This window comes from Erpetoichthys calabaricus, chromosome 16 (genome assembly GCF_900747795.2).
Source record: "Erpetoichthys calabaricus chromosome 16, fErpCal1.3, whole genome shotgun sequence".
NCBI classification, from domain to species: Eukaryota; Metazoa; Chordata; class Cladistia; order Polypteriformes; family Polypteridae; genus Erpetoichthys; species Erpetoichthys calabaricus.
Genome location: NC_041409.2, coordinates 74,098,967 through 74,171,055, shown reverse-complemented (window position 1 = coordinate 74,171,055; position 72,089 = coordinate 74,098,967). Strand labels below are relative to the sequence as shown.

General features: G+C 37.3%; 2 protein-coding genes across 4 annotated transcripts in view; one reads left to right on the top strand and one right to left on the bottom strand.

Moving 5' to 3' along the window:
* The window catches only part of pcnx4 (pecanex 4), a 33,345-nt gene extending 8,384 nt beyond the window's left edge, over positions 1-24,961 (top strand). For both annotated transcript variants that reach the window (XM_028822389.2, XM_028822388.2), the window contains exons 5-11: positions 2,372-2,472; positions 2,720-2,842; positions 3,475-3,838; positions 7,815-7,918; positions 15,022-16,082; positions 22,687-22,873; positions 24,467-24,961. In XM_028822389.2, the coding sequence (XP_028678222.1) occupies positions 2,372-2,472; positions 2,720-2,842; positions 3,475-3,838; positions 7,815-7,918; positions 15,022-16,082; positions 22,687-22,873; positions 24,467-24,718 (2,192 nt within the window). In that variant the 3' untranslated portion in view covers positions 24,719-24,961. The remainder of the gene's footprint in view (positions 1-2,371; positions 2,473-2,719; positions 2,843-3,474; positions 3,839-7,814; positions 7,919-15,021; positions 16,083-22,686; positions 22,874-24,466) is intronic.
* An 8,495-nt stretch (positions 24,962-33,456) lies between these two features.
* On the bottom strand, positions 33,457-69,246 carry dhrs7 (dehydrogenase/reductase (SDR family) member 7). 2 transcript variants are annotated; one of them, XM_028821444.2, is made up of 8 exons: positions 69,174-69,246; positions 64,892-65,054; positions 61,871-62,023; positions 60,262-60,368; positions 51,662-51,901; positions 49,635-49,757; positions 35,815-36,030; positions 33,457-33,627 (listed from the first exon to the last, which is right to left on the bottom strand). In XM_028821444.2, the coding sequence occupies exons 2-8, from the start codon at positions 65,019-65,021 to the stop codon at positions 33,592-33,594; spliced, it is 1,005 nt and encodes a 334-aa protein (XP_028677277.1). In that variant the 5' UTR covers positions 65,022-65,054; positions 69,174-69,246; the 3' UTR covers positions 33,457-33,591. The 2 variants fall into 2 exon arrangements, with proteins under 2 accessions (XP_028677277.1, XP_051776064.1); XM_051920104.1 differs by lacking the exon at positions 64,892-65,054 and having other exon boundaries at positions 69,174-69,232.
* Positions 69,247-72,089: the final 2,843 nt, after the last annotated feature.

Here is a 72,089-nt window from a genome sequence, read left to right as displayed (position 1 = left end):
CTCTTTACCTTAATAGAGACCTGAATTTCAGTTTTACCCTAGTTTTCCTTGCAGAACAGGTCAAGACCAATCAAATTGTAAGGTGATCTAATCTGCACAGTCCTCTTATGTGAATACTGTATATAAACCTTCAGTTCCTTTTGAGGGCTGGAATCTTCTAGGGTCATTCTTGAACTTTGACTTTACTTTTTTGAGGTCCGGTATGAAATTGTCAAGTGGAAGGTGAAATAAAATAAAGATTCTACCCAAGGCTAATGTGTGCATTAGAATATCTTGATAGGAACATAGGGTTAAGAGAAGTAGCCCTGTAGCATGATGCTGCCATGAGCATACATAATAGTAGATTTATGTTCTCTTGTGATGAGCTTTTACAACAAACATACCTTTTGCTGTTAAGTCTAAAACGTTCTACCTTGATGTCATCTTATAATAAGATTTTTCTACATAATTTTGAGAGATTAAATATGTCTTTATACAAAAAAACATACTGTGTGGGCTTAAGTGTACTATCTTTGTTAAAAATAGTTTCCATCTTTCCACTTTTCCCAAAAAATTGAGAGTTATGTAGAATACAGGAAATAGATGTAAGTAGGGAGTGGCCAGGTACTACCATAAATTCTTTTATCTCATACATGATTGCAGTTAGCCTTTTGGCTTACATTGTCCTTCCTTGAGCATCAGTTTTGGGGGACTTCCCGATTTATTTATTTTTTTTCCCCAATATTTTCGTGGTGACATTTCCTTTACTTCTTAATGATTGTCTTCACTTTGTTCCATGACATATGTAACGCAGTTGAAATTTTTTATTTTTCTCTCCTGTATGTGTGAACTTTTGAGCCACTTTATTTTGAAAGTTTGAGCGAAGAAACTTGCAATCATCCTTAATTAAATGTAGTCATTGCTGAAGCAAGCAAAAATGTATTGAACAAATTAACATGAAATGGAATTATAAGTAGAGTTTAACACATTGGACTACAGCGACTCTAAAATGTACTTTAATAGACAAAAGGGGTAGCGGTCAGCACATACTTAACAGTTTATATTTGAGAACAAATTCAGATTTGCTTTTGGTTTATTCATTAAAATCCCAGTTCAAGTGTCAGTTATATCCAAGATGCTTTTTGCTCTACACATGTAGTTACTGTCACCACTGTGTTCTCTTTACTTTGTCTTTACCTATTGAAGCTCTGCAGAATGGCTTTAAAATGGATTTGGTCTTTTCTCGGGTCACTTGAGATAATTTTGTCTAAAAGTAGATTGCCTTTTTCTAAAAGAGGCTTCAGGGCTTACTTAATATACAATGCTGTAAGAAAGTAAGTACATTCCCATGAAAAGGTGTGTATTCTTAAACATATTTGCATGTATTGATATTTAATGTTTTCTTCAACAATATACCTAGATAAAGGTGATCTAACATAACAAAGAACAACACAAATTATTTTTGCAATGTGTTATTGTACATAAACTCAGAAATGAAATTATCAGCTATGGAAAACGTAAGTATACTTTTGGTTATATAGGTATAGGTAGTGTTGTCCCCTTTGGCAGAAATAACATCTACATTGACTTTGTGTATTTTAAAGCAGGGGCTTTACATGTAGGGCAACTTTGTGTTGCTCTTTTTTAGGTGGTCGACTCATGCAGTTTAACATTGGCAGAGACAAAACTTGCCAGTTAATCCATTGGTTTTATCCTGTGGTTCTTAAAGACTTCCAGATTGCTTTGAAATTGTTTTAGAACCTCTCACAAACTCATAGACACCACCACTTTTGATTTTGACACAATGCAGCCATATTGCTTGCTAATACAAGACCATATTACAGGCTTCTGATGTTTAGGTAAGGCAGGCCCTCCAAGTTACTATCTGATGAAGTTCTAATCATTTGTGTCATTAAATAATATATAGTAAATTAGGAAATGTGTTTTTGGTTATTGTTTTGAATCAAGAAGAAGCCTCTTCTCCCTAGGACATGTTTGGAAAGAAACTTTAACTTTATTTTATGGATAAATCATGAATATTGCCATATTATATTGTGGTCTTACCTATAAATGTCTGTGCACTTAAGTTTAATGCAGTATCATACTTACAATATATCCTCTACTGTACATTTTTAGCAAGTTTCTATTATTTATTTATTTATTTTTACTTATTTGAATGGTGCATTCAAGTCCTTTCACATGTAAAGTAGTAGAAGCCCAAAAGTGAACACTTCATAAATATTTTTAGCTTTCTTTTAATCAAGTCAGAATTGTTAGTTGGTTGAACTGTCTCTTTAGTCTTGAATGCATTAACATTTTTGAGGAAACTTGAGGACTGAGCAACATGAGAAAAGTAATTCACAGGCTGTTTTGATTGTCTAATTTCTTGTAGTGTCACCGTTTGCCATGATTGCCTTTCTTTCCATCGATATTTCCTTGCAGAACCTCCACACTGCATCTCTCAGCATTGGATTTACTAGAGCTTTTCGAACAGTAAGTACAATTAATTAATTATTATGTAAAAATGATAAAATATCAGCAAAACAGCTATGTAATTCAAGTACTCTTTTGTTGGATATATGGTGTTTTTCCACTATATTCATGCAGAAGCAACAAATACTCAAAAGTTAACTATAATTCTTGACCAGAATGTTTTGAAACCATGTCATTTAACTACATACAGCTGTTTTCTTATTAATGAAGCTGATTAGGACAATTATGTTTTTTTATCTGTATGTAGCTATGGCAGAACACTGAAAATGCTTTGATGGAGATGGTGATCGTTGCAATTTTGCGTTTGGCAGCTTTAAACAACAATATGGAATGGTGGGACAGTTTGGGTACTGGAGTTCAGCTGCTCCTGGTAAATCATTTTCATTTATGACTTTTACAGTATAGGTCCAGCATGGGAATCTTCTAGTTTCATTGTTGAGGTGTACCTGACTTTTCTAACCACAAATACAATTAGTCTCTAAAGCATTTATGTGCCAGGAGCATGTAGAATTCAAAAGTAAACTAGTTCTATGATATCTCATATTATGTGGAAGTAACATTCAATAAAGTGTCTGTAAACGTTGCATTATTTTTGTATAATAAGAATGTAGTAAATTATCAACTTTCACTTCTCCCAATATAAACTTATTTGTTTTCTATTGTTGGCAGTATTGCATTGTTTTGTTGGAGACACAGAATTAAGAATTTTGTTGTACCAAGTACAAATGACAATAAACCAAATCTGAGTTGTATGCTGATTCTGATATTAATAGGTGTGCATAAGTACCATAATAACTTCTTTACTGGATTTACTGCAGTTTATAGTATAAGGATGTGAAGGCTCTGGCCACTGCAGGATGTAGTATTTGAATCTGGTAACATTATTGATTATTTTAGTGATGCTTAATAGTGCTTTCTTGTTAGTTTCTTTTATTTACTACAAAAAAATGTACGCACTTTGCTATCATACAGACCTTATAAGTTTGTTTGCTTCTTTTAAAGGTTGGAATTATATGGGATCGCCTGACTCAATTCATGTTGAAGCTGAAATTTGCATTAACTGTACTTATCACTTCATGGACGGAAAAGAAGCAGAGAAGAAAGTCCAGTGCAACTCTTATAATCCTGAATACTGTCTTTTTTCCAATGCTACTGGCGATCATAACCTTTTCGGCAGTAATATCTGCACCTCTGCTGCCTCTCTTTACATTACCTTTGTTCCTTATTGGCTTCCCCAGACCAGTACGGACTTGGCCAGGTTCTGTTGGTGCTACTGCCTGCACATGTCCAGATTCTGTATATTATCAGCAGATGTCCTTGGGTCTGGCCAAAGCTTTCCAAAATGCTTTTTCCACTGGCTGTCTAGGTAAGAAGTTTCTTTAGAGATGTCTTAGCTGTCCTGTCTTATAGAGTGATTCATCTCTAGACTGCTCCAGACTCTTTTTCTGATTTAGGAAACTGATCTATAATTATGCTTTATCAAAAATACTGAAGGAGCTTGCTTCTTATTTGCTCCTTTTAAAAAAAATGTGCATATATCAGTGTAGCATGATAATAGTGGCATATATGTTTGGTTAACGAGTGAATAAAGGTGATATAGCTTTCTGTGTTTTTTAAGCCTTGGGGTGGCTGTCAAGAGGTAGCCTGTCAAGTATCGTCTTGTCTGCCCTGCGTCGGCGATCTCTGTAAAGGAAATTTATTTTGGAGGCTCCCAGGTAATTGTGCTTAGTATCCAGAAGCACAGTTAGGAAGAATAAGCTGGAATATAATTATTGTTTTCTGTGTGTTTTGGCAATACTAGACTGAATGTAAAATTAAGCTATGATGAAGAATATGAGTTAACATAACTTCTATGTAAACTTGAGGAAGCCTGCAAGGAGACTAGCATTTCTGATTTGACATCCAGGAGTTCTGCCTTTGTGCCTTAATGAACAGTCTAAAAATTCTATGAATTTGTCTACTGAAATTATTAAACATAGTAAATACTTATGTGAGGTTTTAATTTTTGTGAACAATTTATTTAAAAGCATTTGTACACATGCATTAACTACACACATTTTTTGGTTTAACAATTAAATGATCTTTATTTCTGTTTTTGTCCTTAACTCTACTTTAGCTGTTACTGCTGTAGAGCTTTTTACATGACTCTCTGAAAGGTGGTTTAGCAGAGCAGCAATTTTATTATTGTTATTTTGAGGAGCCTTTACATAAATCAGAAGAAAGGTCCTTGAAGAATGCTGTCAGATATGGGGCTTTCAGGCAGTCCTCGGTTGGAAGTCAATTTTGACTTGAAGTTTCTGCATTTTTTTTTTTCCTTTTGGACTTCTCAAGACTTAAGTGGTTGCTATGAACAGAGAGAGCTGCTTTGCATAGTGTATGCTGCGTATCTAGTAGATATAATTACAACCTTTTGTTAGCAGTGTGCGCCAGAGCTGAGGTTAAGTGACCCATGAAAGTCTTAGTTAGACTGTGCTGTTAGACTGTATGAAACATTTCTCCACAAAAGCCAGGCGCTGTACTATTAATAATAGAACGTGTACTAAAAGCTTCAGGAGCCTAGAACACTGTGGGAGTAAAGTATCTGGTAATAGGTTTGTATTTAAAATGGTTTAAGAGCAGGCATCTGAAAAGAGGTTAGTGTTGTGTTCTGCGCTGAACATTTTTGTATTAGTCAAGTGGTTTGTATCTTCTGATTTCATACGTCATGGTTACAACATGCTATAAATGAAGCAGTATTGGTAAGTGTTTTTATGCTTCTCCAATATCTACAGTAGAATTTAGTCACTGGCTTCATTAATTTATCTGTATTTAATTATTTCATCAGTGTTTATTGTCCTTGTTTAGAGCAGGATTATTTTAAATTAGAGCATCCTTTATGTCCATTTGGTAGCAGTTAGAACACAGAAAAAAGACGGAGGCTTTTTCTGTGATCTCCTCTGTGACATTCCGCCTGCATCATTGAACAGTATATACCAAGAGAATCCATAAAATGTCAGTCTACATCAACTTGCATTATTGCTTCTTCAAGATACTTGTATGGGATCTGACATTATCCGTAGGCAATAAAAAAATCATTCCTGTAACCAAAAAGTGTGCTGTCGCTTGACTTCAGTTGCTGTTCTTTCCTGTTCAGGCCATTAATACAGAAATTCTTTACTTTATGCTGGTTTAATGTGTGATTATTTTATATTTAAAAACCTGTATTTACTAAATCTTTGAAGATAATTAAAAGTAACAAAGAGCATTGATTTGTTTCTCCACTGATTGTTTTGTTTGAAAATGTTTTTAAAGAACAATAAATTATGTTAAGACTATAGATGCAAAATAAATTGACCATCACAATTTTACCAGACAATAACAGAATAAAACTTGTTGGCATGTGATCAGATGTCAGGGTAATTTTTGGTATGTTAGATTTATATGATGATGCATTAAAAAAACACCACAGAAACATGAGTGACTGCTTACTGAACACCTTGTAGTTTGTTCAATAAAATGTCAGTTGTATGGTCAATTTTCACTATGAATGCCAGGGAGAATAAAATATTAGCACACAACACACATTTTCTGTTTTCTGGACTAGGAAAAACATAATTTGAACTTAACTATAGTCCTGTTAGAAAGCACCACAAAGATGAGTATGCTCCCAACCTTGAAGATATTGTGGGAAAGACTATATTGTCTGTGATATACAGTAGCATGCTATTTCTGTGTTAGTTCAGCTCTTATTTTGAGCATGTGGATGTATTCAGTCAAGATAATGTGAATGTAATATCCATTACTCAGATATTCATAGTAGCAGCTTACTGTGTTTAATTAAAAAGAAAAAAACAGCTCAGAAGTAATAAGTGAGTTTGATTGTATGTTACTTTTGTTTGATATGTGCCATGTTCCTACTGGTGCTACGCCACTGACCTTTTTCTCTGTCATTTTGGTTTCCTTTACTTTGTTTCTCTTATTTGTTAATTGCTTTCCTTTGCTATGCATTGAGTCCAAAGGGGTGGGGCCTCCAATTAATTACACCAGTTGTCTTCTGAATGCTTTGCAATGGCTGCATTTTGTGTTATTTTAGTGGAATACAGAGCATAGACTTTAATTAAAACATGTTTAGGACTTAATTCTTGGCTAAATTTCATCTTTGCAATTTTAAGAAGTGCTCTTCTTAATTCCATTCTGTATATTACAATCAAGATGATGAAAAGGTCATTTCATATATATTCATCTAGATCAGTGTCACAAGAACTTTACAGAAACTGATTTATTTGTAGAGTTTGAAACAAAGTGAAATCTGAGGAAAGAAATCAATTTTGTATTTCACAATTGTCAACTGCTGGTTCAACAGAGAAAAACTGCACTTAGTTATTAAAAATATACAGCTGTGAAGAAAATAACTTGCTAAAAATCTTCTCAATGTAAAAATGAGGGTATCAACATCTATGCACAAAAGGTCTTGGCAACAGGATAAAGAAATGCCACACCAACATAAGATGAAGCCGAGGTATCAACTCAAAAATAGAAAGGCCATATTCGAATTTCCTAAAATCCAGAAGAGATCAAGCAGGATTTCTGAATAGTACTGTATATTATATTATGAGCAGATATGACAAATCTTTGAGAACAAGAAGAATGGAGAAACAAGTGTAGTCAGTAGTATCTGTGACATATACCAGGGTAATTTTTATAGCATGAGTTTGGAAGTGTCTTTTTGTTTTTTTATTGTTTACCTAATGATTGAAGTAGGATAATTATATCAGAAATGAACAGAAACACATTGTATACTTCCAGACTGATTTGTCTGATGCTTTGTTATGTAGTAGTACAGTGACTCAAAACACAGATAATGAAGGCACATATTTAATAGGGAAGGAAAAAAGTGGAAGGTCTTAGACTTGCAAAGTAAATTTCATTACTTAAAACCAAACTATCAAGCTAAAAAATAAGCAAAGAAAACAACAAATGAAAATAACTTCAGCAAAAGCTTTACTATCCATTAAAAAAAATACAGCTGATAGTGTGAAATAATGGCCACATATTTAATGTATTTGCATGGAAAGAATCTTAGACAAAACACTATTTTTTATTTGTCCTGATATTTATGCTAGCCTGAAAATGGATAAATGAGCAGGAAAAGTGGCACTGTTCTAAAATATTAAGACCTACCTACTGCCTTTAAGTATAAGATGACATTCTGTAATGTTGACACTTTAACTTCAATGTACCAACACTTACTGTTGTATTTTAGCAATGTGTTTGGCTCAGAAAAATAACCTGCTAGAGGATGGGGTCCATTAATAAGATTTTTTGTGTGATAACTAATTTCTCTGCTTTTTTTGCTTCTTCAGGCATTCCTTCTCCTGGATCTCACTTTCTTTGCCGGTTTCAGGATCGTGTTATGTGGATCATGCTCCTCGAAAGTGGATTCAGCTACTGTACTGTCAATATTAAGGTACGCAGCCACACACCTTTTTTAATTTTTAAAGTTGTTTAAATTGAAGTCATTCATCACTGCTTTACTACAAATAGCAAAAATCTCACCTGTCAGAAAAAGGGCATGTCATGGTGGACCAACTGCTAGTAATCTCATAGTTATAGCCAGTGACGTGATATTACGGAAGATATACAGTATTTACTCAGAATTCCTGAGATGAACTTGGAAAAATGTGAGGAACAGATCTGTAATCTAGTGAAATGTGATTTAGTGGCTTAAATTAAGGTCTCAGTCTTGTTCCCATTTGTTCCTTGGAAGGCAATGCACTTTGTTGGATGGGGTAGCGTGTTCAATCTTTTAGAGTTGGGCCTTTCTGTAAAGCTTTTTTCTAACCAGAAGCCCTTGATTTTCCTTTATTTTTGGTTTTAATGGGACTTTGTTTTGTAAAAACAAAATAGTTTAAAACAGTTTCTCAGTTATGCCAAAGTAGGCCATGTTTGGCTTTCAGCATAATATTTTCCAGTAACCTTTTGTATCATCCAAGTGGTCTCAATATCAATAGAGCAGAATTTCCTAGAGGTTCATGTACTCGTTACATCAGTTTGTTCAATAAACACAGAAACCCTAAGTATATAATTTGTGCTGACAGTAATTGGAATTCTCCATATCTGTTATTTTGTTACATCATATGCTTGGTCTAATGTGGGAATACATATCATTTTCAAACCTTTTGTTACTGTATGTACCTTTTATAATAGTAACATGCATTCCACAATCAAGCAAAACCCTTTAAATCTTCATTCAATGAGATACTTCACCCTCAGATAGCATATTCTGTACATACTGTAATTTTATATATCTTACAACTGCAGATAACCCACACATTCCCAGTTTCTCATTATACAGTATATTGTCCAAGAAAAAACTTCAAGTATGAAAATATTATTCTAGTCAGTCAGTCTATATACTGTAATGTTAAAATACATATTTAAGCCTACTTAACTTAAAAACTAATATAGCATTCTAATTATGAATCCCCTGCCCAGTTGCCGTCGGTGTTGGTTTTGCAAATTCTCTCTGGTTTTTGTGGGATTTGTTTCCCCACATCTCAAACACCAAGATTTTTGGATAATTAGCAATTCAGAATTGTCCCTCTGTGAGTGTGTGCATAAGTGGACCCTGTGATGTACTGATGCCTCATCCCGGGTTGGTTCCTGCCTTGCGCTTGATGATGCCAAGTTAGACTCTAGCCTACTGTAGTTAAATACTGACAATTGGCATGATTTTACAACAGTATTGCTTTGGCTATATGTTTATATAATATCCTGTGTCCTTATGATCTCATTATATGTTGGCTGTGGATTTGTTTAATCTTCCCCTGACTATGTGCTGCTTACATTAGCCAAAATGAAAATGATTTACTAAAACTATCATGGAGATTTCTTTAGAAGTCAGCAAAAACAATTAAAAGTAAACTAGACTTGTTTCTAATAAATAAAAATATTGAGCATTATGACTTAATAAAATAATTCAGGGATCTCCTTACTATTTTATTATATTGTTATCATCAAATTGGATGAAAACAAGCATTTTCAATGCAGTGTGCCTTCAGCCTACTATTTAAGTTGCTGTTTAGGACTTACCTTAGATTCCACCAACTGCTGTGCTGTTGTTTAAACTTGCCTAAAAGCCAAATGTAGTTATTATTCAATTTAAAAATATTCTAGAAATTAGTTAATGAGTAACATGTACAGTAATCCCTCGCTATATCGCGCTTCACCTTTCACGGCTTCACTCCATCGCGGATTTTATATGTAAGCATATTTAAATATATATCGCGGATTTTTCACTGCTTCACAGGTTTCTGCGGACAATGGGTCTTTTAATTTCTGGTACATGCTTCCTCAGTTGGTTTGCCCAGTTGATTTCATACAAGGGACGCTATTGGCAGATGGCTGAGAAGCTACCCAGCTTACTTTTCTCTTTCTCTTGCGCTGACTTTCTCTGATCCTGACGTAGGGGGATTGAGCAGGGGGGCTGTTCGCACACCTAGACGATACGGACGCTCGTCTAAAAATGCTGAAAGATTATCTTCACGTTGCTATCTTTTGTGCAGCTGCTTCCTGAAACGACATGCTGCACGGTGCTTCGCATACTTAAAAGCTCGAAGGGCACGTATTGATTTTTGACTGAAAAACAAACTCTGTCTCTCTCTATCTCTCTCTCTCTTTGTCTGCTCCTGACGGAGGGGGTATGAGCTGCCGCCTTCAACAGCTTTGTGCCGCGGTGCTTCGCATACTTAAAAGCCAAACAGCCCTATTGATTTATTATTGTTTGCTTTTCTCTCTATCTCTGTGACAGTCACTGCTCCTGACACGCACTCCTTTGAAGAGGAAGATATGTTTGCATTCTTTTAATTGTGAGACAGAACTGTCATCTTTGTCTTGTCAAGGAGCACAGTTTAAACTTTTGAAAAAGAGACAAATGTTTGTTTGCAGTGTTTGAATAACGTTCCTGTCTCCCTACATCCTCCTGTGTTTCTGCGCAAATCTGTGACCCAAGCATGACAATATAAAAATAACCATATAAACATATGGTTTCTACTTCGCGGATTTTCTTATTTCGCGGGTGGCTCTGGAACGCAACCCCCGTGATGGAGGAGGGATTACTGTAATCACTTTTCCACTGTTTCCCACTTTATTTTTTCATGTAGTAAAAAAAAAAAAAAACTTTTCTAGAACCTGTCTTGGCAGATTTCCGTGTAAAAAAGGCATAAAGTATAAAGTGAAAGCAGTAGCTATTAACAAGGTGAATAATGTATATTGATGCTGTAGTTGTGTTCATCAGTGTTGGGGTTGAGAAAGTTCCAGACCTTTTGCAGAAGTGCATCTTATTTAGTACAAGGAATACCATATCAAATAAGATAAAGAATAGTCTGAAATCATGAATGCTGTATGAAAAATGAAATGTTATTGCATGAATGTATGTGTACTGACTGAGGTTAAGTGTAGAAAGAATGAAATGTGTTGTTATGAGCCGTACTGGTGTTGAACTAAAACTAAAACTAAAAGCCAATAGAAATAGTCTTAAATGAGGAAATGGAAGAGTAATTCATATATTGCAACAAAGTAATAGATTGCTCAAGTGAATGGTGGCAACAAAGGTAGTTGAACTCTGCATGCCAACGTTGATACCAGAGCAGTAAAACAGGTGAATTTTACCAGCAACCTGAGAAAAAAGCAAGTTGATAGTGAATGTAGATTGAAACACGTTTATTGTTTAATGTAAAAATAATTATGGATCTGGTGCTTATAGTCTAGAAAGAAGTAAAGAATAGTTGTTGCCCTTTTGGAAAACTCTTTACACACATAGGACTTGCTGTTCCCTACCAGTACCCAGCTTTTCACACTGGCATGGTGATGCATGTTGCAAATGCCACTTCCTCAGTATTGGGGCCTCATGCAGTTAGACTCTTGTCCTGTACCACCTTTTTCTCCCTGTGTGTTCTTTTCTTGTCATAAACTATGTACACCTCTTTAAAGTGATAATCCAAAATAGAAAATGTTTTCAGCGTGACTCTTAAAGTTGATTGCATAGAAAGTGAGGAGAGAGCTGATAAAACATTGAATATAAATATACCAAAAGCAACCAGAAGTTTTGACTGAACTTTGCAACAATTACCCTTAATCTGCACATTTGTATGCATTTCCTTTCTTTTCTCAGCCAAAATTTGCTTGTGCTGTTGTTAATTTTTAAGATGCTGCCCTAGAGAGGTAAGGGAAAAAAATAAAACTGTTTTGGAAAAAAGTTCTGAAGTTGGAAAACAATAACTAGAATGATACTACACATACAAAATCTGTGATTACATTTCTCAGAAACCTTTGTTTTTAAGAAGCACATATTATTAAATTATTAATCAGTGAACTTAATTTAAGTACTTTTCATTAGTCTCACTGTAGAATAGGTTACACCTTGCCCGATGAAGGGGCCTTAGCTGCCTTGAAAGCTTGCATTTGTAATCTATTTAGTTAGCCAATAAAAGCTGTCATTTCACCCAACTTTCCCCTGTAGAATAGGTTGAATAGGCTTATAAATTGACAATGCAGTGAGCAGAGTAGAAGCTGAGGTTAACCTACACAAATCCACCAGGCTGCTTGCAGAACACACCTGCCAAACCACATGACGTGAACTTGCAGCAGTTTTTAAATTACATTTTCCCAAACATTTTTTTCCCTGTGACATAATTAAATATGTTGGGGACAAAAAGAATGTGTATTTTTAGAACAAAAGAAGACGCATTACTAATTAATTACAAAATGAGCTTGAGCAAAATAAAAATTAAATTCAGCTAGAACCTGGAGTGTGATGTAATGCATAGTTTATAGTATGTACTATTATTATGAGCATTGCGAACAAATGGCTTGTGTACTCCAAACTTCTAGTCAATCACAGTCCATGAGCACCTTGGAGACATTAATATTAAAGTAGAAATGTATAGAAAAAGCATGGTGGTTTAAAAAAAAAGTCTGGTTATTCAAAGTATGTATTTTATTTTATCAGTTTATAATTATATAGCTTGTAAACATTTTCAATGCATCTTCATTACTCTTTCCAGTTTCAAAGAGTTTACCCTAATGTCCTTTCTCAAGTTCTGGAGTGTTGTCCCTGCTTATGTTTTTTTTTTTGTTTTAATTCTATGTGCAATACCCTGTTTCACATGGGGCTAATTACTGAGGCATAATAATTTAAACTATTGTAAAGTTTAGTATTTACTCTAAAATAGTCATTGCATTTAATAACCGATAAAAGCCTGTGACATGCTGATCTGTTCACACTGTTGGATTGTTGTCTTTTTTTTTTTGTTGTTGTTGTTAAGGTGCTGTATTCCAGTTATCTTCAGTTGTGTCTTTTTAGTACGCGTCGTAAACCTTGTTCAATTTCAATTGAGAAATTTATTTAGTGTACAACTTGAAAGTTTTCTTGTTTTTTTTTATTATATGAGTCTGGGAGCATTTTGTTTTACATTGATAGGCAAAATACTGTACAGTAATTCTGTTCACTTTTGAAGTAATTTTTAAGCTACAATAGTTTTAGCTATATCAGCAGTAAAATGAGTGACATTTTAAATAAAGTAGTATAGCTAACTAAATACAACTGTGAACATTTTTTGTTTTCTGCATAATCAAAGCAGTAGGAAATGCATGACTAATAAAGAACAAGCCTAGCAACTAATTGTTCCAATACTGAAAATAGATGAATCACAAGGGGTATTCTTATCTCCTACATCTAATGTTCTACATGCACAGAAAACCCATCACTTCACATTAATGTCTTCATCTTAAATCTGAACTGCTTTGAGTTTACTGAAAAATTTTAACTTCACTATTGAAAAATCTTAACTATATGTTAAATGTTTGGAAGTGATTTTTTGCATACCAAGGTCAATAATATTTTTTTGTGTGTCTCACTTTTTTGGGCATTAAAATAAAATTTAATATGAGTGTTACTGTGTGATACTGACTTTAATGTCTTTGGATTATAATGTTCATTGTGTACTTTTAGAGCTTAAATGAAACTGTATTTAACATTGACTCACATTGGCTAATTTAGATATTTATGCATTTTGTTGTTTTGTTTTCTGTTAATGTCTAAGGATGTCCCAATTTTTTCCCAAGTTTTTACTGTGGTAAGAAGTTAAGCAAAATGACACCTTTTATTGGCTAACTAAAAAGATTACAATATGCAAGCTTTTGAGGCAAATCAGGCCCCTTCTTTAGGGAAGATGTAATTCAGGCCAGAAGAAGGGGCCCGAGTTGCCTCAAAAGCTTGCATATTATAATCATTTTAGTTAGCCAATAAAAGGTGTCATTTTGCTTAACTTCTTACCACATCCATAATGGCTAACATGGTACAACACCGTAGTACTACAGGTTTTTACTTGAATGTGTTCTTCTGTGTTAATTTATGATGAAATGTAATTGCTGCTCAAATGTTGCATGTATTTAGACATTATACAAAAAGTTCTAAATGTCAGCAAATGACTCCAAAACTATATACCCCTTATCAAAATTAAACAGAGAGAATAAAGTCTAAAATGGCTGAAAAAATACATGTTTATGTGTAACAGTTTGAGATGATTTTGTAGGCAATGGGTGAATCCAAAACAGGACACCAGGAATGTATTTTCTATATTAAATATCATTTCAATGTGCTTTAAGTACATAAATATATTATTGTTCACCTAGAATAATTTTACTTGCCATTGTAAAAGCCATAAAGGACAAATGGGTATGCTGGCTAGACATAAAAAATTACTTCTTGCCCAGCCCCAGGTATCTAATCAAAGGACCAGCTGGAAGCCAGCAGTTCCATCCCACATAGGATAGGTGGCAGTGGTCCTCCCAAGGTATCCCTGTTTGGACACCTGCAGGGGTATATGGAAGTTGGAGTCTGGAAGTGCAGGACTGTCATGGTCCTTGGATGCCTTTGGAGGGTGCTTTTCGATGGAGAACCTCCCTGGTTTCCAAATGACCCGGAAGTACATCCAAGAGGGCACAATATGGAACTGGAAGCATCCTCAGATCCAGCTTAAAAGAAGTCTGCTACCTCACCTACATGAATGAATCTGGTGGCAGTGGGCAAAACTCAACAAGAGGAGCAAAAGTAGAAAAAGAAGAGACATTTGTTTATATTGTGGTTTGGCTGCTTTTGCACATGTGGTGATTTATTTGCGCAAACTTATTTGTGTCTGAAGTTCGGAGCTCAGTGGCACTCCCTTGTTGTCACACCATTTCATTTTTTTGTGAACCCCATGCTTTGTGTACATTTTTCAGATACAAGGACAACTTTGTAATTGGAAACAATAATATAAATTACAGTCTAGAAATTAAAATGCTTGGGACAGCAATGTAAAAATATATACTGTATGTGTGGGAAGCATGTGATTAGGCTTTAAAAGACAGTGAAGCCATTATTCATTTTATTTTAAACTAACATTGCTGTTTTTATTTTGTATACTTACAACACATTCGGTAATTGAAGATAATGCTGTGTGAGATCAAAATGTACAGACCTACCTTTATATCATTCCAAGTCTAAGTTGCTTCTCCTTTTCTTCTCAGGGTTTGGAACTTCAGGAGACTTCCTGTCACACAGCAGAGGCTCGCAGAGTTGATGAAGTGTTAGAAATGGCTTTTGAAAATGAGGAGCAAGCAGACCAGTCTTGCATTAACCACCATTTTGGAAACATATTGACTCCATGTGCTGCACTTCCTGTTCGACTTTACTCAGATGCCAGAAATGTGCTCACTGGAATCATTGACTCCCATGAAAACTTGAAGCAGCTGAAGGATGACTTTATTAAAGTCCTTGTGTGGGTTCTCTTGCAGCATTGCTCAAAACAATATGTCACATTTGATGGTGGTGTAACAGAACATACCTATGGGAATGAAGTTACAAGTAATGTAGCAGAGACAAATGTTAAGGTTAGCGACACTGTGAAAAATGCTCAACAGTCCAGCAGGAAAACCCCTAGTTTGAACTCTGAGACCTTTGATGATTGGTCAGATGATGATGAGGATTTGTTTGGTCTCGAAACCAAAAAGCAAAATTCAGAAAAAAAGAAAGAAAGAACCCCAAAGCAGACTTCCAATTCACTTCCAGGCTCTGTAAATGGGGAACATCATTTTGGAGGTATACAATCTTCTATCAAAGCCCTTCCTTCTGGAGTATTAGGGCTTCCAGCTATAGACAAAGGGAAGGACTATGAAGAAATGAGTAGGTTGGGTGCCGTGCCTATGGTTATCTTTAGCTCTCCTCTTTCAAAGCATTTAAATGTGCCACAGGAGTGGAGATCAGGTCCCCTTCAAGGTTCTAAGATGAACCAGCTAATTAAACTTTTCCCAGAGGGCTGGTACAAGTTTGTCATCAGCCGGCTAGACATTGGTGGTAAAGAAGGAGGGCCTTCTGACATTATAGAAGGAGTTCAGAATGATGATTCCCTGTTGCAGCTCCATGCTTGCACAGTGATGACTTGCTATGGATTAACACTGGGAGCCGAGTCTTCAATAACCAATCCTAATTGTGTATACCGAATGTACTGTGGAGATCTTCCCTGGACGATAGGATTAGACTGGCTCTCAGAAAAATCTGACCTTTTTCAACTTGTTCTGAAGGCTTTCAGGTGAGCATGGCACATTTTGTATCATTGGTAAGCTGGCAGGAGAGGTTTTAGGTGCTAGTGGTGTAGAGTTGTCTTCCAAACTAACAAGTCAACTTTGCTTTAGCAGGATTTTTCATGTTCACATTTCACTAGCACATAATCTTTGGCTATAACCTGTGACTTTTAAACTAGGATTAAAAAAGAAAAACACATTTTTCACAACATGTTTTAAGAAACAGAATAGCTTCATTATTGCATTTTTAAAGATTCACTGACTAGGCTCCAGGAAACATGATCCATCTATTCAGCAATTGTCTAACCTGCTTATATAGTTCAGAGTCACAGGTAGGAGTTGTGCCTAGTACTGTCTAGTCTGAGCTGGTTTGGGCTTCAGGCGGTAGCCAAACCTAGGAGGGACATCAGGAAGGAACACTCGGTCAAAAACATACCCACGCTTATTCATACTGGGCCAGTTTACAGTTGCCAGTTAATGTAATTTATTGGTCTTTGGGATGTTATAGAAATAAAAGAGTGCCTAGAGGAAAACCTACAGAAAGACATGTGGTGTTATCTGGACTGGAAATAAAACCCAGAAATGTGGAAGTGAAGAGCAGCAGTGCTATTCACTGCAGCATCTTGCCATTCCTAATGTGATGTGGGAGACCTTCCGTGACAAGATCCTGAAGGTTGCGGAGGGTTGTGTTGGTGTTACCAGGGTTCCCAGAAGGAGGTGTTTCATCTTGCAGGGCACCCTGGATATCATCGAGTGGAGTCGCAGCGCACGGCTCAATGGCAACTCTGGTCTGTACCGGGAACTGAGAAGGACGGCTGCGAGGGCTCTAAGGGCAGATAAAGAGGCATTTGTTAGAGGAATCTGTGAGCAAGTGACACACCATCTGTGGTCTAGCGACCCACGTCCTGCTTTCAGAGGAATCGAAGCATTAGGCACGTCTGAATCTGTTCCTCGGAGAGTCGCAGTCAGGGCAGCTGATGGAATGGTCCTCACGGATGACACTGCAGTTGTGACCCACTGGGCTGGCTACTTTGAGCAGTTGTTCAAAGCTGATCCTCCGGCTAGGACGTTGGATATCTCTGGGTCCACGGTTCTTGAGGCTGATCCTCCAATTAGTTGTGAACCACCCAATCTCACTGAGATTGCAAGGGTGGTGAGCCAGCTGGGGGGGGGGGGGGGGTGTGTGGTTAGAGAAGGCTGCAGGGATATGTGGTATCCGGGGTGAACTTCTCCAGGCTGGTGGTAAGACTGTCCTCCTGGCATTGCAAGCAAACTTTGCTTCCATTTGGGAGACTGGCATCATCCCAACTGACTGGAAAATGGGACTTGTTGTCCCTATCTGGAAAGGGAAGGGTGATAGCCTGGATTGCAGCAACTACAGGGGTATAACACTGCTCTCGGTGCCGGGTAAGGTCCTTGCTAGGGTCGTCCTCAATAGGATCCGTGATCACTTGCTCACCTACCAGCGACCGGAACAGTCTGGTTTTACGCCTAAGAAGTCTACCATCGACTGCATCCTGGCACTGAGGATTCTCATAGAGCGCAAAGGCGAATATCAGCTGAGTTTCTTTGCAGCCTTTGTCGATTTTCGCAAAGCGTTAGACTCAGTTGATCGAGCTGCCCTGTGGGACATCCTGAGGGTTCGTGGGATCCCCTTGAGGTTGCTGGATATTATGGCCGGCTTGTACACTGGTACTGTGAGTGCTGTGCAGAGTGGAGGCAGGACCTCTGCATTTTTCCCAGTTGATTCTGGGGTTCGTCAGGGGTGTGTTGTTGCTCCTACTCTGTTCAGCGCTTGCATGGACTGGGTGTTGGGCAAGGTCGTGGGGTCCAGCGGCTGTGGGGCATCTGTCGGTGAAGAAAGATTCATGGATCTTGACTTTGCTGATGATGCTGTGATCTTTGCGGAGTTAGTGAAGGCTCTGATCAGGGTGCTCGAGAGACAGAGCGAGAAGTCTGAGTGTCTGGGCTTGCGAGTGTCCTGGATAAAAACCAAGATCCAGGCCTTTAATGACCTCTTGGGCACAGCCGTCAGCAGTGTGTCTGTTTGCAGAGAGAGTGTTGACCTTGTTGAGAGGTTTATTTACCTTAGCAGTGACATTCATGTCTCTGGTGACTCTTCCTGTGAAGTCAGTAGATGGATTGGGAGAGCATGGAGGGTCATGTGGTCGCTGGAAAGGGGCGTATGGCGCTCCCGATATCTATGCAAAAGGACGAAGGTCCAAATATTTTGAGTCCTGGTGCTTCCTGTCTTACTATATGGTTGTGAGACATGGGCGCTATCCATTGACCTGAGACGAAGACTGGACTCCTTTGGTACTGTTTCTCTCCGGAAAATCCTTGGGTACCGTTGGTTTGACTTTGTGTCCATTGATCGGTTGCTCATGGAGTCCCGAATGAGGCACATTACCTGCATTGTGAGGGAGCGTCAGTTACGGCACTACGGCCATGTGGCGCGTTTCCCCGAGGGTGATCCAGTTCGTAAGATCCTCATTGTTGGGGACCCAAGTGGCTGGACCAGGCCAAGGGGTTGCCCACGTAATACCTGGCTGTGGCAGATAGAGGGTCATTTCCGGAGGGTAGGACTGGACCGTGTGTCTGCCTGGGGGGTTGCCAACCGGGATCCCGAGCTGTTTCGATGTGTAGTGGGTGCGGCAATACACTGTACCAGTAAATACTGAATTTTACTGCAGCAGATTTATTTTTTCTGCTGAAGAAAGTTGTCTAATAGTTGTAATAATTGCAAAAAAAGGTCAAGGCCTTGAAGGCATCTTTATTTCCTTAGCATTCGTCTTGAGCACAAAAACTTGTTGAATTAAGTATAATGCAATGCCAAGCAAAGAGAGTTTTTCCATTGAAACTCTGAAATATGTAGCAAAATTAAATGTCCTTAACAGAACTGATATTCTTTGTCATTTATGTGTATTCAATTGTATCTTTCATGTAGGTAGTCCTGTTTTTTCAGGATAAAGCTTTATTGGCTTTTAGACATTAAGATGTTATTCAGTCAAAGCACAATTCTGAAATATAAGTAATGGTAATAATTGCCAGTGGATGATCCTCTTATTATGAAACCGAGATGTTGATATAAGCTTGTCAGTGCTGCACAGAATTTATTTATCTACTTATTTATTTATTTAGATTCATTTGATGTAAATGGAGATAACACTATTGATAATACTATAGTACAACAATAACAGAAATTCATAGCAAAAAAGAAATTCCATGAAAGTTGAACTGACTGCTAATAATGTCACCTACTCAGATTAACCCTCATCACAAAATTAGGCTTTAGTTCAGTTTTATGTCAAATTTGTCACAAATACTTAATTGGTACTTGACTTTTTAGGAAAAGAGCATATAATGTAAATACTATGAATAGTCCAACTTGCAGTACCGATAATGAAAAGCCTGCATGAAAGTCTGTCATACTAGAAGTAAATAGTCTTGTTCTTCGTGAACGTCGTCTTTTGTGTTGCCACAGGTACCATGATTCCTCAATATTTTTCCGATTGTACAGTCATAAAAACTGACTTTAGCTGAGAGGAAAGAGCCCAAGAAATTCCTTCATACTGTTATTGAATTCTTTTTGACTTTATGGAACCCTTTGCATTTTGCTTTTTTGGTAATGTTGGGCAGGAAGGGGCACTTTGATGAACACTGATTAGTGTCTCAAATTTTCTCCATTTTAACAATGTCTTTCTAACAGATTGCTAGAAACTGCTTTATAAACTTTCCCCGACTGGTCAACACTAATGACCATTTGTGTTTTTTTTTTGTTTTTTACAGATTTTCTGATATTTCTTTTGGTTGTATTGTGCTGTGCCAGCAGAAATACACTGGCAAGTTCTCTCTGATGGTCAGGTCCAAAATTAGTTGGATTTCTATTGAAGTTGGCTTGCCAGTATCAGATCTAAAAATAATAAAAGTATTCAGATAGAAGACCCTAATTAACTCCCCCTCCATCATCTCCTCAGACTCTCCTCTCTATATGACTACAATAAAGGTCTGAAGAAATTCAGTGTTAAATTATGGACACACAAACAGGAAAAATCTAACAGAGACTATTATAACCAAAAATACAAACCGGAAACCTAACTTTAATCATAGATTAAGTCTGGAAAAACAGCAATGTATTTCTAATTCATTTTAATCATATTTAGCCCAGCTGCTGTATAGTTCTGTAGGGGCCCTGTCTGCATAGAGTTGACACTTTGTGTTAGTGTGGCTTTGTCTCTACGTGCTCAAGTGTCCCACCCACATCACAAAGATGTGTTAGATTTAATTAGTGACTCTCTAAACTGGTCCCACTCAAAACACACATTCGGTCTATTTGATTATGGACTGGCACCTCCATCTAGGGTTGGTTAATGTCATCTTGTTTTGGATGCTACTGGGATTGGCCCTGGTATGGCAAAACGCAGCCCTAAATTGGGCAGACTCAAGAATGGATGTATTGGTTGATATCTCTTCTCTTATAAAGAACACTTTTGCTTATACACCTGAAATACAAATACAATTCACATACCAGTCAAATCAATTTATAGATGCAGTTTGTTTTTGCGATACCAGAGGCACTTAGAGCTCTCTTTTTTCTGTCTGTGGCTGAATGTTTTATTGTCTACATCAATAACTGTTTATTCAATTGAAAATAAGTTGTAAAAATGAATTATTTCAACAATTAACAATCAATGATTAGTGCTGAAATGATCTTTAGCCCACACAAAAAGTAACCTTGTATTATTAATAAAGACTCGTTGTGGTGTGTCTGCCATTTGAGTTCCTACACAGTTGTCAACCTGAATAATTTTGGCTTGCAATTTCCTACAGATCACTTGTTAATAAATGTTGGTAAAGTACACAATTATGCAGGCAATTTTTAGTTGTATTAAAAGACTCCACAAGTTTAAAAAAAAAAATTAACTTTTTACTGTTTTTGTATGCACAATTTGTGCATTTGCTTTTCGATGTACAGATTTTTGTTAAAATGTACACTTAAGTGTAATTATTAAACTGCATACAGTTATAAATATTGTTATCTTCAAACTCTTGAAAAATATAACCACAATGCAATAGACTAGTCAGGATTTTGTACCCATCATAGCAAAAAGCCTCATAAGATCTGATTTGAACACATAGCAACACAGTTTAATTTCTGCTCATTGGCTAATTTAAAATCCTTAGCACTAACTCTGAGCGTAACGTGGGCTCGGAATTCTATGTAATTATGGTCAACCCCGAGTCAGACAATGGTTGATATGTAGTCATCCGCTTTACAGTTTTAAGCCCAACTAACTCTCAGGACAGTACCCTGCTGCCATCTAGTGGATGAAATAACATCATGCTGCAAAAAATCAACATTTCCATGCGTTCTGGCACCCTATGGTAACTCTATGGTGACTCATCAGTCATCAATATGGTGGCGCAGAGCCTTCAGCCAAAAACACAGTGGCAAATGAAAAGCCAGTTTTAGAAGAAACAAATTGCTTGAATGAAGTGATAGTGATGACAATGTGAGTTGGCCATTAGATGTTGATACAGCAATATATCCGATTAATTCAATTGCATGACGCTTTACCTGGTGTGGCAGTAGCTACGTGGCAAAAAGGCAAAATAATTCTGATGAAGTGCAAGGACAAGTGAAGACATTAGCCCCTCAAGCACTGTTGACAATGCAGCAACTGTCAATGTACATACAGTATCAAGGGAAATGCGCATATCCATGTGCCTTGTACTTTGGTAGCCTACAGTGACACAATGGGTGGATCAGGCACTGTCATTCTGCACTCGCATGTGCAACCAACAGATAAAAATGTATAAGGAAGGTATACAAAGAAACACGATTCTACTGTCCTGATTGCAGTGTCGGCCTGTGCATTGGTGACTATTTCAAAACTTCTCACATGAAAAATGTATACTTGTTTGTATCAGTACAGCAGTGGACACTGGACAGACCTTTTCTGTCATATTTATGTTAACATTTTGGCATTTACAGTACATGCTTGTTAAAAATAATCATCACATTGTTTTCTTGTTGAAAAAAAATCAGATGTTTTTTGCTCATTTTTAATGCTAAGGAGGCTCCACAATGAGCCGGGTGAATATTTTAAGGCTAAATTCTTTGGTAGCATTCCAGCAATAGTTGTAGGCTGGCAATTGAAAATTTACCCAGACGTTTAGTATATGGAGCCACTGTCACTCTTGTATTAGTACATTCTTTTATGCTGTACGTTTTGTTTTTATCTTTCTGTTTAGATGCCAATTCAAATGAGATTCAAATAAACTTCAGCTAATGCTTGTTCTGTGAAACCCCCAAGACAGAAACAAGCCTTTCCCTGTTTTGTGGCACAAGCTCCCGTCTGTATCTCCTACCTCTCAAGCTGGCCATTTCCATTGTTAATTAGAGAAATGTAAATTAAATGTTAATATCTTGTCGACCTGACACTTGGGAGTGCCCAATATTTAGCTTTAGTGCAGTTAAGGGTAGTACATATTTGGATGAAGGTTGATATTAAGTTTAAGGAAAGTGTAATTCTTGTCTGAATTTCTTTGTCTTCACAGAGAACAGGAGACACAGTATGATATTTTGTTCACTGTGTGTATTCCTTTTAGGTATGCCTTTAAGTTGATGTTTGACAAAGCCAGTTTAGGCCCAGTAGAGGACTTTGAAGAGCTGGCCAACTATTTGGAGGAATATGAAAAGGATTGGTACATTGGTTTAGTGTCGGATGTAGGCTGGAAATTGGCAGTTCTGCAAGAAAAGCCTTATCTCTTCTCTCTTGGCCATGATCCCACGATGGTAAGAACATAAGCAAGCACGTGTACATTCTGCTCACATTGGTTGAAAACTGAGTCATTACTCAGACATGTTTATCATGGCTATGGTATCAGTATGGCAGTGAAAGGAACAAAACATGATCACAGACACAAATTTGCATAGGCAAATCAACATGAAGATGTTTCTCTGTGCTTTTCTATGAAACCTATGTGAATGTGGGAAGAATGTGCATAGTCGAATTAGGAGACTGCCGAGCTTGGAGTGCTATAAGGCAGCAAATCAACTTGCTTTCCAAATATCATCCTAGAAGGAAAGATATGAGAACCTACCTTTATTCTATTAGAAAGCTATTTTTTGTGTGACACATAACCACTCTTTTACAATGCACAGAACTTAAACAATGGGCCCTTCTAATTTTGTGGGATTCCTATAGTGATCCACTGATGAGATTGGTGTATTTGGGCTTGTAGTTACAGCCCCAGTTTATTTAAAGCAAACTTTCATGATATACATGTCATATGAAGATCTGAAAAATTAACTTAATATTACAATTCTGAAAAACAGGACAATGTCAGCTTACTTGTTGGGGAAGTTGGACACTTGACAGAGCCAATTGCACAGTGCTACATCACAACTGCTAAATATCGCCCCACGTGTCTGTCGGATATGAGCTTCCGATACATGACTAATACCGGATGCCTCCACTCCATTCTTAATTTGGACAGTCTAGGTCAGGGGTGGGCAACATCAGTCCTGGAGGACCACAGTGGCTGCAGGTTTTCGTTCCCACCCAGTTGCTTGATTAGAAACCAATAGCTGCCAATCTCAAGACTTTTTTTAATTTTATGGCATGTTAGTCTGCAATGTAATGTTTTTATATCGCAGACTTTTTTTTCCTTTACAATGAACTCATCCAGATGATTTGAAGCCAGCCTAAAATGGATAATTTTCAGCCTGTCACATTTTTTCTTAAGTATGTTATTACAGTACATCAAATAGTGCATGATGAATCCATGCAGGTGTAAATGGAAACAAGTTAGATGGACGACTGCATTTCATTGTTAACAAGGAGCTGTTAAAAATACTGAATGCAGCTGTTTAAGACTGAAATAAGTCATTAAGGGTGGGGAGTCTTAATAAGTGAGACCACTAAAATGAAGCAGAAAAATGTCACTTGAGTAATAAGTGCTTCATTAGCACTAAGTGACTTCACATTAAGAAACGGGGTTAGAATAAAAACCTACAGTCACTACGGCCCTCCAGAACCGATAATGCCTGCCCCTCCTTGGTGAATAGGACTGTCGAGCTTACTGAGCTGAATGGCCTGTTCTTGTCACAATTATTCTGATGTTCACCAAGACCCCCCAACGCTGAGCCACGCTGCTAGTTAGCTGTTGACTTTTAATGGCACTCTATGAATATAGTAGAGTGTTGGGGCATTACATTCCTTAAGAGAAGAATTAAGAGACATTAACCGACACATCATTTTAAGGTTCAGAAGTTGATAAAAGTCTTAATATCAATTTAAGTATAATCAGCAACACTTTCAGTCTTTTAATCATCGGTCTTTTAAAGCATTTGTTTATGGCTGTCACCTTTGACTTTTCTTCCCAGGGCACATATACGGGCCGTGTTCTTAGTCTGCAGGAACTGTTGGTGCAAGTGGGAAAGTTAAATGCAGAAGGCATCAGAGGGCAGTGGGCCAACCTATCCTGGGAGCTGCTGTATGCAACCAACGATGATGAAGAACGCTACAGTATCCAAGCGCATCCCGTTTTGCTGCGCAACCTCACGGTGCAGTCTGCAGATCCACCACTCGGTTATCCAATCTACTCCTCCAGACCCCTACATGTGCCTTTGTTTTGACATGCCACAATGGGATCTTTAACTCTGTCAGGAGGGTGAGCTGTGCACTTTTTGCATCAAACATGTTTATACCAGGACTTTTATATCGCTCATAAAGGCAATAGAATCCAAATCATTGTTTTAGGGTGCAGAACCGTGGTCATTGTCACATGTGGAAGATGCGGGTATAAATTAGAACTGTACCTATTGATCTTATAACATGATAAACAATAGCAAAGAATGCTGCTGAAGGGATTTGCATTGCACTCTTATCGAATTGCAACATTTCACTCTGTGAGTGTTGCATTTTTCAAATTGTGACATTTCACCCTAAGACTGTTGCACTATTAGTAATCATTTACAAGTCTTCTGCACTGTAGTCTAGAATCAGTTTAATTTCTTTACACAGTCCTCAAAGTTAAAACACTGGACTCTAAAGAAGAATTGAAAGTCATCCAAACACCAAAAAAATGTTGGTACTTTTTCCAAAATGTTGGAAGCAAACGCGATGTCAATCAACTGTTAATGAAGGAGAGCATATGACTGAAATTGAAAGTAATTTGTAAGAACTGGTTGTAACTAGGACATGATGCAATGGCGGCATTTTGAGTCTTGTTCCTAACTAAATGCAGTGCCTCCTGCCACAGTGTTCAACATGGGTTCTTAAATACTAAACCGTTCCAATGGCTGATATTTGAGTTGATTTTACTTTTCACTAATTTGATAACTGTGACCAAAATACTCATCAGCTAAAATAAGTTTGACCTTTTTGTGGACATGAAGGCACAGGTGTATCGGTAAAACATGTAATGAAAAGGGAAAAACTTACATTTGTATTGGGTGGACACGTGATGAAACAATTATAATAAAAAGTGCATTTTTAGGTAAAGCATGCTTGGGAGAGGGGGATGAAATAGTCATTCATCTGACTTCTGCTGACATCTTACGCAGTTCATGTGAAGATCATTTAAAAACAAGACAGAAGTCCAACAACAGTCCACACTCCGTAAGTAAAGGGAGTTCATTGATGGTAAAGGACTCGAAATGGGAAGTAGTGGGCACGTATGCTCATCAGGAAGAGGAAGCGCATTTCTTCTGCGCTGAATGATCTCCCATCTAGCATTACATATTCAGTCCAGGGGCTGCTGTGCACTCTCCATAATGGTTGTCCAGCCCTAACACTTTTTTTGTTTTCCTTATTAGCCGTAGCTGTCAAGTCTGGATTGTTTGACGTATCTCTGTGTGCTTTGGAATCTGCTGTGAGCGCACAGGACATTGGGCTAGCCACTCAAGCAACTGTTCAAGACAAGCACTGCTGAAAAGAATTGTGTCCACTCCATAGCTCCAAAAATAACCAATTTAGCCTTAAATAGTTTTGTTCATTTACAGTTTAGCAGAATGGACTTCAGGCATTTGTATATTTAAATTTAAAACAAACAGATTTTTAGGTGTATCTATAGTATGCAATTACATAAACTTTTTCATCCATTCATTATTGTACTTAAAGTGGTTCAGTGGTCCTTGTTATCTGTGGTGTTGTATGACAGTTCCATAAGAGGAGAAGAAGGATTGTTTAGGCTGCAGGTTTTCAAATAACCAGATGTAAAATGTTCAGAAACAGGAGATGAAGAAGGAACTGCATTAACTAAGGCCTCACAGCTTATAACCCGTCCCTCATTTTTATATGCACATTATACCAGCCTGTCTTTTTACTGTAAACATGAATACAGTATATAGATGCCATGGTGTGGGTCAAGATATTTTTCTTGCATAAAATGTTCATTTGGTAGACCACAAAGCCACTGATGGATGATCAAATGATGCCACTTGACCCCTCAGTGATACAAATTCCAAATTACAGCGTATGATTTAGGTTTATAAAATCATGAAACTTAATGACTTCATACCACTGATTAATGAACAATGGCCTTGAGATATTTGAGGTATTTCTAGAACTGAAAAAGTTTAAAAGAATAAAGTATTCATGAAACTACATAGTATTTCCTTTAACAATTAAATTATCATTTTTTTTTTTTTAATAGAAAAAGAAATCCTAATGTGCCATACATCTCAAAATTCCATAAATGTCAATAATTTCATGGTCCAGCACATACATCCACTTAACCACTTTCAACACCAGATTATATATGATGTTTTTGTCCATTTATCAAACTGATGTTTTAAGAAATTCTCGAAAGTTCGGAGTATTAGCTGGTACAAACATATTCACTTGAAAGATGGGAAATAACAGACCAAGCACAGACACCATACTGCAGCTCTTATGAAGGGACAGTTTGTGAGCAGAACATTCTGCAAAGGTCCAAAATGAGCCTATGTCAGGGGGGTCCCCCGCTCCGATCCCAAAGGTCCTTAGTGGCTGATGGTTTTCTTTCCTGCCACTTATTTAATTAGTGACTGGTTTCTGCTGTTAATTGACTGCTTTTCCTTTCAGTTTAATTGTCTTGGTTTTAAGACTCCATCCTCTGAATTGTTTTTTTTTCCTTAAATACCAGCCCAGCAAAAGCATGATGTGAAGTACAGTAAGTCAACAGATGACCAGATAAGTCGGGGTCTCAAACTCTAATTCAATTTCACTCCAATTAGTTTCTTAATTAGAAGCAACTTCTTCTTGTTAATTAAAGCTGTTATTTAATTCCATGACCTGTTGGTGTGCTCATTCTGCCGCAGCAGACATTTCCAAAACTGTTCATTTTCTTTTTCCTAAGAGCACCATAAAATGTTTTGTGGACCTGAGCAGATCAATATTACTGAGCCCTTCACCTTTCTTTTTTTCAGATATTGTTTGATGGACACAGGATAGCTAGTCATGTGTCGGGTCGTTTTGTATCTCATTATTGTTTGGCTGCTAATTAGGGAAAAAAGAAACAATTAAGGGGTCTGAGTGTTAAAGGGAATGTTAAATAAAATGAAGACAAAAAAAAGTTAACTAGCAACAAAAACTGGCCTCTAATTCAGTAAACATTTAGAATGAAATCTGCAGCCACTTTGGTCCTCCTGGATTGGAGTTGGATACCTCTGGTCCAGGTGCTTAAACAAGTACAAAGTTTTCAAATTGTTACAGATCTATTGCTAAATTATTGATCTGCTGCTTTCAGTCAACATGCAGTGGTCCTTTAAATGTGAGCCTAGATCACGGGTGTCGAACTCCAATCCTGGAAGGCCGCAGTGGCTGCAGGTTTTCATTCTAACCATCTTCTTAATTAGTGAGTCATTTTTATTGCTAATTAACTTCTATTGCCTTAGTTTTAATTAACTTGACTCAGATCCCTTAGTTGCCTCTTCTTCCTTAATTAGCAGCCAAACAATAATGAGACACAAAGCAAGCCGCCACATGACCAGCTCACCTGTGCCCATCACACAATATGTGGAAATAAAGAAAAGTGAAGGTATCAGTAAGGTTGATCTCTCAGGTCACCAAAACATTTTGACAATGTTCTTAGAAAAAACAGAAAAATCAACAGATTTGGAAATGTCTGCTGTGGCAGAATGAGAGCAACAACAAGCCATGGAATTAAAGAACGAGTTTAATTAACAGCAAGAATCAGCTTCTCATTATGAAATTGGTTGGAGTTTGAAATCCCAGTTTAGATGGTCAGTAATGATGTTTTCAAGACCTTTGCATTGATAGTTGTACAACATGATTGCTTAGAGAGGTTGATTTTAGATGTACTTCTAGTAAGGCTTTAAGACTTCCCAAAAGTCATTAATCATACTGTTTTAAATACTTGGCATATTTGTTCCAGTTTTGTTAAACGTATGGTGGAACAGACATATTTCAGAATGTTGAACTCTTAAAAGAAGCCATTCTCAAGGAAAGCCAGGTCTTGTACCTTGTCTCATGCAACTTACATTTGAACAGCATTTGTAATTCATAGTCCTTGTGCATCTACTGCTTCTTCATTAGCATGACCTTCACTGAGTAATACCTGGAATAAAATAATATTTGACTCTGGTGCTGTTCTGAAACAGCTGCAGGTGAGGTCATCTGGACAGATCAGTACAGCATACCAGTATGTGGGAAGAAGAAACTGAAAGCAAAAATATAATTGTTCCAGTTGCTAGCAAACAATGTACAATTAACTGAATTACCGAGCAATATGCTTGTGTTTCATCTGTTTGGAATGATGCACAATTTTCTTTGAAGGAATTTTCTCAGTCACCAATATCATTAATTCTGTTTCTGGTAAATCAGATTCTACAGTATATGATGATGCATTTGAGACCATAATTATGTAGATGTCAGAATCTGTTGTTTTTAATTCTTGCTATTTACAGTTGTATGCTGAGATACTGGACAAACTGTTAAATCCATTAAATGAATTGGTATCTGGCTGTACATTTAAATACAAAAAGAGATACAAAGTAAAATGGTTCAAGCCTTGAAGAATTATTAGTAGCTGCTCTTTCTTTACCTTTGGCTTCTAGACTGTGCCAAGATAAAGTGGGTATGAGATGTCTGGAGTGATAGCTAATATATTGGATGCAATATTTACATTTGCTTAACACCAACTATTTAAATATTTCAAAAATTGTTAAGCATATTTGTACCATTTTTAAGAAAAGGTGGAACCAGTGCTTTAATGTGTTTCTGCAAGGAAGAAGAGGGTATCATGTGCTGTATAACATGAACAATGTGTTAGTTTAAAAATTATTTTAAGAAATCAGTGTTTTCATTTTAAGAAAATATAAATATGGCTATAACAAGAATATGTTGTTCATAGCTACTAGCTTTAAAGTGAATGGGGGCCTAAACATTAACACGGTTCTAGGAAACACACATCGTTACATTTTTGAAGGAAGCCTCACAAATACAATCCGAATTAGTAGAACGAAATACACCATACAGCTCTCGGTGTACTTTTGAGTGATTCTGCCTTGCTTTAAATACAGAAGTTAATCATTTTATCTAAGTTAAAGTCTATGAATTTTCAGGCCAATACTAAAGTTCAGCAAGTAAATAACAGTGTGAACTCATATTGCCCAAAGTTAGAAAACTGTCAGTCTAGATTTACTTTGAAACCTGAACTTCTTGATTGCTCCTCATCCATCCATCCACACAAATTATAAGCCCACTACAGGGTTATGCAGAACTGAAGCTTAACCCTGAAGGCTTTCAGACCAAGGTCGGAAACAACATTGGATGAGTGGCCACTCCTTTCCGTGACACAGGGACAATTTAGAATTTCCCAACATGTATAGTGCTGTGATGTCTGAAACCAGCGAATCCAATGTGCAGACTCTGAACTGGGACTTCAACCCAGTACTCTACAGCTCTACATGTCACTCTGCCACACATTTATCCCACCCTTGAAGAACACCCACATCTTGTTTAAGCCAGGGGTCAAGCAATTGTGGAAATACTGAGTTTCTGTCTCATTTTAAGTTCTGTCCGCTTCCTAGAGCACCACAAATAACCTCGAGCAGAATGTAGTGAAGTGCTGGACCAGCTACATCATGAAGTAACAACTTAGCAGTTTTAGGTGGGTACCAAGCCAAACCAATGGTTTAGAAATGTTTTTGTTATATAAAAGTAGAAATATTGTTAATGGTAAAGATCACTGAAAATGTTTGGGGGAAAAAGGCTTTTTTTTTTTTCTTTTTTTGCAAGTAGATAACTGGTAACTTGCATATATTATGTGTGTAACACAATTTTTCAAGATTGTTTAAAAAAATAAAATGTTTTGTAACAAATGGCTGATGCATGCTACTGTTGTTTTTTAATGTAAGTAATATCTTAATTTCTAATTAAAATGGCAACATTCAGATTTTTTCTTCTGTAAATATTAATATCATTGTATGTAGCAGCAAAAAAAAAAAAAAAAAACAAACACTGAATGGCATTTCATTTTTTTCGTCCAAAATATAGTCAGTCTGGCAAAACTGGAAAATGCTACAGTTGCAAGAAAAAGTCAGTGAGCCCTTTGGAGTTCCCTGGACATCTGCATTGATTACTAATAAACTGTGGCCTGGTCTTCATCTAAAGCCCCACACGGACGGGATTAATTCAACACCACGACGTGGGGTACTGGAGGACCTCAGTAATTTTAGTCCTGCTTGAATTACTCATGTCAGTAATTTCAGAGACTTTTACCTTCTGTAAAAAAAACAAAAAAACAACCACAGGTTAAACTCATCCTGTGCAAATCAATAAGTCAGTAAATTTCTGTCATTTGAGGGATTTGAATGGGACTAAAGTTACAGTGGTCCTCCAGTCATAAGTACTTTACCCAGTGCCCTGGGAAGTGGGGGAAAAAAGACCTGCAGTATTTCTTTATATTCCCTGCTTTGTGCCCCAATAAATGCAAGTTATCGCTGATATACTAACAACCCAATTGTGCTTCACTCACTCAGAATATGGAACCAATGTAGGAAGCATTTTAAGATGGAGAAACGTATCTGTGGCACCTCTGCACGAGAACCACCTTTTTCAACCCTCACAAACAAACATATGCAGTTTTTAATATCTGGAAAACATTTGGGATTAAACTGCTTAGAGATCTTTATATAGACATCATCTTTGCATCCTATGAACAATTACATTCCAAATGTAATTTTCCAGCAACACATTTCTTTCACTATCTTCAAATTAGAAACTTTGTTAAACAGAACCTGCCCGATTTTCCTCATCTCCCACCTTCCTCTATTCTGGAAAAAATATTGCTCAGTTTCGAGGACTCGGACAGCATTTCTGCAATATATAAAATTATTTTACAGTCCCTCCCTTTCAAAGATCCAAGAGGACAATGGGAAAAAGATCTCTCACTCAACATATCAGAAAAAGAGTGGAAGGTAGCAATGCAGAGAATTCACTTGAGCTCCATATGTGCAAAGCATACAATTATTCAACTCAAAATTATATATTGAGCACATCTCTCTCATTTAAAATTGTCCAAAATGTTTCCAGGGCAAGATCCAACCTGCGAACGCTACAATCAAGTCCCAGCCTCACTGGGTCCCATGTTTTGGGCCTGTACCAAATTAACATCATTGTGGACAAATTTTTTTAAGTGCCTTTCAGACAGCCCTGGTGTCACAATCCCTCCTAATCCACTAACAGCTGTGTTTGGTGTCCTTCCAGATGAGCTTAAAGTGGAGAAGGACAAACAAACTGTGATTGCCTTCACTACACTATTGGCACGCAGACTTATTTTGCTAAACTGGAAGAATCCTAAGTCTCCTCTTTTAAGTCAGTGGGTAACTGATGTTTTATATTATTTGAAATTGGAAAAAATCAAATTCTCACTTAAAGGATCTGTGCAGAACTTTTTCAAAACCTGGCAGGATCTAATCAATAACATTTTAGATTAAGCTCTTATAGCACTGAGGAAGCAGATTCTCTTCCCATTTCTTTTTCTTCTCCATTTATCTGTATCCGCTTATTAAACTCATCAATTTACTTATTTATACTAGCTTTAAGTTTTACTCCATGCTCTCTTTCTCAGGGGTGGGGGTTGATTTGGTTTCAATCCTATTGTTTGTAAAAATTGATCTATTTGTATGGAATGATTACAATAAAATCAATAAAAATATAAAAAAAGAACTGTTGGTATACCTCATGCTGTGCATGTTGAATAAGGGGGGGGGGGGGGGGGGGGTGTATATTCCCTCATAGTTCTGTTGGCACGCTGATAATTCACAATTTATTTAGAAATCCTTGACTTAGCCTATGTTATTGTATGCAGTGAGCGACCTTTTAAAATCTGGACTTATTAGTATTTCACAAATTTGTTGCCATCTAGTCATAGTTATATTATTGTAAGGAGCCTGTTATGAATCTAAATAAATGAAGGTTCTTTCTAGAACCTTCATGTGGATGGGTCTTTTGGGAACCAAAAATGGTTCCCTTACAGCATCACTCAGAAGAACCACTCGGGCACCTTTATTTTGAACAGTGTACAAAGTAAAGCACTGCAGGGAAATCACTGACTTTACAGCAACATTTTATTTCAAAGACAAGCCACCTGTGCAACCCACACTTCCAGTCTCATCTCCTTAACTGAACACCTTTCTTCAGTTAGATTTTGGTGAGGCCACCGACACTGAGGTTCACTTACTTTTTTCAAACTACACTGTGAATGACTTGTCAATGTGCTCAAAAAAGACATGAAAACTACAACGGTGTTATTAGTTTAGTCGCATTGTGTTTGCCTTGAATTGTGACCTGGGATGAGATCAGACCACATTTTATTACTAATCTATGCAGAAATCCTGGGAATTCCAGTGGTTTAATGACTTTTTCCTGCAACTATATCTTTCTTATGGAAGAGAAGGGCAGCCCAGTTTCAAAGAAACTGTAAAGGCCCCCCACTGCACTAAAGAGCAAGTGTAACCAGTGAACTAAACATTTTTATTTTGGCAATGTTAGTGTCTAACTTTGATAATTGTTTGTTTGTATGATATAAAAAATCATTGCATTATTTTCTCTCTGTTATTTGACTTCTGACACCCCTAAAATGTCCTGAAATTGTATTACCAAAACGTAGAAAGTGCACTTTCAAAGAACATCGAGCATCACAGTGCAGAGTATGCCGACAGCTCAATTAGACCATGCAGACCGTGACCTGTAAGGTTAATGTACTTGTGCGGTCCCTGAGACTGCGCTTCAATCTCCTGTTACAACAAAATGGAAAACACTGTTACACTTCATGATCTCCATTTAAAAGGCACCTTTTTCAATGTGCACTGAACTGAATATATTTGAAGGAAATACACTAATTTTTTTTCCATTAAAGCTAAGCTTTATGAAATAATAAAACTGTTTAATAACCATGAAACAGCATCTCAAAATTCACCCAGTATTTTCCAGAATATGAAAAATGAACAAGGAATTAGTTGAGCGGAAAATATATTTGGAGTTTGGATTTGCAGGTCTTCTATTTTGCCTTTGTAAAATAAGCAGCATCAGCATCCTGTAACAAAGAAGAGATCTGTCACATTATGAAATGCTTATCGTAAATTACTTTACATATTAAAGTCTTTAATTTATTGATTAAATGAGTCACAGGCTACATTTTGATTTGATTAAAATATAAAATTGAACATTTTCCATTTGTATTTTGTGTAGTTCTGGTCATAACTTTCTTCTTCTAGTGACCCACTGAGTAAGTAGACATGATTGTATGAGTATTTTATCTTGGCTCTTTCGGAGTGTTAAATAATGGTATTGATTCCAGGTCTTTGGTTGTCACATAAATCTCAATAGATAATCACCAAGTGATACATATATTATAGTAATGTATAATTTGAACTATACATTGGGTGACAGTATTGTACATACAGTACTATGGTATCTCCAAGCACAAAGTCCACAGGGAGTGTCCCTGCACATAAATGCAAGAACTTGCAAAGCCACTCCTAGAAATCTACAAAGTGCCATGAAGCTCTGCTAACACAGTGTACTGTATATGGACAAACACTGCGTATTGTGATTCGGTGACCTTCACTCCTAAACAGAATGAGACCAGGAGTGCCATATTGTGGAGCACTGAAGCTAAGCAGTATAAAAGGATCTCCTTTGATTGAAAATTGGGAGGGCTTAGTAGGTTTTAAAAAAAGGCTACACCAGCCCTATAAATTTTGAACAAAATGAATTGTTAATGTTTGACTGAAAGGGAATTGAATTAATTAGAAACTGGTCATTAAGAGAGAAGGACAGTCATTCCTTAAAGATTCAGAGCAGTGGCTCTCAAACTCAGTCCTGGGGGATCCTGTGTGGCTGCAGGTTTTTGTTCCAACCCATTTCCTGTTTTTAACTGGACTTGGCCTAATTAAGTAGGCTGTTATTTACCAGTTTCTGTGTTTTGCGGTCAACAATGAAATTATAAAGCTAAACTTGGTCAATTTTTATTTGAATGTCACAAGTATTTATATACAGTATATCAGAATAATTTTGTGTTATTTTTTAACTTTTGATCGTCATTATTATTTTCAGTCCGCTTTTCCACATGTTCTGGTTATCTAATAAACTATTTACTAATGAGCACCTTAAGCCCATGCCACATTATGAAACTGTAAGTTGTTGGGTATGTCAGACTTGCCGAATGCACTGCTGATGATGTCGCTGAACCATGTCAACTAACAAGACTGAAAACTGCTGGACATGTCACATTTAGCGACTGTATGCTGACCTTCCAGCACAGTATGGTGAGTTCAGCTGCAATCTGTGTCGTGGTAAGTAAAACACGAGACAGGCTTCTCTTCTGTTCATAAGAAACAAAACACCCATGTTCCTTATTCCTCATTGCTGCATTCTATGCACTGTACTTAGGTATTCTGGCATTTGGTACACTGTATTAATCCCCAAGGGGAAATTGTCTTTTCACACTTCCAGGTGACCTCTCATTGGTTGTCAGCACATATGCTCACACAGCCCGCTCCTACAACTACAGAGAAATTCTGTTGGAGCAAATCATGGAGTAGTTGAGGTGAGTCAATAGACATGTCACATTACACAACTGGCTTCACAAGAGCACACCAATGACTCTCCAAGATTATGTAAATGAAGGCCACGACTGACAATAGCTGCAAACGTCACATAATGTGACATGGCCTTCAGCTGGTCCGATGCTGAAGTTGTTGCAGCATTTCAACATTTAGCATTGTTTGGCTGGGGATGTACTCTGCTCATTGTTAATTTTCATTATTAGGATACAATTAAGGGGGCAAACTACACTTAAAAGGGTAAATGACTAGGAAAACAGCAAAAGAATTAAGTATTTGAAGCTACAGAAAAATACAAATATTTTCAAATGTCTAATACATGTAAAAATCACACTGAGTGCACAATTAGACATGAGATAAAGAAGCCAGCTAATTAAATGAGCTCATTGAGAGGTAAAATGATTCACTGACTGCAATAAGCTACATTTGGGGTCTCCAGCACCGAGGCGGAGAACTACAGATATAAGCTAGACTTCTAGACGGAGTATTATCATCCAAATGTGGCTATTCAGAATGCTTCAGGCTGTCACAGATACTAGTTTTATTAAGATTTTTAGTCAGCAAACACCATTAAATCTTGATAAGTAAGTGTTTTAATGCTTTTCCTTTGTATTCCATTTAAATGCAGATCCAGTACTGTTCTAATGAACACTTACCAGCCCACGTTTGAAGTTTACAACCCTGCGTTTTCCCAGTTTACTTGTGATCCACCGTGCCCAAGTGGGAGTATACTGCCAGAGGTACTGAACTGCTAAAAAAGGCTGATCTGCTATCCACACCTCCTCCAAATTGTTGGCCATTGCCACCAGAATAAGACGAACACAGCGCTGAGTGGACATCTTGTATGATTGATCAGTCATGACTGGCACCCTCTAAATGAAATTAAGACGTGAAGAAGTCATTAGGATAGTTTAATGTGTTAAGAGAGGCATCCACATCCAACACCTGCAATACAACAATGTGAACAGCACATGACTGGAAGCCACAATTCTGAAGTCTGATCCATGGAGGTTTAGAAATGCAGTGGAATAAATGGAAAGAGCTTAAACAAGACAATTTGGTTTTGGCAGTAAAAGAGTGAGAGAGTCTATTGTTAATGTTTATAGATGTTACAGGCCATTTCCTAAAAATGTAGCAATGCTCCACAACAAATTGGAAGCAGGTGTGGCATAATGGTGCAGTTGTTAGCAGTGTTGCCTGTGTGGAGCTCTCATGCTCTCCCCATTTTCACATGTGAGTTTTCTCCATGCACGATACTTTGTTCCCACATCTACAGAATGTGCTTATAACGTTAATTGTGTGTTTGAATGTGTCCTGAAGCAGATTGCTGTCATGCCAAATGTTTACCCCAGTCTTATATCTGTCTGATATTCCTTGGAAGAGACAACAGATGCAAGGAGGTAAAGAACAATCTAACAAGTTGCTTCTCTGGGCAGACCGACATCATCCATGTGTGCAGACAGTCTATTTCTTAAACAGTTAATAAGTGATGTAATAATAGGAAAGTGTGGCATGAGGCACAGGCAAGACCCAAGCAAGCAGCAGTTACTAACATGCACAAGCAGAGACAAAATACTGCATACTGGCAAAGCAGATGGGAGGGCACAGTCAGGGAAGGCCTAAAAAGAAGGGGTTATCAAGGAAAAAATAGAAAGAAGAGAAAGACCAACTAGGTGGAATTTTGCCATGCTCAATCAAGGGGACAAGAAGGTAGATGACCAAGCAGGTTCCAAGGATAAATGATGCTCTTATAAAGAATGAGCGAGGCCATGATGGGCTAGTCCCCTAGGCTGACAAAGGACAGGCCACAGGCCTGAATTTGATGAGCAGGGATTTGGTTTCCTCTTTAAGATGTAAGGCACTGAGGGGAAACATGACCCCTTGAAGGAAACTCATAACTAAGTGGGTGCAGAGACAATAGGGAATAGTACAGAGTACTCTAGTCTTATGTCCTTGTTGCAAAAATAACGCCACTTGTAACTGGAGATATACTAATGTGAGGTGAGTGTAGTAATTTCAAAAACAATGAGTGAGAAATGGGTGAACTGAATGTGGTTTGAGTACTTCAAGATAGACAACTGGTCAAACCGCACCATTTGGTAAAGAAGATTCAATGCCTGTGTAGGTATGCTGGGGGGGCTGCTATATATATATTTTTTTTGGTACTGTTTATTTTAGAACTTCTAAATTTCCTTTTGCTCCTTCTTCCTTCCCTTGTGTAAAGATTTTTAAAACACTGGTATATACACTGCCTGGCCAAAAAAAAAGTCGGCACCAAAAAAAAAGGTCACACACTCTAATATTTCGTTGGACTGCCTTTAGCTTTGATTACAGCACGCATTTGCTGTGGCATTGCTTCGATAAGCTTCTGCAATGTCACAAGATTTAGTTCCATCCAGTGTTGCATTCATTTTTCACCAAGATCTTGCATGATGGGTGTATCACTTCATCTGCCTCTCTTCTTACCCTGATGCGCCCATCACTCTGGAACAGGGTAAATCTGGACTCATCAGACCACATGACCTTCTTCCATTGCTCCAGAGTCCAATCTTTATGCTCCCTAGCAAATTAAAGACTTTTTTTCCGGTTTGCCTCACTGATTAGTGGTTTTCTTACGGCTACACAGCTGTTCAGTCCCAGTCCCTTGAGTTCCCTTCGCATTGTTTGTGTAGAAATGCTCTTACTTTCACTATTAAACATAGACCTGAGCTCTACTGTTGTTTTTTTTTCGATTTGATTTCACCAAATGTTTAAGTGATCACCGATCACGATCATTCAGGATTTTTTTCCGGTCACATTTCTTCCTCGAAGACGATGGGTCCCCACTATCCTTCAAGTTTTTAATAATGTGTTAGACAGTTCTTAACCCAATTTTAGTAGTTTCTGCAATCTCCTTAGATGTTTTCTCTGCTTGATGCATGCCAATGATTTGACCCTTCTCAAACAGACTAACATCTTTTCCATGACCACGAGATGTGTCTTTCGACATGGTTGTTTAAGAAATGAGAAGCAACTCATTGCACCAGTTGGGGTTAAATAACTTGTTGCCAGCTGAAAGATAATCACACATGCAGTAATTATCCAATAGGAGGCTTGTACCTATTTGCTTAGTTAAATCCAGGTGGCGAGTTTTTTTTTTGGCCAGGAAATGTATTTTGGCATCCTTGATATTCTAGGTATACCTTGGGTTTACCTAGGTTTTGTTTTCAATTTAGTTGGGAAACTGCCTTCTAGTCATATTTTCTTAAAAAAAATGACAAACAAATAATTAGCAAAAAAATTGTATTTTATCCTTGTGTAGAAAATGCTGGAAAGTCATAATCTGCCGCAGACTAATTAAACCCTGAAGCAAGACAACATCAGATCACATGGAACAGGTTTCATACACCCTATGAGGTGTGATAAAAACCACAGGCCATATTAGCAGATAGTAACAACTGCTGTGTCATAATCAAAAGAAACAATCACTTTGAAGGCTGATTAGATTTCACATATAACAAGTTTGAGTAAACAATTCTGGAGAAGCTCTTTAGCTAAAAGTCACAGTATAGGATTCTGCATGTCCAAGGCCTACTAGAGGTAGTGGTGTCTTGGTGGCTCATGACTTTTTAAGGCAAATCCTGTAATTGAACATAAATTCCTGCAAATGCTCATCATTTGCTGAATGTAAAGCAGGGGTACAGGTAAGAGTATCCCAGTAAGAATATATATGAGAAAGAAGAAGTTATTTAGGGTATCTGGAACCTTTTGCAGTTGACCAACTGAGGTCTAAAAAACTGCTCTGCACAAAAACTCCACCACACAAACAAATATGTATACTTCATAGATTTAGGTCTGCTGAATCCATTTCTAAGATTGGAATTTCTCTACCACAAGCCATTTTTGCGAGATATCGTATTCAGTGTAAAATGCCATTTTGAACAATATTGTTGATTTTTTAAAAAACAAACTACATATTTTTCATGCTTAGAATATTATTTAAAGTATATTTTAAGCCAATGGAAGTCTTCCTCCTTCTGAACATTAGTTTAGGTGTATGTACTACACATTTTTTTGCTCTCAATCAATATTTTTATCCCACTTCTTATTCCTTCAAAATAGCCAGGAAATTATGTACTTAGTGTATATTATATATATATATATATATATATATATATATATAGTGGCACACAGCTGGGGGTGGTACCCAGCCGGGATGCCCAAGAGGACCAGACCACGAGGGGGCGACCGCCCTGGTTGCTTTGGGGACCACGGGTAGAGAACTTTGAAGCTCAGCCCTGCAGGGGCCCGTGGTCACTGCCAGGGGGCGCCCTGATGCCTACGGAGCCCTGGACCTCAGCACTTCCGCCACACATGGAAGTGCTGGGGGGTAAAGAGGATCGGGGACACCTGGAGTGCTTCCGGGTGCGCAGCTGGCACTTCCGCCACACTGGGGAGTGCCGGCGGAAGATTATCATGGAGACACCTGGAGTACACCTAGGTGGCTATAAAAGGGGCCGCCTCCCTCCTTTCGGGGGCTGGAGTCGGGAGTGAAGGAAGGACAAGGTCTGGGAGGAGAGACAAGGAGGCGGCCTGAAGAGAGAAAGGCATTGGTTTGAGGGCCTGGACTGAGGGTGACTGGTGATGCGGCAATGGGGTTTGTGCATGTTTAAAGACTTGTAAATAGTGTAAATAAATGTGTGTGGTGACTTTAAATCATGTCTACCTGTCGGTGTCCGGGCTGTTTCCCACTATATATATATATATATATATATATATATATACACACACACATATACAGTATCTCACAAAAGTGAGTACACCCCTCACATTTTTGTAAATATTTTATTATATCTTTTCATGGGACAACACTGAAGATATGACACTTTGACACAATGTAAAGTAGTCAGTGTATAGCTTGTATAACAGTGTAAATTTGCTGTCCCCTCAAAATAGCTCAACACACAACCATTAATGTCTAAAGTGTTGGCAACAAAAGTGAGTACACCCCCAAGTGAAAAATGTCCAAATTGTGCTCAAAGTGTCACTATTTTGTGTGGCCACCATTATTTTCCATCACTGCCTTAACTCTCTTGGGCATGGAGTTCACTAGAGCTTCACAGGTTGCCACTGGAATCCTCTTCCACTCCTCTATGACAACATCACGGAGCTGGTGGATGTTAGAGACCTTGCGCTCCTACACTTTCTGTTTGAGGATGCCCCACAGATGCTCAATAGGGTTTAGGTCTGGAGACAGGCTTTGCCAGTCCAGCACCTTTACCCTCAGTTTCTTTAGCAAGGCAGTGGTCGTCTTGGAGGTGTGTTTGGGGTCGGTATCATGTTGGAATACTGCCCTGTGGCCCAGTTTCCGAAGGGAGGGGATCATGCTCTGCTTCAGTATGTCACAATACTGTACATGTTGGCATTCATGGTTCCCTCAATGAACTGTAGCTCCCCAATGCTGGCAGCACTCATGCAGCCCCAAACCATGACACTCCCACCACCATGCTTGACTGTACGCAAGTCTTGTCTTTGTACTCCTTATCTGGTTGCCGCCACACACGCTTGACACCATCTGAACCAAATAAGTTTATCTTGGTCTCATCAGACCACAGGACATGGTTCCAGTAATCCATGTCCTTAGTCTGCTTGTCTTCAGCAAACTATTTGCAGGCTTTCTTGTGCATCATCTTTAGAAGAGGCTTCCTTCTGGGATGTCAGCCATGCAGACCAATTTGATGCAGTGTGCGGCATACTGTATGGTCTGAGCACTGACAGGCTGACCCCCTAATCTAGTGTGTATATATTTTATTTATATATATATATATATACACACACACACATCTTCTTCTATAATATGCTACCGTGGCTGTTCGTTTCTCTGTCCTGGATTTTAAATCACCTGTAGCTCGCAAACTGTTTCACCTATTGACTTGAACTTTGGTACACATATACTACGTAACGTCTCCTATCCACTTTTGGGGTGATGATTTTATTACTCTTTTTTTTTTTTTATTTTATTGTAGAATCAACTCTCTGCGGTGCACAGCAGGGCGGCCGTGTGGCGCATGTGTACAGGCGCTGTTCTCATTCCCTACCACCTTCGCTAATCATTCTTGAGGCAGATTGAAGACTTAAGTGCCAGATTAAGTGAAAAATTAAAGAAAATGCACTAAGTAATTGCAACACAAAAACTAACTTAATCAGTTTTAACGTGAAAAGATGCCGACGAATGAACAGAAGCAGCGGGCCGCTAGAATGGAAAAAAGAAGAGCTGCTCAGGAAGCAGCAAGCACATCAACCTCTGAGCAAACAAATGCTAAATGTACAGAGAAAGAGGATGAAAACTATGAATGCTCAAGTCAAGTGTATTCCGTGCAGTGCGCCGTTACTGGTGTATATATATATATATATATATCTATATACACACACACACAGTGCATCCGGAAAGTATTCACAGCGCATCTCTTTTTCCACATTTTGTTATGTTACAGCCTTATTCCAAAATGGATTAAATTCATTTTTTTCCTCAGAATTCTACACACAACACCCCATAATGACAACGTGAAAAAAGTTTACTTGGAGATTTTTGCAAATTTATTAAAAATAAAAAAAATGAGAAAGCACATGTTTATAAGTATTCACAGCCTTTGCCATGAAGCTTGAAATTGAGCTCAGGTGCATCCTGTTTCTCCTGATCATCCTTGAGATGTTTCTGCAGCTTAATTGGAGTCCACCTGTGGTAAATTCAGTTGGTTGGACATGATTTGCAAAGGCACACACCTGTCTATATAAGGTCCCACAGTTGACAGTTCATGTCAGAGCACAAACCAAGCATGAAGTCAAAGGAATTGTCCGTAGACCTCCGAGACAGGATTGTCTCAAGGCACAAATCTGGGGAAGGTTACCGAAAAATTTCTGCTGCTTTGAAGGTCCCAGTGAGCACAGTGGCCACCATCATCCGTAAGTGGAAGAAGTTCGAAACCACCAGGACTCTTCCTAGAGCTGGCCGGCCATCTAAACTGAGCGATCGGGGGAGAAGTGCCTTAGTCAGGGAGGTGACCAAGAACCCGATGGTCACTCTGTCAGAGCTCCAGAGGTCCTCTGTGGAGAGAGGAGAACCTTCCAGAAGGACAACCATCTCTGCAGCAATCCACCAATCAGACCTGTATGGTAGAGTGGCCAGACGGAAGCCACTCCTTAGTAAAAGGCACATGGCAGCCCGCCTGGAGTTTGCCAAAAGGCATCTGAAGGACTCTCAGACCATGAGAAAGAAAATTCTCTGGTCTGACGAGACAAAGATTGAACTGTTTGTTGTGAATGCCAGGCGTCACATTTGGAGGAAACCTGGCACCATCCCTACAGTGAAGCATGGTGGTGGCAGCATCATGCTGTGGGGATGTTTTTCAGAGGCAGGAACTGGGAGACTAGTCAGGATAAAGGGAAAGATGACTGCAGCAATGTACAGACACATCCAGGATGAAAACCTGCTCCAGAGCGCTCTTGACCTCAGACTGGGGCGACGGTTCATCTTTCAGCAGGACAACAACCCTAAGCACACAGCCAAGATATCAAAGGAGTGGCTTCAGGACAACTCTGTGAATGTCCTTGAGTGGCCCAGCCAGAGCCCTGACTTGAATCCGATTGAACATCTCTGGAGAGATCTTAAAATGGCTGTGCACCGACGCTTCCTATCCAACCTGATGGAGCTTGAGAGGTGCTGCAAAGAGGAATGGGCAAAACTGGCCAAGGATAGGTGTGCCAAGCTTGTGGAATCATATTCAAAAAGACCTGAGGCTGTAATTGCTGCCAAAGGTGCATCGACAAAGTAATGAGCAAAGGCTGTGAATACTTATGTACATGTGATTTCTCAGTTTTTTTTATTTTTATTAAATTTGCAAAAACCTCAAGTAAACTTTTTTCATGTTGTCATTATGGGGTGTTGTGTGCAGAATTCTGAGGAAAAAAATGAATTTAATCCATTTTGGAATAAGGCTGTAACATAACAAGAGGTGGAAAAAGTGATGCGCTGTGAATACTTTCTGGATGCACAGTATATATATATATACATACATACTTATATGTATATATACATACACATACACACACACACTAGGTGGTTCGCCCCTTGTTCGTTTCACTCGTCAACCCCCCCTGGGTCTCCGCCTAGTGCCAGCCACTTCGCATCTCTGCTGCTGCTGCTGAGGAACAGCTGTTTTTATGCTTCACTAATCACACTGAGTACAACTGATCACAGGTGGAAGCCAGTAACCATGGTCTGCAATGGAAATGGTGGTTACTTACACCTGATTGAGTTTACAAATATTGTTTAGGACGGGGGTGTTCCTTTATTAATCTCATTATATCTTGTTTTTTATTTTTTTAAATTCTTCTGAACTGCAGCTGTGATATCTTTCACTTGGATGTAATAGATTGCATTGAGTAAGTAAAGCTGGAAAAAATATTGGTTTGTGTGTTTTCATTTAAGGCTGTAAAGCAAAAAAAAGGGAATATTTTAAATGGGGTGATTCTTCTCTATACCCACTGTATGTATATATATATATATATATATATATATATATATATATATATATATTTGCAGCTGGAGATCCACAAAGGGAGAAAAAATGAATCACATATCATAAAGTAGTTTTTATTCCTGAGCTTTCAACTCCTGCCAGGGGTCTTCATCAGAGGATAATGCTTAGACTTACAGGAATCAAAGGCAATATATAGCAAAACATTACGTGGAGGGGGTGGGGTGGCTAATTCATTGTGATGGGGGGGGGGGGGGGGTATTGGGTGTACAGTTTATTTATTATGAACATGTTCTTCTTAAGTTTGCATATGCTGGATTTATGTCCAAGTGTCTGTTGATGGCGTTCTCATTTGATAGCCATGATTAGGAATAAAAACTACTTTATGATACGTGATTAATTTTTTCTCCCTTTGTGGATCTCCAGCTGCAAATATGCAAACCGTATCACAGACCTTCTCTTCCATATATATATTTATATATGTTCACAAGACCCTCCACTCTTGCTCATGACAGTTTAAAAACAACTGGACGAAAGAACATTGTGTTTTAACAAAATCTAGAAAAACTTTGTAATGTCCTCTGTTTATGGTAATTGCAACCTTGACGGGACCAAGTGAAGTTGAAAGCACCTGCCAAAGCATATGACTCCGCTAAAAGCGATTTTACTCTAACATAAAATCTATCCAGTTGAACCAAATAGTTACACTGAATTGTTGAGGATGAAAGTTGAATGAATTACAATTCAAAATCAACATTATGGCCCTTGAGTTACAAACCATAACAAAAGTCTTTACTAAAGATATTCTATTTCATCTGTGACACTTTGTTGCAGTTCTCTTATGTTAATGCTCTGTTTAACAGACAAACATACAAACCAGTGTACATTTACATGAAAGTCATTAGATTTTGTGAAATGGCAGTTGGGGTTTGACATGTGATACCACACACCGCCTGAAACAGTCTCCTTTGTTTGTTTGGACAGTATCCTAGAAACCAGAACAATGAAAGCTACTCACAAAGTAAGAAATGAGTGTTTACAGTATCAGCAAGCAGTAACACAGCTATTCTACAATGCCAACAGGCATTTATAGATGTCTTTGCCTAGGGCCTAAGAAGATTTTAAGGTCAATGAGTCAAATTTAAAACTGGATTCCATGGAGTCTTCATTACAATCAGTTCAACTTCACTGTACATCTTTGGACAAAAAAAAAAAGTAAGCAGAAAATGACTTAACATGCTGTAAGGAGAAATAAGTCAAAGACCTCATCTCTTCACTGTGCACACCTTAGACTATAAATATAACAGCAGGTCATGTCACTTGCAGAAATTATCCACTTATGGGATTGTACTGATAAGGGAGTGAGACAGAGTATACGGTGGAGAACTTTGTTTATTGGTTCAAAGTGAATTGTCTGCATTTTAACATCAGCAAAACCAAAGAACTGATTATTGGCTTTCACCACACCAAAGAGTCTCTATATCTGTTTACTATTCAGGGAGGGGATGTAGAGGTAGTCTACTTCTACAGCTTTTTGGGGGTCCACATCAATGGCAGGTTGGACTGGTCTGGTGACACAGAGGAGCTATATAATAAAAGGGCAGATCAGGCTCTTTTTTCGCAGAAGACTGCATTCATTTAATGTGGGTAGTGACACCCTTCATATCTTCTACAACTATGTGATGACCAGTGCAGTTTTCTACTCTGTGGTGTGTCGGACCAGTAGCATCACTTCAAAAGTGGCCCACTGAATCCACAAGGTAATTAAAAGGGCAACTCAGTTATGGGAAATACCCTGGACCTCCTGGAGGTAACAGCAAAGAGAGAAAACGAAAACAAAACAGAGTGTCATTATGAACAATGCTGCTCTCCATGACACACTAACACTGAGTAATTTCTGCCAGTCAATTATTCAGCAGAAGTGTGTCAAGAAATGCTCCTGGGGCTCCTTTATACCAACAGCAATATGTCTGCATAATGCCTCACTGTAACTGTCAAGTCAGAAGATTTTTTTTTTTCTTTCTTTTCAAATTTTCTTTATTCGCGGTCATTCTGGTGTGTGTATATGCATTTATTTATCTATTTATGTATACAGTATGTACTAGGGGGCTCCGCCCCCTGCTCGCTTCGCTTGCCAACCCCTGGTGTTGGGAATGACAAAGAGCGCGATGTATGAATGAGATATAGAATAGTGTGACGGTGTAGATGATGCAAATAGAAAGCAAACAATAAAGTGTGTGGCACAGTGTAAAGGTTTATTTGAAAATTTCTTTGTACACGCCGTTTAAGTGTAAAAGGTAATTCCAGCTCAGAACTTGTAAGGTCATTTAAGATGGTTATTGTTGTGATCAGAGTCAAGTTTGTCAGAGCTTAGAAAGAGTTGTGTCTCTCCAGGAAGTAATGGAATGACTTGGGTATTTATGTTTTGCACATTAATATTTTTTGGACCTAATATAGTGCGTTGTGTTAAAAGGGGCATTTGGTCTAATGAGATTGCTGTTCCAAATCTCTCTGTAACTAAGTTGTCGCAGATAAAGGCTTGAGGAATTGTAATAATATGTGGCTGAAGTCCATCTGTATTGGTGAGTGTACCATCTCTCAGTTGTAATAAGCAATTGTTATGATTTGGTTCTGGACATCGTATCTTTTTTACTAACTGTATCTTTTGAAAGCAATGCCAATTGTCTGCGTATTTTAAGGTGCACTGAACAATAGCTGAGTGCATGGCATCTGGAAGAATAGCTAAGCACTGTCTAAAATCTCCTCCTCATAAAAGTACCTTTCATCCAAATCGAATATTATTATTCATAAACGTTTGTAGAAGTTTATGAATGGTGTTGAGTAAGTGACTTCATGCCATTGTATATTTATCAATAATTAACATTTTTTCAAGACGGATGTCACGTGCAGTGCCACCGTTAATGTTCATAGTGGATACCGATTTGTAGGATCTAATGCAGTTGATAAAGATTTCACTTTCAGGTACATCGTTAGTTAGAAGCTTTTGTAGATATTCAGTATATGAATGTAAAGAAGGCAGTCTAATTTGACCCTTTTGACAACAACGTCTAAATGTATTACTTGTATTGCCAGTTGTTTCTTCGGGGAAGTGAACTGAATGACAATGATTGCAAATGACATTCATTAATCCGAATGAATTTTCCTGGTGTATATTTTGCTTGTGCCGTTTGAGAGGCGCGTTGTTGCATGTGTAGTATTTGGGACGTGTTGTTTTGGAGCTGTAATCGATTTGCCTGTGCTGTGTGAGAAGCCTGTTGTAGCCTTCCTTGCCGTTAACGTATGTCTGAGATGGGAGGTGTTTCGTTTTGAATCCGTGACTGTTGCGATGCAGCACTTTGATTGATAGCTTGCGTCATGTGGATCTAGGATGTAGATTTGTGCATATTTGCGTTGTTGATTTGTTTCAGGGTGCACTGTTCCAATGCGATGCAGTATTTGTGCACATACGGGAAAGCAGTATGGGCCATTGCCTTTTGGTGGCCTGATATTTACTCCGTTAGATGCAAAAGCAAATGAACTATTGTAGGATCTAATGCAGTTCATAAAGTTTTTACTTTTAGGTACATCGTTAGTTAGAAGCTTTAGTTGAGCTTTGCGTTTTTGGAGTCGAGACATTTTTTCTTTTAGAAATATGGATAAGTAATAAGGAGTATTGCACTCACTGTTAATATGGAGCCTTTTCTGCGGTTGAACGGTTAATAGTGCCTTATTGTAATGAGATCCACCTATGCTGCATAGCCGTCTATTTTGTTGTTTCTTTCGTATTCGTGTGTTTGTTCCTGTTATCCTTTCCTTTTCGTTTTGTACCCGTGACCGTGTATTCAAGACTTGTTTCTTTCTCAGCATGCGAAATATGGATAAGTAATAAAGAGGATCGCAGTCACTGTTAATATGTTTCCTTTTCTGCAGTTGAACGGTTAATAGTGCTTTATTGTAAGGAGATCCACCTATGCTGACACCTATGCTGTCTAGTGTGAAGGTGTTGACGTTCACTTTAGAATATGTGGCTTTGGGTGTCACTTCTTATGGATGTGTGTGGGGGGGGGGGGGGGGGTGAGGATTGTTGTTACGCGAGCGTCTTCTTTCTTTTTGTGTTCCTGTGTCTTGTTGAATCCCCCTCTTTGTGTGTGTCCCGTCCGTTGCTTGTAGGGTCTGTGGGGTGGTTTTGTGTTCTTTTTTTTGTGTTCCATGGGCTTGTTGAATCCCCCTCTTGGTGTGTGTCCTGTCCGGTGCCTGTAGGGGGGGGTTGCCTTGCTGTTGTGCGCGAGCCTCTTTTTTTTTTTTGGGTCTAGTTTCGTGTGCAATGTGTTTCGTGCTTTGCCTGCATTTGACTACTTTTTTATGTGCCTTTTCCTTTTTTCGGTGCTCCTTGCGCGTCATTTCTCCTTTTTTGTCTTTTTTCTGTGCTCACTCCTTTTTTCTGTGGTCTTGTCTGTCTCTTGCGGCTCCTCATCCGCCTCTCGCGGACTCTTTTTGCGCCTGCGCAGTACGTCTTTTTGCAGCTACGGCCCATGGCCGGATGTGCCTGCGTCCATCATCCGGTTTAGCATTCTCGGTTAGTAATATGGATATTTATTGAGCTATTATTAATGACTGCAGCACAACACACACAAAGAAATTTACTGCACAGTGAGTGTAGGGTTAAAACTGGAGACTCCCAGATTCTTGTGGAGGAAGAACAACTGCGACCAACACCTTTAGTATAGTAAGGTTCACAAAAATGTTCTATGGCTTAAAACACTGCACTATCTTAAAGACTGCAGCAGCAAATACACATGCTTTATTGTGGAAATATTGTATTCCTGATGCAAACATGGGATTGGCCAGCTTTCTAAATTTCCATACTACTGATGCCAAATATGTATGCCAAACTAGTTAATGTAAGAATAAAAACCAATTATGTGAAGAGTTTTAAATTTATATTGATTCACCAGAGATCAGTTTTCATTAAAATTATTTGGTTTCATAATACCAACCATACCATGGTGCTCAAGGTTCTCCTCTTTCAGACAATTATTTTATACAGTAGTGCTAATGATATGAATCTTTAATTTCTCCTATGCCCAACTTTATACTTTTGTATAATTTAAAAACAACATGCTGATTACATTAAATAAATATCAGTTTTCTTATTATTTTATAATAATGTATGTACTTGAAAGCACAAAATCACTTCGCTTATCTTGAACAGTTCTTTATGATACTGTCTGATTGATTTAATTTGGTACATAACACAATAAATCGAACATATTCTGTAAGATGTCCAGCTTTTGAGGACAGAGCTCTTTAAAGAAATTACTCTCCAATCTGTTCATCCTCAACTTTACACATTTCCATTATTACACAACCTTTATATGAATTAATGCTGAAGGCCAGATTTCCAATAAACAACTGTATTTTAACTTTCTCATAAAAACACACAGAAATAAGATAGTTGGCTCCACCATTTAGAGAGATCTGTCCTGAGAGGTCATTTCTGAAGTTTGTGAACTGGCTTAACCCAGTTCAGACGCATTGGTATATCTCAGCATCAGCTGGTACTATGCAGGGACCAAGTCCACACAGTCTCACAAAAACACACACAAATATACTCAAACTAACACTCCAGTTTAGATTTGTCAGTTAAACTAACATGAATATCTTTGGGATATCATAGGTTTCAAAATTATGACCGTGCCTAATAAAGATATATAATTTATGTAAATATTTAAATACAAAATTGATAATATTTACTATGCTTTGCTATACTTTCCTTTGAAGGTCACAGGATAGTGAGGCGAGTTGCCTTAGCAATGTGTAGAAATGTTTTATTGATTAAAACAAAAACTAGGCAAGCAGGCTATTAATCAGTGAAGTGAAGATCTAATATACAGCTAAATGTACTTTAAAGGGAGCCTGAGTCTGGACTTTACTAAGAATAATAAGCTTGCATTACTTACCTTTCCTAATTCTTCAGTAAAAGCATTTTGAACTATGTCAGACTGAACAGGACCAGGTAACACGTTACTAATGATTATGTTTGGAGTATCAGCGAGCTCTGTCCTCAGGGAGTTGAAAAACCCCTAACAGAAAATAAAATAATTTTTTGGTTATTGTTAGACATAATTTAAGTTTACACAACTGAGAGATTAAAGTTTTAGGACTGTTAGTTGTGTGTGCAGTTTGCTGTAATATAGATATCTGGCTAGCACACTGTTACAAGTCTTTTTCTTGCATGATTTTCAAAGCACATTGTTTCTGCTGCGTTTCATTGTGAATGAGCTCCTGAACAGGGAATTAAGTGGTAAGCTAAAATTAATGACAGTAGAGATTGTGTGCCGGTGGACTTTGTTGCAGGTTCCTAACAGCACAGAAGAAAAACACGATTTTTGCATAGAACAATGGATGGATTTACATAGACGAACGGAGGTGAACACACACATTTGGAAAATTGTTGGTTTAACTGTAGATATAAACTGTTAACATGAATTTCATAAACTCTTCAGTTGCATCTAATAAAATGCATCAGAATGTACTTTGCTTCAGTGGACCTCCTTGGACTTCCATAATCTTTCACATATTATTCATGCTTTTTTTCTATACACAGAAACACTATATTACTCCTTATCTACTTACTGCAGGACAAGGCAAACCTAGTTCTGGAAAGCTACAGCAATTGAAGGTCTTTTTTCCAATACATTTTAAAAATTAGAAGCAAATACTTGCTAAAGTGCAATATATAATTTATCTAGGGTGTGTGTTTCTGCTCTAATTCTGTCATGACCAGATATTTCCACCAAATAATACTTACATTTTTTTTAAGATAAATTAAAAAAAGACTCATGATCCCAAATGGATTATTACCTTAGTTCTTATGAGTTTTTACTTTTAATTTTATACAAACACCTACTTTATGAACAACACAGAAAAGTGAAAGAATTGCCACATTGAATAATTGGCTATTGTCTATATTCTGACTTATATCTTGTTATCAACTGGCTACATATTAGAAAAAATATTAAGGACTTAGAATCTAAATGATGAAGTAAAATAGATTCAAGCAAAAATGTGTAAAAAATAAACAAGCAAATGACTCCTGTGTAATACATGCTATGGATACAATGAACATCTTTTTGAAAGTCACTGAGAAGTACATTCAGCACTATTGGTATTTTTTGAGACTGAAGTCAGTTGAAGCAATCCATCAGAATAAAATGAGAAGGTCAGTTAACAACAGAAATTGACCTCAAATTAAGAAACTGATGGGAATGAGAACCTGTAGCTATTGTGGCTCCCCTGAACCAGGCTGAATACCACTGATCTTAAAATAAAGGCACCACATGTCACTACAGCATTGTTTCATACGTGAGGATAATACAAAAAAAAAATCAATTATCTCCCCACTCAAGAACTTTGTTTTTTTAACTAACAGAAATATTTTCTTTTGAATTTTCAGCTGCAACATAGTAATCTGCAGAAATTTAAACATTTTAATAAGGACAATGGTTTAAAGACAATTTAATACTGAACTTATTGAAAACAATTTTTAGAAGTACCTAAACAAATTTGTATCAAATTTCACTTACAGGAGACCACAGAAAAAATTAGAGGGTTTTTTGAGTTTAGACATTCAGTAATGACAACGTCTTCCACTGGAAAAAAAATGTTGGTGAGTACCTGGCACTAACGAATTATCCCTGTGAATTGCATGATCAGGATAAGTGGCAATCCCCTGAAAATACACTTTTTAAGACCTCTGAATAATACACATATTCAACAGATACTGTATATGCAAACCCAGCTGCATCTACTGCATTTTTAAATTTCTGCTGGAAACTCAGCATGAAAGTATGCACTTGTTTTCAGCGACTCTACAGATTGTGGGCTTTAAAATCTGTAAAAGTATTTTTTTTTTTAATTTCAATAAAAATATCACATACTGAATTGCCAACTTTCTAAATGGTATGTCAATCAGCTGTCACCTTACCTGCAGTGCATGCTTGCTAGCACAGTAGCCACTAGATAATGGAACTCCTGCCATTCCTGAAACACTATTAATGGTAACAATAAGGCCCTTCTTCTTCTCCAAAAAATGTGGCAGAATGTGTTTTGTTAAGGAGATTGTACCCAAAAAATTCAGCTCCATAATAGCCTTGTAAACATCTAGACTTGTATCCACACATAAGGAGCGCTGGGTACGGCCTGCATTGTTAATCAAGATATGAATCTAGTAAAAAGGATAAAAAAAACAGTGAGTTGGATTATTATTTTCTATTTTTAAGAATATGCCTTATTTTTTCCACAAGCAGTACATATATAAATACACAATGTACTAGACACTGTAAAACTGAAAAAAGTAAAACTGGTAAAAAGCCAATTAATATAAATAAAACTGGTATGCTCTGATTGAATAAGAACTCACTCTGCAGTAGAAAATTGAAATTAATGTAGGTACAAAAATTATCTGATGGGCTAGATGCTTAGTTCAGTGGCCTCTATATGTGTAGGTCTCATAATATCTAAATAATATTACGAGACCCAGTATACTTCCTTTATCAGAAATTAAAGCAAGTATTAAACCAAAAAGATAACATATTTAAAACACAAAACTACTGCAAAGAACAAACAAATCTTAATACAGAATCTTTAAACGACCCTCTGAGAAACATGTCCTTAACCATCAAGGAATCGAAGGTGTGTTCGGGTAAAAAAGGGTATTCAGAAGGGGTGCTTAATGTAAGATCAATGGTAGCATTAAGAAACATGTCAAGTTCTTATATAGGGCACAGAATTTGTTATTCATCTATATCATCTATATCCTTGTAGTACCCTAATTAAAAAAATACAAGAAATGTTAAATTCCACAAGGACCTTATAACAAAGCATTTAATTAATATGAAGGTTTAGTGGTCACCCAAAATGAAATTCAAACTTGTAGGTTTGAATTTAAAGGTTCGTGGATTTGAATACATATGCAACTGACATACTGTAATCACTGTATGTACTGCAAGTTCTTCTTAGCTCTGCTTGGATTTTTTTCTTCTGGTATGTTGTCTCATCCACATGCATCCGAAGACTTTGTGTGTTAAGTCATTCTGTAAATCTTAAATTAGCCCAGGCCCACATAAATATATAATTGCATTAAAAGGGTTCCAAGAAGGAAGAATCATCCAGAATGTGTACAATTTCCAATTGGTTATTAAGGTGTATATCGGTTGGTGCCGGGTGAATGTTTCAGTCATTTTTGTGCATGTTTCCACAGTTATAAATGCGTTCAAAAACTAAAGTGCAGTAGTTCTTATCCTTTGTCCTATTTCAACTCTATCTGAACCTGCTCAATAATAATGCTGTCCCCCCCTTGCTAATTTTTACATTTTCTCTTTAGTGATACAGAAAGCTCAGCATTAGAAATAGCAGAAATATGTCACTTGAAGATTTTTGACTGTTTCCACAGTTTGAACAAACCAAACAAACTAAATGGTATAGTTCTTTATAAAATAAGGAGCCGATATCCCAGAAAAAAACTATTATTACAAATGCATATTAAACTGTGAGGGCTGAGATAAAAGCACATATGGAAAGCTACAGTTAAGTCCATAAATATTTGGACAGAGACAACTTTTTTCTAATTTTGGTTCTGTACATTACGACAATGAATTTTAAATGAAACAACTCAGATGCAGTTGAAGTGCAAACTTTCAGCTTTAATTCAGTGGGGTGAACAAAACGATTGCATAAAAATGTGAGGCAACTAAAGCATTTTTTTAACACAATCCCTTCATTTCAGGGGCTCAAAAGTAATTGGACAATTGACTCAAAGGCTATTTCATGGGCAGGTGTGGGCAAGTCCATCGTTATGTCATTATCAATCAAGCAGATAAAAGGCCTGGAGTTGATTTGAGGTGTGGTGCTTGTATGTGGAAGATTTTGCTGTGAACAGACAACATGCGGTCAAAGGAGCTCTCCATGCAAGTGAAAGAAGCCATCCTTAAGCTGTGAAAACAGAAAAAACCCATCCGAGAAATTGCTACAATATTACGTGTGGCAAAATCTACAGTTTGGTACATCCTGAGAAAGAAAGCAAGAACTGGTGAACTCAGCAATGCAAAAAGACCTGGATGTCCACGGAAGACAACAGTGGTGGATGATCGCAGAATCATTTCCATGGTGAAGAGAAATCCCTTCACAACAGCCAACCAAGTGAACAACACTCTCCAGGGGGTAGGCGTATCGATATCCAAGTCTACCATAAAGAGAAGACTGCATGAAAGTAAATACAGAGGGTGCACTGCAAGGTGCAAGCCACTCATATGCCTCAAGAATAGAAAGGATAGATTGGACTTTGCTAAAGAACATCTAAAAAAGCCAGCACAGTTCTGGAAAAACATTCTTTGGACAGATGAAACCAAGATCAACCTCTACCAGAATGATGGCAAGAAAAAAGTATGGAGAAGGCGTGGAACAGCTCATTATCCAAAGCATACCACATCATCTGTAAAATACGGTGGAGGCAGTGTGATGGCTTGGGCGTGCATGGCTGCCAGTGGCACTAGGACACTAGTGTTTATTGATGATGTGACACAGGACAGAAGCAGCCGAATGAATTCTGAGGTGTTCAGAGACATACTGTCTGCTCAAATCCAGCTAAATGCAGTCAAATTGATTGGGCGGCGTTTCGTGATACAGATGGACAATGACCCAAAACATACAGCCAAAGCAACCCAGGAGTTTATTAAAGCAAAGAAATGAAAAATTCTTGAATGGCCAAGTCAGTCACCTGATCTTAACCCAATTGAGCATGCATTTCACTTGTTGAAGACTAAACATTCGGACAGAAGGGCCCACAAACATACAGAAACTGAAAGCCGCTGCAGTAAAGGCCTGGCAGAGCATTAAAAAGGAGGAAACCCAACATCTGGTGATGTCCATGAGTTCAAGACTTCAGGCTGTCATTGCCAGCATGGGGTTTTTAACCAAGTATTAGAAATGAACATTTTATTTCCAGTTATTTAATTTGTCCAATTACTTTTGAGCCCCTGAAATGAAGGGATTGTGTTAAAAAAATGCTTTAGTTGCCTCACATTTTTATGCAATCGTTTTGTTCAACCCACTGAATTAAAGCTGAAAGTCTGCACTTCAACTGCATCTGAGCGGTTTCATTTAAAATTCATTGTGGTAATGTACAGAACCAAAATTAGAAAAAAGTTGTCTCTGTCCAAATATTTATGGACTTAACTGTAAGTACATTTAACATCTTTTAACATCAAAATATATAAACTTGATTATAACCACATCTGCAAATAGTGCCCAAGTAAAGGCTACACAGTCAGTTTGCATAGAAATTTCAGCTTGCTTTTTTCCTACTAACCTTAGACCTCTAGAGCAATAATCAAGGTTGATTTATACATTAATTAGCCAAGCTGTTACTTATGTTTTTGGTTTTTTTTGGGGTTGTTTTGTAGCAATTCGTAAAGTACAAACTACTTATATTAAAAATTTCACTAAATAAAGCAGGAATGTGTATTAGATGCATAAGAATTTTTAGTTGTATTTTAAGAATATTTTGTTCTTTTTTTGTTTTTACTTGCTAATAATCACACAAGTGAGTAACCCTTGAGCACATTCTGGGTTTTAGGCATTGAAGTCTTCTGTGCTTTTCATTAATTGTCAGTATTTGGATTCAATTAAACAGTAAAAAGAGCAGAAAAAGTGAAGTAAATTGAAAATAAGTTACAACAAAAAATACATATATAGACAAAAATACAAATATTTCCTAATTTCTTAATATTAATGCACTTTTCTAAAAGCAAAACAAAAGAAAAAATAACAAACACAGATTAATAAACAATGAAGTCACTTTTTAGGTAAAAACGAGTCACTGATGTGAAACTGTTTGGAAGAAAATCTTGAAGCCACAAGGAGTCCCCCAGAACTGAACTTGAGAGCCACATCTCTAGAGGTTTCTTTTCCCTTGAATCTCTTGATAACTGGAGTTTTGTTTTATTTTGTTTTCCTCACACTGGGTTTTCTTTACATTGAGCTTTGGAATTTATTTAATGTAATTTTGTGTTTTATTTCTAACATTCATTATAAATGTGTACAGAACATGCTGGAATTTTAATGAAGTGTATACCATAAAAATGTGAATTTTATATGATCAAATGTAAACAAATATGAACATCTGATCGACTAGACTTGACAGCAATATAAAGAATGTATATAGTTTGTCTCTAATCATAATTTTAAATAATATCAGTAGGCAAGCATACTTAACACAAACTTGGTACTCCTTAACTGACCAGATTAAATCACAAAGTGAGAAGCAGTTATATAATAAATCCTAACAAAAAATACAAACATCACGACATATATATTGGACCTTTGTTATCGTAAAAAGGAAAGTTTGAAGGGAAAATGCCCAGGCAATCAATAACCTCCGCTATCAAACAGCTGATAAAATATATTTATTTGTCTATTCTGATTTTTCTGATTTGTATTTTACAATTAATGACAGAAACATTATGAGCTATGATAATTCATCTTTGAGAATACCAGTTTTACTCCATGTCCTGCCTAATAAATGTTTCACTGATGCCAGCTTTAGAAGAAAAATAGTAAATTAAGGAGAAATTCCTTGGCTTTTAGTGGCAATACAGTAATAACCTTTGTATGACCTACAATATGTGTGTCTGCTAGCAAACCTAAGTGCCAAGAATTCACATCCAATGTGCTCTATTGATAATCTGTAGTTCCACCCATATCATCATAGTGGCAACCCTTTCTTTCTTGGAGTGTAAATTATTTAAGGGAAATTACAACATGGAGACACAATTAGAATTTCATAAAACCCAGTACCATTTAAATTGCTAAACCAAAAACACACAGAAAATGAGATCTAGCAATTAAAAGAGTTTGAAATCAAGAGGCTCCCAGTTAATTATTTTGGCAAATTTACATTCTGTGTGTCTCACAGTCAAATAACATCATGTATTTGTATCTCCCAGAGCCTGTGTATCACAAAGCAGGTTACAACTCTTTTGAAATTAGTAGACTTCTGGTATTGTCTTGTTAATGCATCACTACTTCCTAAATTTTACAAGAATTAATTTTCAAGCTAGTTAGTAAGAGGTTTGAAACCAAGAGACTTTTAATAAAGCTAGGAGGATTCCAGTTCAATTTCTTCCTTCTCTGTTTACATCAAAAGCGAGCATGTGTGAAATTAAAAGGAATGCAAAAGGTTTCTTTGTTCTCCTGAGGACTGTCTAGCTGACAGTTTGATCACAGTTGTTATGCACACTTGTGATTCCCATGAGGTAACATGTTTAACTTCAGTGGCTGTAATGAAGACTGACATTATAACCGACTCTCTGTATCAGTTTTTTTTTTTCTTAAGAAAACAGTGTTAAAAATGGTGCTCTGGGACACTGTGTTATATCACTGGAGAAAACAAGAATATTCATTCTAGTTCATGATAGTCATGCTGCTGGTAAAGTTATAATTTAAAACAACTTTCCTAGTTTTCACAAAAATTAAGAAACTATATTAGATATTCCTCTTTACATATAAAGTATGGATGAAATGGCATAATGTCAAAGAGTTATACTAGTGCCTAAATTCTGACCTGAAGATCTTGAGAGTTCTTGTCTCCCTACATTATACAGTGATCCCTCGCTATATCGTGCTTCGCCTTTCGCGGCTTCACTCCATCACGGATTTTATATGTAAGCATATTTAAATATATATCGCGGATTTTTCGCTGCTTCGCGGGTTTCTGCGGACAATGGGTCTTTTAATTTCTGGTACATGCTTCCTCAGTTGGTTTGCCCAGTTGATTTCATACAAGGGACGCTATTGGCAGATGGCTGAGAAGCTACCCAACTTACTTTCTCTCTCTCTCTCTCTCTCTTGCGCTGACTTTCTCTGATCCTGACGTAGGGGGTGTGAGCAGGGGGGCTGTTCGCACACCTAGATGATACGGACGCTCGTCTAAAAATGCTGAAAGATTATCTTCACGTTGCTACCTTCTGTGTGCAGCTGCTTAGTGAAGCGACATGCTGCCCGGTGCTTCACATACTTAAAAGCTCAAAGGGCACGTATTGATTTTTGACTTTATTTTTCCCTGGCTCTCTCTCTCTTTGTCTGCTCCTGACGGAGGGGGTGTGAGCTGCCGCCTTCAACAGCTTTGTACCGGCGGTGCTTCGCATACTTAAAAGCTAAACAGCCCTAATTTTTTTTTTGACTGCTTGCTTTGTTCTCTCTCTCCTGACGTGCACTCCTTTGAAAAGGAAGATATGTTTGCATTCTTTTAATTGTGAGACGGAACTGTCATCTCTGTCTTGTCATGGAGCACAGTTTAAACTTTTGAAAAAGAGACAAATGTTTGTTTGCAGTGTTTGAATAACGTTCCTGTCTCTCTACAACCTCTTGTGTTTCTGCGCAAATCTGTGACCCAAGCATGACAATATAAAAATAACCATATAAACATATGGTTTCTACTTCGCGGATTTTCTTATTTCGCGGGTGGCTCTGGAACGCAACCCCCGCGATGGAGGAGGGATTACTGGATATGAGAAACCAAGACAAATGTTGTTAGGTTCACAATGAGCAAATATTGCTAAAAAGCACTTCAGGTTTGCTTACATATAGTATGTTAATCCTACATGCCTGTCACATACAAATCAATAGATTAAAAATAACTACAGTAATACTCTATTTTTTAAATTAATACCATTTAAAAATCTCAGGAATTGATATAGATTTCAGGAAATTGTCACCTGCTCACCCCACACTTGCTATAAATGGCTCAGATGTTTGGATGACAGAGTCAGTTAAGTTTCTGGGCACTGTGCTGTCACAAAACCTTAACTGGGAAAATAACATTACATGTATTATTAAGAAAGCCCATCAGAGAATGTCCTCCTTGCGCCAGCTGAGGAAATTTAATCTCCCACAAGCAATACAGTAATCCCTCCTCCATCGCGGGGGTTGCGTTCCAGAGCCACCCGCGAAATAAGAAAATCCGCGAAGTAGAAACCATATGTTTATATGGTTATTTTTATATTGTCATGCTTGGGTCACAGATTTGCGCAGAAACACAGGAGGTTGTAGAGAGACAGGAACGTTATTCAAACACTGCAAACAAACATTTGTCTCTTTTTCAAAAGTTTAAACTGTGCTCCATGACAAGACAGAGATGACAGTTCAGTCTCACAATTAAAAGAATGCAAACATATCTTCCTCTTCAAAGGAGTCAGGAGCAGAGACTGTCATAAAGGCAGAGGAAAATCAATAGGGCTGTTTGGCTTTTAAGTATGCGAAGCACCGCGGCACAAAGCTGTTGAAGGCGGCAGCTCACACCCCCTCCGTCAAAAGCACAGAAAGAGAGAGAGAGACAGAGAAAAACAAGCAAGCAAAAATCAATACGTGCCCTTCGAGCTTTTAAGTATGCGAAGCACGGTGCACCATGTCGTTTCAGGAAGCAGCTGCACAAAAGATAGCAACGTGAAGATAATCTTTCAGCATTTTTAGACTAGCGTCCGTATCGTCTAGGTGTGGGAACAGCCCCCCTGCTCAATCCCCCTACGTCAGGATCAGAGAAAGTCAGCGCAAGAGAAAGAGAAATGTAAGTTGGGTAGCTTCTCAGCCATCTGCCAATAGCGTCCCTTGTATGAAATCAACTGGGCAAACCAACTGAGGAAGCATGTACCAGAAATTAAAAGACCCATTGTCCGCAGAAACCCGCGAAGCAGCGAAAAATCCGCGATATATATTTAAATATGCTTACATATAAAATCCGCGATGGAGTGAAGCCGCGAAAGGCGAAGCGCGATATAGCGAGGGATTACTGTATTGGTCCAATTCTACACGGCAGGCATCATTCAGGTCCATTCTGTCCTCATCTAGAACAGTCTGCCTCTGTTTAGGCTAAGGCCAATATGCAGTGCATCATCAGAACCTGTGGGAAAGATCAATGGCTGTGACTTACCGTACACTGAAGTCCTATATGAAAACACAGTAAGGAAGTGTATACCGCAATGATTATTGCTGATCCGACTCACCCAGTGGATTGCCTATCCCAAAGACTTCATTCCGGCAAACACTTCATACTGTGAAAGCTAAAACAACATGTTACCTAAACAGTTTTTTTCCCCATGTGCAGTTATTCTGACTAATCAGGTCTGAGCTTGGTATCTACTCAGTTACCTATGTATGCCTGCACACTAGACTATCTTTATTTTTTAAATAATTTTCTCTTTAAATTTTGTAGTGCCTTTGTATATTTTATCATTTTATATATTTATGTTTTGTATTCTGTGTTGTCCTTTTATGTTGCATCAATACTATCAAGATAAACTGTTAGTACACATTGTACCTGGCAATAAACGAATACTAATCTTGATTCTCATTTAGGATGCTATGTCAGCCAACCTGGAAAATAAGACTCCTTTTGAATCATTGGCTATTTAAAGATAATTAAATTAGTGGGCAACTGTTTTGCCTTACACAAGTGTAAATTTATCAAACAAAGATACATTTTGAGACAAACATTGTCATAGAAAACATAGTTTTTAATAAATTCATTCTTACATTTCCAAAATGCTGGATGGCACATTTCACTTTTGCTTCATGGGAATCTCTGTCCATCAAATCAAGCGGAAGAACAAGAATATCCTTCGCTGGTATGCCTCCTTGCTCTTTAAATAAAGGAAAGATTATGTTACAAATGTGGAAAGGTACTTTTCATATAAGGCCTTCGAAGTAAGCCCCTCATTATTTAAGAAGGAATACCATTTCTTGGGCAAATCAACAAAAAATAAAAATAATGGTGGTAACAGTGACAGTAAACAGGCCTTCCTTATATTCATAGAGAATGCATTTCTTTTTGTAGCTGAACTATATGGTGATCCTGTACAGTCTTTCAAAGTACTGTAACAGGAGAGATGGTTACACAGCATTTATTACTTAAAATTTTTTAAATAGCCATGTCATTGTCTACTATTTTTATCACCATTTTCTTTAGTTAAACTTACTTTACTTTATGGAATTTACTAAACCTTGGCAAATGTCTTAGTTCCATTCCCCAGACTTTTTAATTACCATACAGTAAAGAAGATGTATAGGGTTTTCTTTGAAACAACAATTGGCATTCAAGAAATAGTCATTGTTAGGATCTCTGCTAACAAACTGTAACTTTCCAGAGAACAGTTATATAAAACTTCAATGCCTGTCAAATGCTGCACTTTATTTATTTACTGGCTTACTCTATTCAGCTCAATGAATTATTTAACAATGTGCTGTACCACAGCATACTTAGTAACGGTATTGTATTTTAGCAAGAAAGATATTTACTTATTGAATCAATCATTTTCTTATTTTTAAGAATTGATTTTGGAGAATGTATTGTTTATGGTGCTTTTTAGCTTGATCAAAAGGTTAAAGACATAATTAACAACATTAATAAAGTACCCTGCACAATAAAAAAAGAACTCCTAATTTTTTTATTACTCGGTACTGGTTCTGGAGAGTGGCAATGTTGGGCACTTTGGTCATACATGTAAGTGACTATTTTACTGTTCTCTGTACTCAGGATACTACTACTACTACTACCACCACCACCACCATTTGCCCATAACTTTTGAAAAGCAAGAAAAAAAATCTGTGATACTCAGAAGTGGTTAGTTATTGGGTCATGACAAGAAAGTCAAACTTATGGCAACTCATATTTCAATTAAATGTACATTGTGGAATTTTCTAAATCCTGACAAAACTCTCTTAAAATCCTTCCCATTTTTTTCAATATCCATGTGTCTGAGGTTTGCATTGAGACAACCCTTCATATTCAAGATGTAGTCTTCATTAGGAAATGTATCAACTAACTGTGTGACACACCAGTGATTGCCATATAGGACTTAAAACACATATGAAATACATTTATTACAAATTGATTTACTCTATTCAACTATAACTTTTACACATATCAGATACATGATCACTGCCACTTTAAATAACCCAAACACCACTATACAGGATTTTAATTGTGGCTTTCATGAAATCACAAGGCAAAATAAAAATAACTTGAGAGAGAAAAAAATCAGGTTACTGCCTAATAGTTACAGTTATTATTCCATTTATAACAGGTGAATTAGAACTAACAGCGCGACATATAAAGGAATCCAGTCACAATGAAGCAACGCACCTATGCATTTTTGCTTTACTTGGTATAGTTCATGTTCTCTTCTTGCTGACAGTATCAACAGCGCTCTAACCTTGGCCAGCTGGCATGCAAGCTCCTTGCCAATACCTCCGGATGCACCTGTTATCCATACCACTTTTCCCCGTAGCTCCTTCTCTGTATAGATAATGCAACAAAAACATTTGCAATTGAAAATCAGATTCCATAAAGTATTTGTCAGTTTCTCACTGAAACATTTTTTGATAATCGACAGTCACCTAAAAATCTTAAATTACATTTCTTGGAGATTCTTTGGTCCTATAAAAAGCACATACAGTACACAAATCTTCTGCTTTCAGAGTAGCAGTAAGGTCAACAAATACTAAGTTGCAGTAATTTATACAAATTTTAAAATATGATCAGTAACTTGCACTCAACATCCATACATTAATTTTCTCCTCTTGCTTAGTCATATACTCTTAATTTATAAACTCAAACTGGCAAATTACACTTATAAGTCATGTGTCATTAAAATGCTCTTCATTGTTAGTTCAATCTGGAAAGTTCAATCCAGCCACTGATTTTCTGAACCCACTAAATGTAACGTCATTTCTGGGTCAATTGACAGGAGCCTGTCCACACAGCACTGGGTACAAGGCCAGGAGCAACAACGTATATGTGAATTTGATTTTTCAGCACTTAGAGAATTCTATTAGAAGTAAAAACTACAATTTATTAATTAAATATTAACCCTTACAATATCCTCAAATGCTGAATCAATGCTGTGCAACCCCCTTTTGGTGCCCCGAATGTCAGATTTTTCAACCTATCCTATTTTATACTGATTGGCCATCTTAAACTGTAGTACGGATGATCCTAACTTTTAGAATAAATGACACTTAGTATGTCTTTATGGGTTGTGAAGAAACAAATTACACAAAATTGGGAATAAAATCCACTTAAATATATAGCAACTGTGTAAAAACTTGGCATTTGGAACTCTTTTTTGCTATTGGCAAATTTAGGGTACTTTACTAAAAGACTTGAAAAGGTCACATTTAGGATGCTTTTATGTGTTTTATGAACTATCCTAAATGTAATGGAAAAGCTATTAAAGTCAATGTCAGGTCAAAAGTGACATAAAAGACATGGCATGGTTAAACGGTTTTGGAAGCTATATAAATTATGAGATGTTTACATTTTTTACTGCTCATTAATTGGGGAAAATGCACAGAATGTTATAAAGTTTCAACCTGAATGTATGAAAGTGCTTTTATTGACTGAAACACAAAATTGGTCAAATTTGACCTGAAAATGTTGCAAGGGATGCTAAGAAAGGTTTGAGTTAATCACCTAAGAAAATAATGAATCAGCAAATTTTCTGAGTCATAACTTTTAAACAAAAATCCACACTGCAGGTGTCAATACAGTCACCAAACACTGGACTCCAAACCAGAATTTTTCTAAGTATATCCTCAGCTTGCAAATCATCTAAAGCAAAGTAAAACTGTATATGAGAGAAAAATAATGCTGAATAACTGTAGATGAATACTCATCCATGATAATTTACATGCAGTACAATGAAAGTGTATGAAGGCTGAACTAAAATATATAACAGGAAAGAACAAAGAACTATTTTTGATATGGTAAAAGCAACCATATTAACATTATTAAGGTTAATGTATAATTGACAGATGACTTTACATAACAGCCTTTCAAGATCAGCATGCAATGCAACTGTAAATGTACAACTACCCATATGTATTTTACTCAGTATTGTATAGTCCTTCTTAAGTTACTTAATTGAATACTGTAGTCTTCTAAACTATAAGAAGCAATTTTATTTACATTAGTTTATCATACATAGTGAAACTCAGACAATTTGCTTTCTCCTCAAATTCTTATGAAATAATGAATTTAGGTCACATTGTAAGGGGGTCATTTCTTCTCCTTTTAGTTAATTTACAATAAAATATGTACTGTAGATGACAACTTTAAAACATGGATCATGCTATGTTACAGCACACAAAGTCTTACTACATGATCCAAGATTTTCAATGCAGAAATTTGTCACTGGGTTCTGAAAGGTAGTCTGAAAGTTTGACAAGTCATCTTTATTAAAGATGATGCCACTGACACAGTTAATGAATGATGGACTGAAAAAAGAGAGTAAGTCAAATGTCATGGTGTTTTGTTTTTTAAAACGTATTCCTGTCTCTCACTCTCCCTTAACCACTGCTTTAAAGCATTTCTTGAACATGTTACATAATTTAAGACTTTATTGTACTATTGTTAAAAATACATAGTAAAGTTTTCATTTCCTGAAAGTTTTATTAAGTTTTTAAATGTATGGTATAATATTGATAATACAAATAAAAATCTAAAAACTAATAGGTCTCTATGTCATATCAGAAACAATAATTGCTTTTATAGAACGCTTTTCTGTATTACATGTCTTAGAGCTATGACTGAAAGAAGTTATCAGACCTTGGTAACATATAGTGCTAAATACATTTTAGACTTTACCTTTAATAAACTTAAACTTATCATAATAACCAGTTTCTGCCTTGTGCCCAGTACTGCCAAGATAGACTGTACAACCAAGCATTGCAATTTATAGAATAAATAATATATAAAATATATTAAAAACATTGGAAAGTCTTGGAGTTTATGCTAATACAGTAGAAAAAGAAGAAAAGATTTAATAGAATTGCTAGGACTAAAGGAGAAACAGATTTATTTATACGCAGCCCAGGCTCAACAGTTAACTTTTCCAAATAAATAAGTGACTAAGTAAAAGCATGAATAAATAATACTGAGACTATATACAGCCTACTAAAAAGATACTGCACTTAAAACTGTGTCAAAACATCTTCAGTGCAGCTACCATAAACATTCTCTCTTCTCAAATATTTTTTTTAACTTTATATACAGGTGTGTTCTACTAAGTTTCATTACCAGGATTAATATACAAGGTTAGTAACATTCACTTTCTGTTTCACAGGATGCAAAATGTTCTGGGTAACAAAATAAAATTAGGTTTACCTGGAGTTTTCCCAAGAAGTTCTGTCCACAATATAGTAAAATCTGCATCTGCCCTGCTGAACCTCACTAACTGAAAGATGAAACTAAACAACAAAAGGAAGGATACAAGAGAAAGCAAGTCTACATCCATGAAGACACGCCTGCTTACAAAGCCTGCTACAGCCTGGAAAAGATAAACATAATCATAAACAATTTTTTTGAATTTCAATAAAAATTTGATCACAAAGAAATCAACAACCGAGTAACTATATTTGATTTAGAATAACTGACTTATGCAAAGCACCTAACTACAAATGAAAGTACTCCAGGATATCTACTAAAATAATCTATCCCCAGATGAACAAAAGACACAGCCAGACCTAGAAGTCATCTATAATGTGGAGGAAGATGAGCCAAATATCAGATATTGTAGCAAAAACAAGATACAGCTTTACTTAATGCCTATAAACTGGATTGCATCTCCAGGACTAAGTAATGCATAAGGAAAGATAACACTTTAAATTAATATTATTCATATGCATTTCTTTGTTTGTATACAATATGCTGGCTTTTTTAACAACCTGTATTTTTCCATGTCTGAACATGCAATGAGAAGTCAAGAAAAATTACACCTTTTATTGGCTAACTAAAAAGATTACAATATGCAAGCTTTCAAGGCAACTCCGGCCCCTTCTTCAGGCAAAGTCAAGTCACCTTACCTGGATTAAGTGGGTCTAAGAATATCATGTTATGGTAACTGATAAAGTCTCATGAAGGGAACTAATTGGAAAGATCAAGACAGCAGCAGTTTCAGAATACAACACAGCATTACCAATAACCTTTGTGATTTTCACTTTTTTTTTTTTTTTTTTAAACCAGTCACCACAGCTAAAGAACAATCAGCATCTTACCCAAAGCTGACAGAAAACATGACAAGAAAAAGAAAAGAGCACAATGACAACATGCATAACATATGCCAATGTTTACATTTTTACAAGTATTACCTAGGAGCATAAACCTGTTTAATTAAACACTGAACAAAATTAATATTGTTTTTTCTAGTTAGTTAGTAAACTGGCAATACCAGTACCTTGCTTATTCTTTTGGCATAAAAGGCTTAATTCCTATCTATTAGTTTTAATATGAATCCACACCCATTGTAAAAAAAATGCATGTAAATAATTACAATGCACCCTACTCTAGCAAGTTCCTTTGCTCAAAGGCTTTAGATTTACTTATTTGGCTGATGCCCTTATCCAAGGCCACTTACAACATTTATGATACAACTGGTTACATTTCGTTTGCTTTTCCAATTGGAGCACAGGCAGGTCAAGTGACTTACTCAGGGTCATACAGTGTCAAGTAGCAGGATTTGAACCCACAACCTCAGGGTTTGAAATCCAAAGCCATAGCCACTACACTAAACTGTCTGCATTAAACACATATAAAAATATGTAATATATGCATAAATCAAAAAATCCACATCCCTCCCCAATCCCCCCCCCCCCCCCCCCCCCGAAAAATGTCTTAATTTAGGCAGCAGAATTTAGTCTGGTTCCTCCCTGTAATACACCATTTCAACAAGTTTTCTTAGCGTATTATCACACATTACTTTTTTTCTGTATGTAGCCTGAAACAATAAAAAAGAACCTGAATGAAAGCTTTAGCTTACAATCAAAAATGTGTTAATAATAATAAGCAAATACTTTACCTAGCACCTTATAGGGTTATCAAAATAATATGGTAGTTATAAGACACACCAGTAATTGAAAACATTAAAACAAAGTTCAAGAGAGGGAATAAAAATAAGAATATAAAAAGTAGACTCCTATGAATTAAAAACAATGATCACACTCTGTAGTATTTTTCAAACTACAAAATTAGAGCACAAAATGACCAACTAAAATAAAAAAATCATAGTCTCTGGTTATGAAATTGATTGGAAAGAAAACATGTAGTATTCACTTAGGCATCTGAGAACCACTTGTTATATACAACAAAGCAATTGCTTCCACATTTGTGAGGTTCAGTACAATATTTATCTATAGTGTATTAATTTATTATTTAAAATAATGCAAAAATATCAGGTAATCACTTTCTTTTTGAACATTAAGATTTAGGGAAAAAATATAATTCTGTTCATTAATGGCAGAAAGTGAAACACACTAATGTAGTTGCTAAATAAGTTAAATAGTAATAAAACTGATTGAAAATAGCAGACTTTATAAAGTGTTTTGAAAACTGATCCTCTGAAATTCCTCACCAGAGGACTGAAGTGAAAATGTTTTTCATGTTCATCACAGCAAAAGCTCTGCAAAGACAATTTCTGGATGTTCACCAATTGTTCAGAGAATCATTGCACTAAAGAGTGGTGACGTGTTGAATGTTCATTAGCAAATGCAAGTGAGAATTTCATAGTACTCTGTACACATGACCACTTGACCCTACAAACTACTTTTCAGTGATCTAACTACCAGTTTATCCGTTTTTTCACATATGTAAACTTCACATTACTTTATATCAGTAGGTCCATCCATCCATCCATTTTCCTCAAGATACTGAACTAATAATAATGAAAACATATGTTTCATTTACAAAGGGAAAATCCAGCTAAACTGCAGTATGGTGCTAGTATGAAACTAAAACAGGGGTTAGCAGACTCTTTCCTGGGGGATCACTGTGACTTTTGGTATTCAATCTATCTACCCATTTTTTTCCTGAACTTTTTACTACACGGTCAAAGTGAGCCAAGCCAGAGTTTATCATGGATGCCACAGTATACCCCATGCATAAAACCACGTCCACACTTACTTTTATTAAGCTAATTTATAATTGTCAATTTACTAGCATACACATCTTTAATGTGTGAAATAAACTGGAGGAAACCTTTGTAATATGAGGGGAATATACTGTACAAACTCCACAGATTCACAAAGAACAAGTCACCCAGCCAGGAATAAAATGTACATGCATGTTGGTTTATGGTTAATCATTATCTTTCTGTGCCATCTCTGCTGCTCTTCCATCTTTGTTATTTTTTTTTTTCAATTCAGAGGCAAATTAACTACTTTACTATTTATCCAGGGCACTCAAAGATTAAGAAGAAACATCTTTGGAAAAGTGGTGAAAAATTATGCACTGGATTAAATTACAGTATTCCTGTTAATAAAGATTCATTACTTTTTGAACAATTTACATTCCCCATGAAAGTTGGCACCATATATAAAGTCACAGAATACATCAAGTCAAAGAATGGCATGAATACAGCTTGATTAAAATTAAAACCTCTACTAAGTATATCACCAGGCATACAACTGACAATTAGCCCTCTCCAGGGTAGGTTTCATTTTGTTCATAGTGCTGCTGGAATATGCTGTGGACCCCCAAATTCCGGAATTTGATTCAAGAGGGTTTGAGAAAGTTATGGTACTTCATGTTTCATCCATGTAGCAAGTTGGCCACACATTAACTATATTTTACTAATTTCTTCACAGCACACCATGTTTTTCGACTGTAAACTGAACTGCCTAGGAGACACCCAGAAGAGGCCACGTATATAATAAGCAAGCAAGTTGCCATTTGGTGCCACTTGACCTATATATTTAAACATTTATGTTTCTATGATATAATTGGCACGTTTCATAGGCACAGCCCCAACACACCCAGAAATTATAATCCAGAATGAGAGCAGCAGAAGTTACAATGATGCCTGTTCGATCACCAAGGCAAGCAGTAACTTTCCACAGTTATTTCGAAAATATTTATATAGCATAGCTCTGTAATACTGCATGTTTAATTTAATGAACATTACACAGCGAGTCTTCACAGCCTGCACGAGAATACTGAGTTTACAGACATGACACTGTGTCAATTCAGCTGACAGGTATTGCAACATAAGAGTTTGCGCACAGTTAGTGAAATGATATCATTTGGAAATCTTTTTTAAAGATATTTCCATTGCAAACTCCAGGCACCAAACACCTCCAACTAAGTACGAAGACATCTGACTTGCAAACTCGTTGCAATTCATTAAATGAAAAATGTGAAAATGTTACAATATCAAAACGAGCTGAGCCCTTGTACTGCAAGGGCACTTAGAAAAGAAACACAACTTCCGACTCTGCCATTCAAAACATCATTTTTTGTCCAATAAACGGAACACATCGTATGTTGAAATCTTTATGCAAAAAATAGATTTTGTATGGCTCCGCGCTTCTACAGCACGCGACCAACTACCAACCATAAATTTACACTTAAGTGCTATAGCAAATGTAATTTCCAACGCAACTTCATTCCAACCCACCAACGAATCCAAACGAGCTTCACCCAAGTGTGTGCAGGCGCACTTCCGGAAGTTCCAACGTCACAAACACGTCATCATGCCCGCCCACAACTTGGGTGGCCGCCATGTTAGTAGAATTTTTTTATTTCGAGATCTTACAGGCATACACTCAGTAGAGTTGTCAGTTTTAAAATTGTATATTAGGATTTTTTGTTTTAATTTTATGGCGCTTAAAATATTCTACATGTCCATAGCGTAAGCGCACGAAATAGTATACTGTGGAGGTGTAATTAAGAAGGAAAAGTTAAGATTTACGGAATACTCATTATTTCCTGGATTGCGAAATAATGGTGTTTGCCGAGTTTGACACCCAGATCCTCGGCTTTGTTTATTTAACTTTTACTGCTCAAAAGAAAAATGAGATTGCAGATACAAGCGGTCACGAATGAATTTCCTGCATAGATTTGATGGAGTTTGTGCCTTTGGGATAACTTTGGAATAAAACTGTTTCTATGGACAGTAGACCTATCGCGAAAATACATGTATAATGTCCACTGGAGGGGGATTGATGGTAACGCCTGCGAGACTCTGGAGAGGTCGCACTTAACAGATGGGATAACCGTGCTACTGCCTCACAGTTCCACATTGCTGTCTTAGAATGCATTGTTTGTTGGCTTATCAGTGGGTACTCAGTTTTTACTCATGCAGTTCAAAGTTTAAGGTTACATAGACCCAGAAAGATATGGGGAGAGCATGTGACTGGTCTAGGGCAATCAGATGTCTCGGTTTTTCTGGGACAGACCCGTTGTTAAGTATCACGTCCTGTTTTATACCTTACGTCCCTTCGATTTTATGTGCATTTTACAAGGTGCACGATACTCCATAGTTATCCTGACCCCCTAAGTCTCTTCATTTGCGTCTGTTACATTCCCCGGATTGATGAGTTGTGCCCCGTTTTGAAACTATGACAATTTATGAAAAAGCTTTTAAGTGTTCTGGTTTGGGACTTTGAAAATCTGATCACCCTAGACTGGGCTGAGGATTTAAACCCAGAATTCTGGATCTGTGATGCAGTGGAGCTAACCCCTGTGCCACCCTGTGTTAAAATAATGAAGCAATATACGAGAAGCACTGCAGAAGTGTTCACATTGATTGTAGATCAGATTTATTCTTTCCTGGGTTTATAAAAAAAAAAATTTAAACTCATACCCATTTTAAGTTATGGCCAAGTGGTACGACGTAAAAGAGCCGGAGGAGTGGAGGTCACCCCTACTTGATTCTGAACAAGTCATTAATGAACTGAAACAAACTTCAAAGCTGGTTCAGTACCGTTTACCACATGGAGAACAATACCACCTTGGCCATTGGGTGACTTGTTATAGCACTTGATGGCTGAGGGTAGAAACAACCACACTCATTCTGTTACTAAATATGCTCCATTGTTTAGCCAAAACCTCATACAGAGGGTTTGAGTATTATTTTTAGGATAAGTAATCAGCTTCCTGAGTGATACCTGTTCTACCAAATCCTCTAATGAGTTCAACCTGACTTGCAAGGTTGAATCAGACCTTTTGATCAGTTTATTTAGTCTTTTGGCATCACCTGCAAAGAAAAATACACTGGTCACTACAGTCTGGTAGAAAACATGTACGAGTGGCATGCATACACCAGACAACCTAGGCCTTTTCAGGAAACAGAGGTGACACTCTGACCTACCTTGTACACAGCTTCTGTGTGGTTCCAGTCAAACCTGTCATGTATGTCCTTACCACCTCCACATCTTCACCATCAATGAATACTGAGGGAAGAATCGACTTGACCCTCCTCAAGTCCATGATTATCTCCTTTGCCCTACTGATGTTGAGGTTCAAGTGGTTCAATTTGCATCATTCAAAGAAGTCCTCTGCTAGATTCCTGTATTCATTCTCCTGCACCCCCCGCTGAAGCACCCAGCCATTGCTTTGTCATTGGAATCTGCGCGTTGCACGATTCAGTATTGTATCTAAAGTCTGAGGTATAGTGTAAAGAGAAAGTTAAACAGACTGTGTCCCTGCAATGATGTAATGGATACAGTGAGATCACAAAGTAATGGTGGGACCGAATACAGTCATGTAAAAAAGTAAACCCCATCATTTTGTGGACATATCAAGATTCGATCTTCATTTAAACAGTATTTTAGATAAAGGTGGTGCAACTGAAAAAAAAGACAAACAATGAAAAATTAACAGATATGCCATTTCTGTGTGTGAAAAAAGTAAGTGCACCCATGGCTCTAATAGCTGATCCTTATGTAGGTATTTCCTTTAACTTTCTAGCAGTTTCTCACATTGACTAGAAGTTTTTTCCAACTCCTCAATGGAGAATTCTTTCAGCTGTACGATGTTTTTGAAGGGTGTCTTGTGTGCGCAGCCTGCTTTGACTTGGCCATTTCAGATCAGGGTTAGAGAAAGGCATGAGGAACCAGCATCTGTGCAGTAGCCACTGTCACCTGGCACATATAATGACATGATTGCTGTTACAATGAAAGTACAGGCCATATGAAAAACTATGGGTTCAGCCAGTTGCTTTGGCAACAAGTTGGGCAACATGTACAGCTCCATCAGTAAGTTGTCTGCTTACAGTTAACAAAAGCAGCATTATTCTCGCTAGGTGCCCTTACTGCAATATGAGTACTGTCAATTGCCACGATTAGGTTAGTAAAATGAGACACTGCTCCAGATTTCCTGTTTATGTTGATATGTTGGTATGTTGTTAACCAAACCATGCTGAATGTAGTGTCTCGTCAACCTAAGACAGCAGATACAATGAAGCTGAAGCTTAGCTTAGATACTCCTGACATGCTGGCCAGTTTCCTCTGGTAGGTGCCTGTTGCCAGAAAGCGAACTGCAGTAAAACCTGCATATGAACATGTACACCCAATATCAGGCAGTCAATCTT

Coding starts and splice junctions, on each gene's coding strand:
- dhrs7 (XM_028821444.2), bottom strand. CDS start 65,021: ATGGATGTAGACTTGCTTTCTCTTGTATCCTTCCTTTTGTTGTTTAGT. Junction 60,369..61,870: donor AGTAAAGCAAAAATGCATAG/GTGCGTTGCTTC, acceptor CTTTATTTAAAG/AGCAAGGAGGCATACCAGCG. Junction 33,628..35,814: donor TAAACTTCAAACGTGGGCTG/GTAAGTGTTCAT, acceptor TCTTTGTTACAG/GATGCTGATGCTGCTTATTT.